A 70,305-nucleotide genomic window follows, 5' to 3' on the forward strand; every position below is an offset into this window, starting at 1 on the left:
TTTGAGGTACTTAACATGGAAAATAATGGCCCTGGTGGCTTCATTGCTTTTAGGATTTGGAGAATACTAAAAGAAATATTGATAGCCTTAATGCATTCTAACCTTTGAAAAAAAAACATGCCACATTGTGTTAACATCAAGCACATCTTCATGAATAGAAGGAGTGAAGAAAACCAATATGTTCTGTTGGGTTTTGATCAGGCTGGATGCGGATTCAGTCACTTACTGTTACACAAAGTACAGCTTCGATCACATGACTCGTGTTTTCCAATCTTGAAGGGCTTCAGCATTTAATGAATCTATAATATTTTCACGTGTCCTGCTCATGGTTGAAAGCACATGAGTCTATCTCAGCTGTTTCGGTTTCAAGGTAGGGTGGATAGAACAAAGTGCAAAGCTTCAGGCTTCATTTCAACATTATTATAAGTGTGCTGCTGGACGTTTCCATGGTCTCAGAAGTGGGCGGGGTGATTGTCTGTTCCGTCTGGTGTGGGGGTCGTCTGTGTGCTTCATTTGTCGCCTTTCCTCTCCCTCCCCCTGCCTCCTGCACCCTCTTCCACCCTTGCTCTCCTGCCGGTCTACGGGGGTTGGTGGTTGGGGAAATACACAAGTAGTCCCAGTCTGGTGGGGGCCTGGCCTTTCTCTAGTTTGGGGGGTCTCCTTGTACTGTAGATCTTTGGTCCATCTTGGCGGCGTGGATGGGTGTAGCGGAGTAGTGGGCCTCTGGGGCTGTGTTGGGAGCTCTGGAGAGACTGCTGTGGGACCCCTTGCCCTGTTTGGTTCCAGTATCGGGCGTCTGGTGTGCTCCAATGGTGCCTAGCACACGTGGGCCAGGGGAGTGACTTCTCTGGTGGGCTTGACTGAGTGGATTGCATCTGAGGTTTAGCATCTGCTAGGACTGCTTCTGGTCACTGGTGGGCTGTACTGGTTCAGCACTGGTTTCCCCTTGGTGGGGGCTTCTTGAATGGGATACACTCCGTCTTCTCCTGGGAGCTGGGTGGGTGGGCGTGGGAGTATGGTGGTCATTTACGGAGGTAGCTGCGGGGACGGGCGGCAGGGCAGCAGCTGGGCACACTAAGCCTCGGGTCCTGCTCAGGTGTACTGATGAGTTGGTCAGGTGCCACTGTCTCCTGGCCTCTGTGGAGCATTTTGGGGCGGTGCCATCTCTGTGGGGGTAGTTTGGGCCTTCTTGGGTGGCTTCCAACAAATAGCTCTGTCTGTTTGGAGGCGCACATCTACTCCCTTTGTTCCATCTTATCTTTATAGTGTCTGAGGGTTGGGCTTTAAGTACTCATGAAAGAAACAGAGAAAAAGGACAAAAAACAATATTTTCAAAGAAAATAGTGGATTTTTTTGTGTGCAAATTATGCTAGTGAAGTTATAAAGAAAGCCCTCCATGATTCAAACAACCATGTCAGAGGTTTTAAAACTGGAAACTTTGTCTTTCAAAATGACTTTTTTTTTACAGCACTGTGGCATCTGTGTTGCCATACCAGCTTTATTTGGCTATACAAACGCTTAATGGTTTGGGCCAATAAGATTCTTAGAATCCACACTTTCAGAATCACTATATAGCTTAAAACCCACCATGGCCGACATCTTCCTGGTTTTCTGATGGCCCGTCACATTTCCCACCACACTGAGCATATTTCACTACTCTAAACAAGTCGCAACAAATTATACCAACAGCCTGACCAAAATCGCTTTGTTCTCATGCATCTTTTTACGGTTCATATTATCCCCTTTTGGTGCGAAGGATTAATTAACATTCTCATTAGGTAACATTTTACTCAGCTGAAAGACTGAGCAGTACATTATAGGGATAGATCTGATCATTACTGGTCAACCGAAAAGCCATCAGAGTTGCGTTATTGGAAAGTTAGTGTCTATTGAATATTAATTAATTACACAGAGAGCCATCCAAACAGACAGACAGCTACTGTCACGCTCAGGCACCACTTACCTGACCCACTTTGTTCAAGGTGCTGACACACACACACGCACACACACACACACTCTGTATGTACCAACAGTGAGTGAAAGCTTGTCCACATTGATTAATGTGTGGCCTGCTTGTCTTAATCCAGGTCTTTGTTTCTTCCATTTCCTGTTTCCTGATCTTCTGACGTGAGCTGAGTCTAAAAGTGTGAACAGGTAAAAACACTAATCTTAAACCACAACCTTTTAATCTACCATGAGAACGAGACATTGGATGTGCTGGGGCTGACCTGACCTGACCTGCTCTAGAATGGTGCTGTGTAATCTCTCTAGGTCTGGAGATGACACAGCAGAACGTAGGCCTACTTAGGTTCCCAGAGCCTTTTCCATAGCAGGGAACTGGGTGAGAGAGCATGTGACACTGGATGGATGACATCACTTTTTGTCATACACATGGACAATGATCAGTGTTTTTGAATTGTTTTTAAACAAATAGACTTCAACTCTGTATTATGTTTCATTTGTTTTAACCACGAGATGATCCCAGCTATCAACAATTATTAAACAGTGTTGTTAACCAAGTTATTGTTTGTACTGATTAAACTAGGCTACTGCTAATTTTTAGTCTGATCTACATTTCATTTGAACAAAAACAGATTTTCACTTTGTCCATTTCTCTGTTCAGTATACATACTTCATACCATTGTATATAGCAACTCTACTTTCTGTATAGTTAATATATTTGTATTTTATATTTTATAGCATGCCATAGTTATTATAGTTCTTATACCTTTTTGATTTTATTCCTTTATTACGTAGGCATTCACTGGCGGTTGGCAAAGTAAGAATTTCATTGTACAGGGAAACGTGTTTCTAACTGCACATATGACAAACACTTTGAATCTTTGAATTGAATATACTCTCAGTATCTGACCTCTACTTCTAACAACACAAATATCAATAGTAAACAATTCCAGCAGTCATTCAGGATACAGACAGTCTAATATAATAAATAACTGTCTAAGACCTCTCTACCAACAATATAATACATAAATCATAGAAATAAATTAACAAGACTCACCTCAGCTAGTGACTAAATCACACTAATATAGCATACATACTGTATATAAATCAACTGATCTATCAATAATGAAATGTGAATTAATAAACTATACTAAAATTGTTTTATGAATGGATACTAATTGAAAGCTCATTTTATGGCCTCTCATGCTGCTCTCCCTGTACACTGTTTTGCGACAGGGCAGTGTTTGTCGGCCTTTATTGTATCACCCAAAGTCCAACTCAAGGTCTTGTAGAGGAATGTCAGCCAATCAAAGAGACAGAACATGTTTTTCATTATAATTCAGTGAAATACATTTTAGTGGTGTTTATTTATGTTGTGTGTGCTGCAGCTCAGATAGATTACAAGAACATGTTTAAACCAAGTGCATGCCACTGGAGGCTGGCCGAAGAATGAAGACAGTACGGAAAATATAATTGCAAGGCTGAAAAACACTTGAATTACCAAAACTACACCAATATCTGCCTATCAGATACAAATCTAACAGTCTCTGAAAGCTAAGACGCTGCTTCTTACAGCTGATATGATAACACTGTAATTCTACTCACACACGACAGAATCCATTAAAGCGAGCAAATTGTTTAATTTGCAGATACATGATGCTCTGCATTTCTGTAGCTTGTCTTCACTTCTTCTCCATTAGTCTCAGTTTTCCTTTTGATGCCGATGTGTTATGAAATGGATCTTCTCTAATTTCTTCTTCTGAAAGTACCGTGAGAATGGACACGTCCAACTCGATGATTGGAAAAAAAATGTTGTTCTCAAGACCACATTATCCAAGACCAAGACTTGCTCAATACCAAAATGTACCCAGACTAAGGCAAGACCAAGACTTTTGGGAGCGAAGACAGAGTCAAGACCAAGACCAAGTATCATTTAAAAACTATAACAAGGTTGAAAAGTTAGAGCATTCTCTCTTTAATTTTAGTTTTCTTTTTAAATACATTTGACAGACAAAAAAGGTATCTCAAACTCTTTCAAAGCACATGATTTAAAATTGTTAAACCTTGACAATTCTTTAAAGGTCCAGTATTATGCTATTATTATTTTTTTTACCAATCTCCATTTGTTCTAAGAACCCCAACAAGTCAAGTCAAGTCAAAGTGTTTATTGTCATCTGTACAGTTAGAAACACGTTTCCCTGTACAATGAAATTCTTGCTTTGCCGACCGCCAGTGAATGCCTACGTAATAAAGGAATAAATAATAAAGGACTAAATCGAGATAAAAGAACTATAATAAATAACAGTGGCATGCAACACTGTTATTCAACAAAAAAAACCTGAACATTAAATACAAAACACCTGTACAATTAAAAATACAAATATATTAGCTATACAGAGGAGAGGTGATATATACAATGGTATGTGCAAAAAAGCTGTTTCATAATAGAGAGACATGGTGTTAGCTGTGCATGGGTGCATCTAAAGTACGAATGCAGGTGGTGTGCAAAGTACAGTGGAGAAGGGGGGGGGGGGGGGGGGGGGTGAATGAATAGTTCATTAGACTCCAATCACTTATTTAGGAGTCTAATGGCCGAGGGGAAGAAGGAGTTTTTGAGTCTGCTGGTCCTGCATTTCACACTTCTGTACCTCCGGCCTGAGGGTAGAAGTGTGAACAGTCCGTGTTGGGGGTGAGTGGAGTCCTTGATGATGGCGGCAGCTCTCCTGTGGACTCTGCGCTTGTAGATGCTCTGCAGAGAGGGCAGAGGAGACCTGGTGATCTTCGTAGCAGTCTTCACTACTCTCTGCAAGCATTTGCGGTCCATGACAGTGGTGTTGCCGTACCACACGGTGATGCAGCTGGTCAGGATGGGCTCAACAATGCAGCTGTAGAAGTTGCTGAGGATCTTTGAGGACATCCCAAATTTCCTCAGCCTCCTCAGGAAGTACAGCCGCTGTTGAGCTTTCTTCACCAGCTGTGTGGTGTTGAGGGTCCAGGTGAGGTCGTCTCTGATGTGGACCCCAAGATATTTGAAACTGCTCACCCTTTCCACTTCCAGCTCCTGGATAGACAGTGGCTGATGAGGACGCCTCTCCTTCCTCATGTCCACTATCAGCTCCTTCGTCTTTTCCGTGTTGAGGGTGAGGTTGTTGTCTTCACACCATGTCACCAGACTGGACACCCCCCCCTGTAGGCCGCTTCGTCTCCGCCAGTGATACGTCCTATCACTGCGGTGTCGTCCGCAAACTTCAGGATGGTGTTGTCCTTGTGGGAGGCGACACAGTCGTGGGTGAAGAGGGTGTAGAGGATGGGGCTGAGGACACAACCCTGAGGAGTGCCAATGTTCGTGATAAGGCTGGCTGAAGTCCTGGACCCAATCCTGACAGACTGGGGCCTGCCAGTAAGAAAGTCCTGGAGCCAGTCACAGAGGGAGGGGTGGAGTCCAAGGGAAAACAGTTTGTGGGTGAGTTTGTGGGGGATGACCGTGTTGAAGGCAGAGCTGTAGTCTATAAAGAGCATCCTGATGTAGGAGTCTTTATTTTCCAGGTGGGAGAGGGAGAAGTGAATGGCAGCAGCAATGGCGTCCGAGGTGGACCTGTTGGGACGGTAGGCATACTGCAGGGGGTCCAGTGTGTCCGGTATGCTGCTCCGAATGTGGGTCAGCACCACCCTCTCAAAGCACTTCATAATGATTGGAGTGAGTGCTACTGGCCTGTAGTCATTCAGGCAGGTGGGGGGGCTCTTCTTGGGGAGGGGGACGATGGTGGTGGTCTTGAAGCAGGAGGGGACGGTGCTCTGACTGAGGGAAAGGTTGAAGATGGAGGTGAGCACATCTGTCAGCTCGTTGGTGCATGCTCTGAGGGCCCGCCCAGGAATGTTGTCTGGTCCTGCTGCTTTGCGGGGGTTTATCCTCCTCAGGACCGTGCGTACCTCGGCTGATGAGACGACCAGTGGGGGGTGGGAGGGCGGTTGGGGGTTAAGTAGATGCCTCCTCTCTGTGCTGGGGTTGGAGATCTCAAAGCAACATATTATTTGAGTTTTATTTTCCAAACTCGCCTGTTTTCTGGAGTTTTAGCCCCCTGAAAACTCAATTGCATGACACTTCTATAAGCAGACTGTTTTGGGCCTTCATGCATATTCATTAGTGGGCGTGTCTATAGAGTAGACTTCATGCCTCATTCTTGCGAGGGAGATCAGAGATCAATTTCTGACTAGAAATAAGATGGACTGGAAAAGCTTTCCAAGTAGGAACAATCAGTCAAATTAAGACATGAATGAATCAGGAACAGTTCCAAGTGCTTCTCCTTTTCACATTCATGAAGTTGAAGAACAACAGATCCGTGCTGGTCTCAACTGGTCTTGACTGAAAATCTGGAGTCCGGCCAGGCAAAGACCAAGACAAGACCAACTAAAAATGCCCTTGAGTCAGAGACGAGACCAAGACCGCAAAATGACTGGTCTTAGGTGCTACAACACTACTGAAAGATTTACCTTCCATAGTTTATCATCATCTGGTCGACTCTCTGCCATCTCTAGAGGCAACAAGTTTGGGTCAAGTGTCCTCTTTTTTGGAAATCAGAATATATGGCAGCCCTACATTTGGCAAATTTGTACAATACCAAATAATAGGATTAGACTTCAATTTAATTTACATGTTTGCATTACAAAAATGAAGAAAACACCCTGACCAATCAAGAAGAAATTGTGGCTTCCGTCACATAACTGACCAGCACAAAGGATTTAAAATAGAGTTTGAGCAAATGGGGCTCATCGATATCCAGGTGTAATGAGCTGATCTGAACGAGTGAGAGTTACATGTGAAAATAAAGTAATGTTTACATGATTTTAAATGTTATTCTAATATTTGATATACACTATATATAATTTTTTATGCCACCGTATTTCATCATATGTTTTGTTGGACTACTGATATAATGGGAAATCATGGACATAACATGTGAGGCTTTCACAGGAACTTGTTGGTGTGTGCGTTTTGAAAAGCAGGACTCAGCGTCCAGGACATGATGTTCTATCACACATGTGCACGAGTCCTGTTTTCATCCTGAGAGCCTACAGAGCAATGTCTCCCTCTATCGGTCAGTGTCGGAGCTGCTCATCTGCTGCTGCCATAAACTTCTGCAAATTCACAAATCTACACAACGCACGCTTGTAGAAATACAAACTTTTGATTTGATAGAACTGTACCATCAGATGAGCCAGAAAGAAAAATTACACCCTTTCAAAACTAAGGACAAAATATCAGAATAAAGAGAAGTTGGTGATTACGGAAGAGGATTAGGGCAGGAAAGACTCATTAGAATCAAAAGTAAATGAGGGGAAATGGGTGAAAAATGGTGCTTTAATAAATACTGCATGTTACATTTGTGACATTTGCTGTTGCATAGAAGGGCCCAAGTCCAAAAATCACATGGTTGTTGTCTTTTTTTCATAAGGTAAATGCTAGTGAGTCATCCACTCATGTGACCCACATGAGTGGCCATCACTGGCTCAATCCAGGAGTTGAGAGGTACACCATAGACATGAATAGTAGACTTGTACCATCTGATTTACTGTCCAAACTAGATCTCATGGGATTACCTTTTTTTTTTTTACTTGTATTTGGCCATTATATAATTATATACAGTAATTGTTGACTTCGTGGTAAGGTAGGGCAATATGGCTAATTTTTTTAATCATGATATACATTTCAAAATTTGCGATAACGATATAATTGACGATATAATTGAAGCTCGACAAAATACTTGCAAACTGCACAACTTTATTGGTGCAAATTTAAGAAAGGAACACTTTCATATAAAATCAAACAAGTTTTATATGTATATATTACACATACATTTGTACCAAAAACCATGGTGCATACTAGCAACTGGCCCTTCAAATGAAAAAAATGAATAAAAAAAATAGGCTGACAATTCCATTACATAAACATGTATATTGTCCACAAAGGTAAAGTATTTGCTTTGCAACATAAAACTGTAATGTGCCAAAATAAATATTTTAAGTGATAAAATTGCAAAATCCCTTGCTTAAAGGCACACTGTGTAACTTTTGGCCAATAGGGGCGCTAGTGGCCAAAACACTGGCTAGGGTCGGTCGGGCTGGGGTGCAGCCGCGGCTGTCCTTCTCTCCTCGCCGCCGGAGGCCCGGCACTCGGACCTCCTCAACGCGTCGGTGGCGCTCCCCACACTCCCTGGCCTCGCCATTGTCGTCGGCCCCCTTCGCTGGCAGTCAGCGCGGACAGTGGGCGGGCAACCTGGCGGGTAGGCGGATGGGGCCGGGTCTCGGTGGCGTCTTTATAGCCTCCTCAGAAGCAGTTTTAAACTTTTTGCTTGCCTTGGCCATGACCAGGAGTCGAACAGGTGGAAAAATACTAGCAAAAGCCTTAGCTCCATGAGTATATCCGAGCCTGTGGTCAAGTGACTGCTGTAAAGTGATACGTTCTCCAGGCATTCTCCAGGTCACATGACCTGGCCAAAGACGGTCCGTCTCTCCAAACTTAAAAGCGGGCGGTATTTCAAGAGGCTGAAATCTGCCCTCCCTCCAGGACCTGTACGCCTCCAGGATTCTGAGGCGTGCAGGAAAGATTTTGGCCGACCCCCCCCGATCACCACCTCCATGAAGACATTACCTGCTGCACTGTATGTATATATATATATATATATATATATATATAAAATATTTATCCTTTATTCTCTATCTGTCCTTTATTTATTCCTCATTCTTTATATTTATATTTATCATTATTATTATCATTATTGTTGCTGGCTTGCTTCTTTGTTCTTTGTTTTCTTTGTTTTTTGTTTCGCCCACCAACTACCAAGTCAAATTCCTTGTACTGTCCTAAAAACTGCACTTGGCCATTAAAACATTTCTGATTCTGAAGAGAGAAGCCCCGTTCAGAGCAGTGATACTGTCCAGCACTGTATATTGGCCTGAGGAATCATTTAAAATAACTCATATGGGTCAACTCTTTAGGTCAAAAAGTCTGCGTTGTGCCTTTAAGCAGTGACGTGCCGTGACCACAAGGGTCGGGTAGGCACGTTGCAAACCGAGACCACCAATAACAATTTCATATGTTTCTGCTGGCAAGTGTTAATTCAATTCAAATCAACTTTATTTGTATAAAGCAATTTACAACAAAGTCATCTCAATGCGCTTATCAAAATATAAAATTCATACTAAGAAAGAAAAAACCCAACAAGATCCACATGAACAAGTATTTAGCTACCTAACAAAATTAACATCCTAAGAGACTGTGCAGCTGTTCCAGGAAATAGCGCTGTTTAGTAATTTGGGCTATGAAATGCACAAAATGCGGACACTTTCAAACTTACAGGTACGGTAGGCTATTGGAAATGGAAAAATAAATAATTGATAATCATATTTGTAATTAAAAATATCAATTCACGTCACGCACGTCACTGCCTTTAAGTAAACATAAAAATAAAAAGTAAATAATGCTAATGGGCAGAAAAGTTATACAATCATTTGTTCAAGTCCTGAGATTCTTAGTCAAGAACACAAACATGTTTACAGTCGTGGGCTTAAGGGAGGACCTTTGACATGCAACTATATTTCCATTAGAACAGCCTTTCAGATGTTAGTATATGTGTAGTATGAGCTAGTAGCTGAAATGCAGAGGTATTTTCTGGCTAATCTGCTGATGTCGGGAGAGATTATGGTGTGACTATTCCACCACATAAGTGGATCACACTCACTGTCTACTTGTGGACAGTTCACACACTGTAGCTGCTCAGTTCAGATAATAACCTTACTGCTGCTACTTTTGTCTTTTCACTAACTGTTCCCTTCAGAAAATGTCCAAGGCTTTTTTTTAGGCTTTTTAGCAGCTTTCTGACTCAACTGCTCTCCTGAGGATGGGGGTGAGGGGTGGGGGGCTTTCTAAAACACCTGCAGCTGTGCTGCCCTGCTCTGACATAAAGATGCTCCAGTCCACAAATAGCTTGTGCTTTGACAGCTTCACTCTCACTGAGATTTTCTGTGCGAAAGACATGTTTACATGTCTATCTGTGACTGTGTCTTTGTAACTTTTCTTCATGTCGTCATGTTGCTGTTTGGATGTCTTTAGTGAGTTGACTGTCATTATCTTTTACTTTTAACAGGTCATTGTTAAAAATCTGTTGAACAGGCTTAACACATGAAACAGTTTCATATTCTTCAACAGAAAATGCATCTGTGAATTCGAGAAGTGGACTCAAAGCAGTGTTCACAGAGTCAAGCACTTCTATGTCTTGCCATGTCAACATAAGGTGTCTTGTAGTTTTATCAGCAGCTAAAAGCTGGGCAGCCTGGAGGGCTCACTAGTGTTTCCATCTGTGGCTAAATGCAGCAACAAACTTCTTGCCCTCTCCAACTGCTCGGTCAATCTTAGGGTCCTTACCTCTTCTTTCTGTAAGACACATAGCACTTAGTTTATTATTCATAGCAAGTATTAATACACTTTAGAGCAGAGGTAGGCACTTTTATCACAGCAGGGCCACAAAAATGTGTTTGTTTGATCAGAGAGCCACATGATCAACATTCATGTCAGCATTTAGTATAATGAGCGATCTGAGTATTAATACAAGAAAGAACAAAGAGTTTTTACAGTAATTTTGTGTTTTTCTTTCATTCTGTGTGTTTGTTGTTGCTTTACTCCTTGTGAAGCATTTTGTTGATTTCTGTAGTCCTTTTGTGTATTTTTCCCATAAAATATATGTTTTTGGAGTCATATTGTGTATTTGTGCTATCATTTTGCATTTTTTTGGAGTAATTATTGTGTATATATGTTGTCGTTTTGTTTGTTTGTGTTAGTATTGTTGGTTTTCATTGTAATTTTTTGTGTTTTTTTTTTGTCTTTTGGTGTACTTTAGTTGTCATTTTCTGTAATTTTGTATATTTTTCTGAGTAATTATGTGTATCCCTGTTGTTGTTTTCTTCCTTTTTGTAGTAGTTTCCATGTTTTTGTCTTGTCTTTTCCTTCCGCATCTGGCCCCCGGGCCGCCGGTTGCCTTTGTATGGTTTAGAGAGTGAAACTTAAGTGTTTAATTTATATTATTGTTACTTCTTTTTTTTACATTATAGAATAGAGCACGCCTGGTAGTACATTTGCATTTTACTTATGTGAACATGAACTATAGTGGTTGCTTATCCATAAAAAGTAGAACCTCAATGTATTGAGTCAAGCATTAAATTCTTTTTTTATTAAAATAATATGATAATTGGGTGAAAATAAACAGACTATAAAAGGATAAAAACAAGGCATAAATCAGAACAGATCAGACTGTAAGTTATTGGTAAATCTAAACATTTATCATGCAAAACACTTGTGGCTAATGCTACCATTTCTTTTTTTAAAATAGTAGGAAAAAAGTTACATATAATGTTATATTGAATTTACCTATTGCAATGTGCATATGATGTCTGAAACAGGAGAGCCTGGTCTAGTTGTTTAGTGCAATGGCTTTCACAACATTTGCCCCGCTGTCTGTCGTCACACACACTTGTTTGTCCTCTTGAAGATCCCATGAGTCAAGGAATTCTTTTAAGCACTTGGCTATATTTTGTCCGGTATGGTCATCGGGGAAAAAACTTGTTTCCGGGCACTTGTTCTGAAACTTCCAGTCTTTGTCAATGTAGTGTACTGTGAGTTTCATGTACCGATCCGTTGTGCGGCTGGACCACGTCTGTGGGAGATGCAAAAAACTCCACAGACTACAGCATGTTTGAAATTTCAGTGTAGACCTCTTCATATACACGTGGCAAGGCGACTTTAGAGAAGTACTTTTTGCGGGGCAGCTTGTAGCGGGGATCAAACAAGTTAAGCATCTGTGTAAATCTCTCTCGTTCGACACTCTGAATGGGCATCATATTCCGAGCCAAACATCGCGTCACTGCATGAGTGAGGTCTTCCCAGCATTAGCTACCTTTTTCATAAGGTGTCCCACTAATTAACGCTGCACCGATTGTTTGCTGAACTAGCAACTGGTGCTTCTGCTTTAAATGGTGGAATAAGTTGGTAAATGGTTGTCATCTTGGGGACCTGACTGCGCATGCGCAAACACGTAAAAACACAGAAGAGCAACGTGCCTTTGAGAGGGGGCGTGGCCTCCCTCTGCCTTACAGTGGAGTGAAAAAAAATAGACTGCAGCTGTTCCAGGAAATTGCGCTGTTTAGTAATTTGGGTTATGAAACACACAAAATGCAGACACTTCCAAACTTATAGGTACTGTAGGCTATTGGAAATTAAAAAATAAATAATTTATAATTATATTATAATTAAAACAAATAATCAAAATATAATTTCACCCTTGGGTAGGCACTGCCTACCTTGCCTACCCTGACGGTCACTGAATACCACCCTGCCTTACGTTGTGGCTCATTTTATGTAGTCACTCTCATCATATCGTGGATTCCCTCTGTGAAACCAGCCTCCAAACAACCAAGAAGTCTTTCCTATTTACCTAGATTATCGACTCTGATTGTTGTTAGTTTGTGTTGATGTGTATGTCTTTATGTGTAGTTTCAATCGAACTCTGTACTAAGCCTGAGAGATAGGACATACAGCAGCATCCCAGCAGCAACTGTAACACAGACGTCTTCAGTCCACTCCATATTCTAAAGCAGTGGTTCCCAACCTTTATTGTCCCGTGTTTCCCCTTTGCATTTTTGTCAAATCAGCTGTTCCCATAGGTGCAGTCCACTTCTAAATCCCCCTAATGTGCATCATTCAGTAGTTGAAGTGATGTCTGTCATTAAGTCCCGTAAACAGCTCTAAAGCCGCTCTAAACAGCATGTTTTTGTGTCTCTCCATGATCTCTGCTGTGAGGTTTGTTCCAGTTTTCACACATCCATAAAAACACATCTTTGTTTGGCTCCACCTCAGATTTGAGAATGCCAATTTTCAAAGTTTATTTTCTAGCCAGTGTTTGTTATACCTCAGTGGGCATGGCCTCCAAACCAGAAATATGTAAGGTCGTAACATTAACGACAATCAAATTCAGCCACATTTATCAACACCCGATAATATGTACGCTAAGAATGGTCAGACACAAATGTTTCATAAATCACACGTGAGTCCTGCCGTCCAGTCTTAGCCATACTGCCCCCAGTGGAGGTTGTGCCGCCCACGGTTCGGCATTGGCTCGTCAGACTGCGCCACCACATCAGACAGCACTGCGATTACCAATGCAATGCAAAACTGAACAGGCTAAAATAATGTTGCATACTTTAGCGCAGCGTTTCCTCCACTGGTCCAAGACCGAGCCGAAGCACCAGTGATCTATTGAACCTGCGCTTCTCCTCGGTGGTGTGGTCTGCTAGCAGGGTTATCAAGTATTCTGTGAGAGGATAACAAAATATTATACACATATTTGAATACATGACCAGATGGCTCACTGTTCTCATCCATAACACAGCAGGCTTGGTACTTATGATTATGTGGATCTATGTGTCTCACAAGCTGGAGATAGGCACCAGATATTGTTTGTATTATCTTAAAAACAACATTAAAAGCACAGCTCAAGTAAATCTCAGGCAGGTGAGATGTTGGAGGAGAGAAGATGACCCAAATGCAATGGCATTAAGAGGAGGCAGGAATAGTGAAGTGAATAGCGAAGGCTATTTTTAAAAAAAAATATTCTAAACAAAGTGCCATGAAACAAAAACACTCACGGTGAAAATATAGAAACCAAAACAACTTGATAAACAAGATTGCAAACCAGCACACATAGGCTAACACACCCAAGTTAATTTATCAGTATACTCAGTGCACAAGCACACCTTAAAACTGATATCCGGAGTTTCTGAGAAATCTATGTTTATGTATGATTCTTTTGAAATGTGAAAAAATACCTAACTAGTTTTTTACTATGGTCTACTGCCGGTGGTCATTCATATACATTAATGTATATAAGTCCCTCCTTCGTCCTATAAACCCCTATACAAATGGAAACGATCGCCGAGTGCGCCCAGCCAATAAGCTTTGACTTCCTGTCAATCAAAGTGAATGCGGAACTGTGTGCAGAAACAAGGCCATGCGTCACAACAGCAAACAGGTAAATATGATTTTACCTGACCTTTACCTTACCTGACCCATAGACCTATATCAATGCAGCCTGATGCAACCTTGTTATGTTCCGCGATACACGTGCAGAAAAGTAGAGGCGTGACTTCTGGTAGTTTGTATACACATTTATGTTTTAATTTTGGCTGTTTTATGATGTAGAGATTAGGGCTGGGCAATATATCGCGATTCAAGATACAGTATATCGAGTTTTCTATTTTGGTAATATAGAAAACTACAACATTGTGTCTAATATATATATATATATATATATATATATATGCAATAGCTTATTTTGTATTAAAATACTCGTCATGAAGCTCAGTTAGATTGATTAATGAGTGCATCCTTACCCAGATCTTCCCCCTAACAAACAGAAATCACACACATGCTGTTCCTTATAGGACAAAAAGACAAAAGTGGCACATATTGTGCAGCTGTTTGTTAATAAATGAGCCTGTGCGGCATTTTGCATCAGCAAATTTAACACAGAATTGTCTTTCTGGGAAGACTTCATTTAAATAAAATTATCAATGTCAATGTCAACAAAGGTAGGCCTACCAGATTCTAATCACCTAATTTTACTGTATTTAGTAAGTGGTTGACAAGTGTGTATTTCCTTTACACTTGTCTTAAAATATAAGGGATACTGGAGCTTGGTTGAAAACTTGACAGGTATGACCTAATGGGGTGAACCTGGCTTTGTCGGGTAAAGTTTTTTTTCTCTCTTCTTTCAGGTAGTTTTGGGCATGCTTATCATGAATTTGGGGGTGACAGTTGATATCCTTTGTGCAACTTTAGTGATTAACCCCTTCATGTCCGACACTCTCAAATCATCAGAACATGGGCATTTCCTATGATTCCATGATATAACACTTTACATTTGTGAAACTTGAAATTTATTTATACAGTGTTTAATGCTGGGTGACATATGAATCCAAGTAGAAAATAATTAACCCTTTTATCTTCATTGTTACAAATAAAATGATCATAATTCTGTCAGCAAGACTTTGAATAACCGAAGTAAAAAGGAAAGAATAATGCAAAATATCGATATGAAGTTTCTACCTATTTGTCAAAGTCCAGAAATCTAGCAATGGTTTATATTATGTATTCACTAGGCCTACAATGTCTCAGTCAAAGACCTTGGAGGTGAGCAGGTGAACATGCCACACTCACTAAACTGGCAGATTGTAAACAGAGGAATGGCATTAAAGCTGCAGTGTGTAGAATTGTGAGACTTGTATAGAAACAACCATGCTTCATCCTCCCCTCCCTGTTTCTTAACCTTTGGTCCCTTACCGGTATCCTGGTGAACGCTCCAACTGTGGAGCCCTTAGTAACTTTTTTTTCCATAGAGACTAGTGACTAATGTAGGGACTTTATCTTCAATTATTGGAAAGTTTTCTGATGTTGTCTGAGTTCTCTGACATAAAAAGCTTGTATCATTCTCCAAAGCAATGGCGGCTGCTGCTGTAGTTTTTTCATTCAGGCAGCCAATAGTTATGCCCCGAAACAGCTCATGGAGCACTCTGTAAAAAGACCTCTGATTGGCTGAAAGGTTGTGCCACGCTACTGGATTTATAAAGGTCATATACAGGGCCAAGAGAAGGAGTAAAAGTGCACTGTCCGTTCAGAAAACTTTGTATTACAATATGCTCAAAGGTGATTATGGAATTTTGATCAAATGATGCAAAAAAAAAAAAAAGCTTTAGGAGTTTAACAACATCACAATGGCTAGTTCAGGTTACTGTGGTCCTGGAGCATCTTATACTGAAGCATATGAAGAGGGATTTGTTTATTGTGTTATTTTTCCATCTAAAGTCTTCTGGGTTTAGTGGTGGCAAGTCAGAACCAGGATCTTGATATAGAACTGTCTGAAAATGGGCCCTCTTCACATTTTCAATCAAAGCTCCCGTCAGTGGTAGAAGAACATGCAAATCTGAGAAAGACTAATGACCCTTCCCATTCTTCTTACCCATACAAGCAGCCTTGTACACACTCATAGGCAAACACCTCCTTCACACCAACATCTCTGTTTCTGGTTAATAATACAATGACCCATGAGTAGATGGCATTCAGGTCAGAAACCTTGGATTCCCCATCTTCACCGATTTGCTGGAGTCTTCTCTAGCTTCTTAAAGATGGTATTGTAAAATCTCTCTGCCCATGCTCAAAGTCTTTATACATTGCCTCTCCAATCACGATGGCATTTTCATAATTTACAGATCCTGGCACTAGCTTTGAAAAAATACAAGCACATACTTATTGTGAGTGCTTGCCTAATCCTATTAAAACGGAGTTAAAACTGGACTTAAACTTGATCAAACCCTTAAAACAGTGGATAGTCATGGTATGATGTATTTTCTAAACAAAGGAACTTTGAATAAAGGCATGGTAAACATGTGATTAAAACAAGAGTGACTGTACAGTGTCATCCCGAGTGTTTTTCAGTAACTAGGCCCTAGACTAATTTATAAAACATGAGGGGCAAAACGAAAGTGACAGCCATCATTCTTTCATGACCAATGCCCACCTTGCATGCAAATTTGAGGGGGAAGGTTGAATTAGTAATATTATACTCTTAAAAGAATTTTGAAAATCTCTTCAACATCAATTATTGCAAAATATAAGCATTGTTAGGAAGCAAAAGCTCCCTCACAACTAAAATGTGGAATATTTGTTAAATGTAAATTTCAAACATGTATTTAATTTGTTTTGCAAGTGAGAAATTGTGTTTAATATATTTTGTAAAATTCTTGTTTTATTACTATTATGAAGGGTTCAGTTTGGTTAAGGAAATGAGAGGCATTGATTGAGGAGGCGGAGCCTCGGGCCTATAAAAGCAGGAAGTGAAGATGAGGAAGGAAGAACAAGCCAAGATGGCTCCTGCAGCACACATGGACAGGGAAATGTCTGAGCAGGTCTGAATTGAACCCCTTGATGGAGTATTTGTTTTGATGATTCGCTCCTTGTTTTTCCTGTTGTTTAAAGAAGGACTGAAAGCACAAAATAAATGGACTTGTTTTTTTGAAACCTGAATTGCTCCCAGTGACTTTGTCCTAAGTTTGCCATGACACAACCTTTTGCCTTGTAACAAATGGTGTCAGAATTGGGATCGTATGCCTTCGAGAAGCTGCAGCAGAACCTGAAGAAATGGCCAGCAGAGGACGGGGGAGACCACGAGTGACAAGGAGAGGTCCACTGGCAGACATGGAGGAAGACCATGTGGTGGGAGTAGAGGAGCATGGGCCACCACCTGAAGGAGCCATGGCTGCAGAGGAAAATCTACATCCGGTAGTGAGGCCGAAAGTGACTTCAGATGCAACAGTGAGTCAAGAATCTTGTGATCTTCGGTCTAACATTTTTGATGAAATGATAGAGTTTATGCGAAACTCTAAAAAGACTGAGGCAATACTTTTTGAACAAATTAAGCAGCTGAGAAGTGAAAGGATGCCGAAGTATTTGCCTGAGACATATGATGAACATTATGAACAGGCTGTTCAGAAAGACAATCCTATGTTTTTTCATCTTCCAAGAAATAAAACTGTACAGCCATCAACTTGGCAGCAATCCCCTCCTGAAGGCTCAAACAGGGGTGGAGTACTTCATGTGACAGAGCCCAGAATGCCTGATTTCAAGGAAAGTGAAAATCCTGAGAGTTTTTTTGTGGGGTTTGAGCGTATAGCCAGAACATGGGGTTGGAGACACACTGAGTGGGCAGCTAGAGTGGTCACCCTGTTAACTGGAAAAGCTCTAGAGGCTTATGCTGCAATGGATGAAGATAAATCAAACTCTTATGAAGAAATTAAAACTGCTGTGCTAATGAAATTTAATGTTACAGAAGAAACATATAGACAGCGTTTCAGGAACATCAACGTGCCAGTTGGAGAGACTGTTCGAGAAACCTACAGCCGACTTAAAGGACTATATAGAAGATGGATACGGCCGGATATTCGCAACAAGGAGGAAATTGGGGACGCCATCATCCTGGAGCAGTATCTTCGGGTACTCCCTCCTGACATCCGCACTTGGGTGAAGGAGAACAATCCACAGACTGGGGAGGACGCTGCAGCGCTGGCAGAGCATTACAGTGCAGTACACAGGGCTCCTGTGAGGCCGAGAGGAACTATGGTGGGGACAAGATTTGCTGACGGCAAAACTCACAGACCGCCTCGTATGGACAATGTGGACACTGCGGGTGGTGAGAAACCAGCTCATTCAAATTTGAAGTTTAATTTTGTGTGTTATTACTGTCAGCAGCCAGGACATAAAGCTTCTGTGTGCCCTCTAAGGAAATCAAAGGTTGTTGAAATGTGCAGCATACCTCGATGTGATAACAAGAATGATGATTGTATGCCTCATAAACATGTAGTGGAAGTCACCATTAATGGGAATTGGGTAAAAGCCTTGGTAGATACAGGAAGTTCACAAACCCTAGTCAAGTCGTCAGTGCTTAAGAACATCCTACCTGACTATGACCGAAATGTAAACATAACCTGTGTTCATGGATGTAGAAAAGATTATCCAACTGCAGATGTAACAATTGAAGTGGAAGGCCAAGCCTTTATGTTAACTGTTGGGGTTTTGGATCATCTAGCTTATGATGTGGTGCTTGGGGAAGATCTGCCCATTTTGGATAACTTGATACACCAAAATAAAACTTATTCTTCTGCAGTGATCACCCGCTCAAAGACTAAAGGCCTAGAGCCATTACCTGAGGCAGATGTTAGTTTGTATGAAGGTGGACAGAAAGTTAAAAAATCCAAGCGTCAATGCCGTCAGGAGAAAAATAAATGTATTGAAAAGGTGAAAAGTAATGATTTGGCTCTCCCTAAAACCCCACCCATTGATTCAGAGTGGCAAATTCCTGTTAATTTCAGGGAAAGTAAAGAAACTGACTCTTCTTTAAAGCCACTCTTTGCCAAAGCTTATGTGGTTGAAGGGGATCAGAAAATAAATGTAGCTCAGAGGCAAAATGTTGTTGATGATCCATTCATAATAAAAAACAACCTCTTATATCTTGCCGATATTGAGAAGCCTAGGTTAATTGTGCCAAAAGAGTACCGCCAAGTAATCCTTAATTTAGGTCATACAGTACCATGGGCTGGACACTTGGGACAGGCAAAAACCTATGATCACATTGCTCGCCGATTTTTCTGGCCAGGTTTATACACAGATGTACTAATCTACTGTAAAACATGTCATGATTGTCAGCTAGTAGCTCCCACTAAAATCTCTGATCGTGGCCTGTTACAGCCCTTGCCGATTATGGACGTGCCTTATGAGAGGATTGCCATGGATGTAATTGGTCCCCTCCCAAAAAGTAGTAGCGGGTATAAATTTGCACTGGTAATTTGTGATTACGCCACACGATATCCAGATGTCTATCCATTACGTTCTCTTCAGGTTAAACACATAATCCGGTGTTTAATAGAACTGTTTTCGAGAGTTGGAATTCCAAAAGAAATATTGACTGACCAAGGTACAAATTTCATGTCTCAGTTAATGAAATCACTGTATTCCCAACTTGGAGTAAAAGGCATAAGAACTACACCATATCATCCAGAAACTGATGGTCTTGTTGAAAGGTTTAATGGCACCCTTAAACAAATGTTGAGAAAATTTGTGGATGAAACTGGCAAAGACTGGGATAAATGGTTACCTTTTGTGTTGTTTGCATATAGAGAGGTGCCACAGGCTAGTGTTGGGGTGGTCAAGACCGGTCTTGGTCTCGAGACCGGTCTCGAGACCAAATTTTAAAGGTCTTGGTCTTGTCTCGGTCTCTGAAGCATTTTGACTCGGTCTTGTCTTGGACTCGGGCTGCCCGGACTCGGGATTTTCCGTCAAGACCGTTCGAGACCAGCACTAATTCCTGCTATTTTTAACCTTTTTTATAATGTGATAATAACACGGAGAAGAACGGGATAAAACAATCCTTTAGTCATTATTTAATCCACCCCTTATAATGACCGCAACCTTCCTTAATGTGACTGTGTGTGCGTGTGTGTGTGTGTGTGTGTGGCTGGCTGCGGTGTCAGTTTGGACCGCGGAGCAGAAGGGAGATATGAACTAATCACCGGTAAAAATCCCATTAAAACTCCAGAAAACAATCACCAGTAATAAATATTATCTCCCTGGTAAAGACAGTAGCTCTAACAACTGGTAAAATGATAAACTGATGATATTACAGCCTGTGAAGGCTGGATAGGTGACGCACTTACTCTGCTTCTGGGTCCTAGTGCCAGCCGAGCGGTAAAGCCTGTTCCTTTTACCGTGTTTACTGAGGTCCGTGTGTGTTTAATAAGTCCTTGTGTGTCCGTGTGAAAGTCTGCATGTTTATGCCTCTGTCCATCCACTCTTTTCATTATATCCATGTCTTTTAAGGCTTTATTACATAATATCGGCTGTAGTCCGGGCCACCGCCATCTTGGATTATGTCGTCACCAGCGCGTCATCGCCGCGCATCACAGAATCAGTCAAATAACTGTAAAGAGGTCTTATATTAGTCTATTATCTTTTAAAGTGGTGTTTTTTTTGTGTGTCTTTAGACTCCAATTACATGTATGTATACAATATGTTCCCCACAATATAAACAGGTTCACAATATAATTAATTTTTATAGTTTCTGTTTCCAGAATAATAATAATAATTCTCAACAAGAACAATTGATTAATTTGTCACATGACTGTTCCAGGGGTTGAGTTTGTTTTATTTAGTTTCACATCTACCTGTAGCTCTATGTTTTTTTACACTGATGACAACTTGTTTTTAGTTTTATTTCAGAAAGTTTCACTTTTACAGTTACAGTTGGAAACCTTTGTTAATTGAATATCCTAGTTACATTACAGCAACCAAATTAAACTATATCAACTAAGTGAATTAATAAAAATAACCTGTGTAAAGGCTTTTTCAAACTAAAAAATTATCTTGTGAAATCTGTGACCTGTTAAACCTGAACAACTGAAAGAATCAGAATCAAGAATCATTATTTCTTGGCAGAAATGCTTTTAAACACTTGCTGTACACTCAGCTGACATAAAAATCTTGTTTTCAAATATGTAGAATAATTGTGAATTTATCAGTAGCAGTAGTAGTTTTAATATTTTAGTTAATTTTTTGCAGGCACCTTTTTTGTCCGTCAAATGTATTTAAAATAAACTAAAATTAAAGAGAGATGTTATTTAACTGTTGAACCTTGTCATAATTTTATTTATTTATATATTTTTTTAAATTGAAAAAAAAATGTTTATGGTCTTGGTCTTGGTCTCGGCTTGTCTCGGTCTTGGTCTTGACTCGGTCTCGGCTCCCGAAAGTCTTGGTCTTGTCTTGGTCTCGGTGCATTCTGGTCTCGGGCAAGTCTTGGTCTCGGATAGTGCGGTCTTGAACACAACACTACCACAGGCATCAACTGGTTTTTCACCTTTTGAGTTGTTGTATGGAAGACAGGTCAGAGGTCCCTTGGATGTGTTGAAGGAGAACTGGATGGCTGAGGAGGCAACTTCTACTACCACCAACATCCTATCCTACATCCTCCAAATGAGAGATAAGCTAAACACCTTCAGAGAAATGGCTAAAGAGAACATGCAACAGGCACAACAGAAGCAAAAGGTATGGTACAACAAACGTGCCCGTGAGCGAGAATTAAGAGCGGGTCAACAAGTACTTGTATTGCTACCAACTGGACCAAGCAAGCTACTGGCAAAGTGGCAAGGCCCATATGCTGTCACGAGAAGGGTAGGTCCTGTGACTTATGAAATTGAATGTCCTGATAAAAGGAAAGATAAACAATTGCTGCACGTTAACCTGTTGAAAGAATTTCATCAAAGAAACCCTACAGAGAAGAAGGAGGAACATGTTCTGATGATCCAGGACATACAACTGGAAGAAAAGGCTACCCGGGAAGCTGAAGCTGACATGAGGCCCTGCAGAGAGAGATGCATGCCTGAAGCCCGTCCGGAGCACTTGACACAAAAGCAATGGCGTCAGTTGGGTGAGCTCAAAGAATCTTTTCCTCCATTGTTTTCTGCAAAACCTGGAAGAACGGATATTATATCCCATAAAATAGTTTTAAAGGACTCTAAACCTGTACGTTTGAAGCCATACAGGATTGCAGAGCGGATGATGGAGCCACTGAAGAAGGAGGTCCAGATGATGTTGGACATGGGAGTGATTGAACCTTCCAGAAGTGAGTGGTCAAACCCCATAGTGTTGGTTCCTAAAAAAGACTCTGCTCAACCACGTTTCTGTTCCGATATGAGGAAATTGAACAGTATTTCATGTTTTGATTCATACCCAATGCCACGCATTGATGAACTGCTTGAAAGACTGGGAAAAGCCTGTTATATCACAACCTTGGATCTTTGTAAAGGTTACTGGCAAGTGCCTCTTGACCCAAGTTGCAAAGAATACACAGCATTTCAGATCCCAGGGATGGGTCTGTTCCATTACACTGTGTTGCCTTTTGGTCTCCATGGAGCCCCTGCAACTTTTCAGAGACTGATGGACATTGTGCTTAATGACTGTTCTAAGTTTGCAGCTGCTTACCTTGATGATATAGTCATCTACAGTGAGTCCTGGGAGGAACACCTGGAGCACATGAAAGTTGTCCTGACAAGGATACAGGAAGCCGGCTTAACCCTCAATGCAATTAAGTGTTCATGGGCTCAAGAAGAGGTGAGATACCTTGGGTACATTGTGGGCCGTGGACAGATCAAACCCCAGGTTGAGAAAATCACAGCTATACAAATGATTCCCAGGCCCAAGACAAGGAAGCAAGTGCGATCGTTTTTAGGAATGGTGGGATGGTACAGAAGATTCATCCCTCACTTTTCAACGTTGGCATCGCCTCTAACTGATTTAACAAAAAAATCTGCCTCCAAAATGATTTGGACTGATGAATGTGAGAAAGCCTTCTGTTTGTTGAAGATGCAAATCTGTGAAGCGCCTGTGTTGCAGAGTCCTGACTTCTCGAAACAGTTCCTGGTACAGGTGGATGCCTCTGGTGTTGGCTTAGGAGCAGTGCTAGCCCAAGGAGATCCTGGTGAAGAAAAAACCCATCCTCTTCTTGAGTAAGAAACTGTTTGAACGGGAGAAGAAGTACTCTACTGTGGAGAAAGAAGGCCTAGCTATAAAATGGGCGGTTGATTCTCTAAAATATTACCTCTTGGGAAGGAATTTTATTTTACAGACTGATCACACACCATTGACATGGATGCACTCAAAGCAACATCAAAATCCAAGAATTCTACGTTGGTGCTTAGCCCTTCAGCCATACCAGTTCACCGTACAACACTGCCCGGGTAAGAAAAACATCATTGTCGATTATCTCTCTCGTTTACCTGACATTTGTGAACCAGAGGGGGGAGGAAGGGTGAAATGTTAGGAAGCAAAAGCTCCCTCACAACTAAAATGTGGAATATTTGTTAAATGTAAATTTCAAACATGTATTTAATTTGTTTTGCAAGTGAGAAATTGTGTTTAATATATTTTGTAAAATTCTTGTTTTATTACTATTATGAAGGGTTCAGTTTGGTTAAGGAAATGAGAGGCATTGATTGAGGAGGCGGAGCCTCGGGCCTATAAAAGCAGGAAGTGAAGGTGAGGAAGGAAGAACAAGCCAAGATGGCTCCTGCAGCACACATGGACAGGGAAATGTCTGAGCAGGTCTGAATTGAACCCCTTGATGGAGTATTTGTTTTGATGATTCTCTCCTTGTTTTTCCTGTTGTTTAAAGAAGGACTGAAAGCACAAAATAAATGGACTTGTTTTTTTGAAACCTGAATTGCTCCCAGTGACTTTGTCCTAAGTTTGCCATGACACAACCTTTTGCCTTGTAACAAGCATATTTCAAGTTTGTTCATTATACTTAGTTGAAAAAACTGTAGTATTTCAGAATCTGGCTGTATCCGATAGAAAGGGGTTAATTTCATGGGTTGCCCAACAGATATCAACTGTCATCCCCCTGATTTATGATAAGCATGCCCTAGAGACTACCAGAAAAAAGTGAGAAAAAACTTTATCTGACAAAACCATGTTCACTGAAATTTAGGGGTTTGGCTCCTGGACTATAAACATAAAAAGAGACAAACTGATTCTTGAACTCACAACCATGGAACTACCACATAGATCCTAACTTACCTCAATGCACCATCTGAATCCATAATGCAACGTGAACACATAATAATACAACAAACCCTTGATTAAGTCCACGATTATTTTTAGTTTAGTTTAGGATGAAAACAAAATAAACCTTTAATCAACAGATTTAAAACTAAGACAGATGCAAGACAATAGCTGCTTTTAATATGGCAATGATGATGAATATTTATCAAAATATTTGCATCTCATTGTTAGCAGGACAGTGATACAGTGACTTGCCATTCTGCCTAATAGAACAACATGCACACAGATCTTTATGGGTGTTGTTTATGGGGCATATTGAGCATTAGCAGTGTAAATTGTAGTAACATATAAATTGAAAGTAGTCTTTGCTTCCTGCTCTGATCCTACATGCACTGGCTTTATCCCAGGAGCACATAAAGATAATGCTTTCACTCTATGAGGAGTGACTGTGAGCTTGTTTGATTTAGGATGTAGCTGAAAGCTGCAACACCCATAAAACTTCTGCTGAAGACTCACCTTCCTCTTTGTTTGCCAGTGCTAAGAAAATAATGAGGTCCTGGGTTCAAGCCCTGGGGTGGACTTGGGTCCTTTCTGTGTGGAGTTTGCATGTTCTCCCAGTGCTGCGTGGATTTCCTCCGGGTACTCCGGCTTCCTCCCACAATCCAAAAACATGACTGTAAGGTTGATTGGAGTCTCTAAATTGCCCATAGGAGTGAATGAGAGAGTGAATGGTTGTCTGTGTCTGTGTTGCCCTGTGATGGACTGGCGCCCTGTCCAGGGTGTACCCCTGCCCAGCGCCCTATGAGAGCCGGAGATTGGCACCGGCAGACCCCCGCGACCCTGTTAAACGGGAATAAGCGGGTATGAAGATGGATGGATGGATGGACATCACTTCGGGGTGCCATGCTGATATTCAAATCACGTTGACCATGTTGGTATTCCACGTCAGGTTTAACTGTGGGTCATCTTTCAAACACTTTGTTATGTAGTTCTCAGACATTTCACTCCTTCTGTGACTCATGAGCTTATACACAATGACAACAGCAATCCCTCTATACCACCCTCATGGGAAACCACATATCCTACTGCCAATCGACAGCAGCATCACTTTGACAGAGTCTATTTAACATGTGCGGAGCAAGAGCAGTTTTACAACGGCACTTTATGCCACAAGGATCAGCACAGGATTACCACAAACCAGACAAACACCCCTCTTTGATGTGCTGGTGCACGTCTAAGGCTGCCTCTTAAAAGATACATAGTACTTCATCAATCAGCTACCGACCAAAGAAATGTTGGAGAGGTTGATGAACAAATGTTCTTCTTATGGAGAAGTGATTCTAAATATAGTGTTTGAAAATATGTAGCAATGTATTACCAAATTAATAAGATACTTTCTGTTCCCCGTTCCTCCGCACTGTGGAGCGATGTGACTGCTCAAGATAACATGATGAAATGAATTTGGGTGCATAAGGAGCCAAATATATACCCATTTGGCAACATTTGCCACACTCGTTGTGGCTCCGCATACTGTATTGGGACGATCCGCGCTGGCTCGCAGTAGAGTCGCTGCTCAGTGTAAGCCCAGCATTACTTGCAGAACCAGCTCCTAGTTTCAGTATAAGGGTCCAGAAATCTCTTTACTTTTAAGGCTAGATTTAAGACTTTCATGTTAGAGAAGAAGTATAGTTAAAGCTAGCACAATAATCCTGAGCCTTATTTTTTTTTAATTCACATTCTGCTATAGGATCACATCCAACTAAGCATTGCAGCCAACACGTAACACGGAAGTTCATGTATGTTAATGAGTTTGTAACATATCACCCACAAGGTCATGCATCCCAATTAACTTTTCAAACGTTCCTTCATGTTGAAGCAATCACAATTTTCTGCGGCTAAGATCCAATGCTTGCTGTAATTAAGACCACAGTCTCATTCTGCTGTGGATACAAGAGCCCCACTTAAAGGTTTGATAATAGCGCACTGTCAGAAAAAAGGTATGTTGAAAGAAGGGTAATTGCAGGTTTAAAAAAAGAGAGAGAGATTGTGTCCATTTAAAGGAACATACAAGTAAACAAAAGCAGTGATTAACACAGACACAGCCTGGTTGACATTAAATAATTACAGAGAAGGTGCAGAGATTGAAGTAACATTGCAACAATAAGGGCAGAGAGAAAATAATTCTCCATCAAAGGAAAACTCATCCCAAGTGTTGTGGTGGTTTGGATGAATGAGACGGAATCAAGCTTTAGGGATGTTGGTCAGATGCGGACATGGGATTTATTTCGGTCAAAGGGTTTGGGGGTACAGACCAGTCTGGAATTCAGAGGTAAACAGGCTTTCAGTGTGTGTGCCTCAGTGGATCTGCTGTTGTTCAATGCTCACAGAATTATGTATGTTGCTGATAGTGGTAGTCATAACATAGCAGAGCCTCCTCAGGCATCCTCAATATAAACATTTACTTAGCAAATCATTCTGGGTTTTCTATTACCAAGGGCCAAATCTTGCCTCTATCTGCTCCAGAATCAACACCAGTCCAACCAGTGCTGTAGAGTTTATCATGAGCTGGAGGATATGGACCATGGACGTGGTCCTGGTCCTGCTGGTTCTGTTCCATGAACCGTGTCCCTGACTGCTCCAAGGAAGAACATCTGCGTTAACATCGTCCTCCATTTTTCCTGCATAGAAGCATTAAAAATAATATTTGAATTTGAATTTTTTATTCATTTCGGTAGTCTTCACAATAAAAAAAAAATACAAAAACAAACAACACTCAATTGTGTAATCCTTCAGCCGAAAGTGTGTAGGTTGAAGCAAAGCTTATACATATCTACCCTATCACAACAAAACTAAACAAGGTTCTCTACACAATATGACACAAAAAAAATATTTAGCTTATATTACTACTTTCAGAATATACATTCAATATATATTATACACAAGTTTTTATATATAGTTTATACATTTACATCAAACATATACATAAATACATACTGTACATGCACATGAATGTATATAATGACATGTACTTAATATTAAACTAATTCATATTTCTCATAATTACGACTTTACTAACTCATAATTATGACTTTCTTTCTCATAATTATGACTTTCTAACTCATAATTATGACTTTCTTTCTCATAATTATGACTTTCTCATAATTATGACTTTCTTTCTCATAATTATGACTTTCTTTCTCATAATTATGACTTTACTAACTCATAATTATGACTTTCTAACTCATAATTATGACTTTCCTTGGTGATTTTTAATTTTTTTTGTGGCGGAGACGGGCTTCCATAGAATTTAGTGTAAAATTTAAAGGAAAGATATCAATTTAATACAGTTTGGAATAAGGGTGTAACATCACAAAATGTGGTAAAAGTGAAGCGCTGTGAATACTTTCCTGTATCTCACTAAACAGAAACCAGGAAACAGGGACCCAAATGGATAACAATACATTAAACCTGTGTTTCAACATTCAACTTTTGACCCACGTAACCTATTACAGGGTATGTTTCACCATATAAGCATACAAGTAAAATAGTCCTGAACAATAAAGGACAACAGCGTCTCCTACTGGAAACAAATTGTAAAATTGAGAAGTCAATAGATCCTTCTGACATTTTAAAGATATAAAACACTACAGACAGAAGCTGATGTAACCTGTCACAGTATATTTGTACTCAAGCCGACTGTAAGCAGACATTTGATAGTGAATAGGAAGGACTTCACAAATATATTTATTAAAGGTTACATTGCCATCTAGTGACAGTTTATCTTCGACAGCAACCGGGTTTCCCCGCCCCGCGGTTTCTGTCACGTGACCCGACTCCGTATGACATCGTCGTCTTGCTCCGCCTCTGTGTTTTGGTTCCACCGGCTGATAAGACACTGTCATATTTAGCAAAATATATCCCGATATGATAACATATGACTGCGTACATATCTGTCCGTCTGTGCGCAGTTCGCTGCAGCAGTTTCTAGCTCGGTGACGCCGCTCCGTGCTACCGTGACAGTCCGGAGCGGAAGAGGTGTTCACGGACACTGACACAGCCAGGGATGAGTGTTCGTCCGCCTTAGTTTAATTTAAAATGGACGTGGAAGAAAACCCGTCGGACGGAGCGTCCGGTGCGGAGCAAGTTAATGTACCGACCCCGGTGGACGTGGACACGGCAGTGCTGCTACTGGGAGCTGGAGTTACAGCCGTTACACACCCGCTGCCCTACGTCAAGCTGCTAATACAGGTAGCTTAAGTTGTTAGCACCACCACAGACCTAGTTCAGATGTTATAAAGCAGTGCCCGCACCTGGCGAGGCTTCAACAGTTGCATTAAGTTAGACTTACACTTTCACGCATCGATATCTCACAGTCCAAAGGTGGGAAAAGAACAATTTAAACCTAGATAACATCCTACATTTATCTACAGTTTAGTGAGATTAAAAAAAAACATACACTGATGTCAATGATCTGCAGTATGAGCAGGGACCATCTACATAGTGAACATTTCAACAATAAACAATACTGTACTGTACCCAACCAGGGGTCGGCGTACCCCATAGGGATTCAGAAGCACATTGCAAGTAGGGTTGCCACCGGTTCCTTTAAATACGGAATCGTTCCTTTTTTGACCCTTAAATGGTGCGTCCCGTACTGAGCCAAAACGGAACGCTGTTTGTTCCGTATTTGTATAAATGACCAGAACTCTGGACACACAAAAATGCCAAGGCCAGCAACATCATAGTGGTGGGATCTACGTAGGACCCCCACTCTGTGTGGTGTGTTATGTGTATGAGTTTTCAGTGTCACACGATGGTCTGTCTGACATAGATATGAACTATCTGAGAAGTTCTTCATAAATCCATCATCTCCTGAGGAAATACAGTCAGGCACTTGATGGTTGGATTTAAACTTAAATGAAAGATCATTTATTTATTATTACAGACGTATTAGGCAATATAAATAGGCATATTATGTATGGCCTTTTAACAAAAATCGTACTGATATGTTAACATTAAATAAATGAATACATTAATACTTTACTTTATTTTATATTATATATATTCCCTAGTTTAAAAATGTTTGTAAAGATTTCTGTATATTCTAGTGATTCCCAAACTGGGGTACGTATACCCCTAGGACAGGGGTCTGTTACCTGTGGCTCTTTGACTCTTTTGCAATGGCTCCCTACAGCTATAAGAAAATATTAAAATAATGAGGTGTTATTTCTTACAGAGGTTATTAATGATAAATGACATTGACACCAAATAAAATCATAATAAAACAATTTGTCAACCTAAAAATAAATCGCATTGTGCATAACTCTCATCAACCATAAGCTTTCCTTGCATCTGTGGTTAACCTTAGGTTTAAAATCCCTGGTAAGATAACTAAACCAACAAAAAGACTCTTCTGGAAGAAAAGAGATTTTATTTGTGTGGGGAAATGTTTAATTACTGCCAACGTGCTGGATTAATATGCATGCTTGATATGTTGCAAGAATCTAGCAATTAGTATTGTGTATATATATATATATGTGTGTGTGTGTGTTGACGTCATGATCATGTGATATAAGTTATTTTTTGCAGCACTACAAATGCATCAACTATAAAAATATTAATTATTAATAATATTATTCTATATAATTGCAACTACGTATAGAATTTTATACACTATATTGTCTTCATTGAGAATATATATTTTTTTGACTTGGATTTTAATCCAGGTGAGAGGAGGAAAAATGGCTCCTTTGAGAATAATGGTTGCAGACCGCTGCCCTAGTGGTACATGAACACCTTTCAGTAGGTACACACAACCATTTCAGTTTATTTTTCAACATTATGGATTTTTTGTACATGCACACAGATGTTTTTTTTTCATCCATCAATCATAATTTGTGACACAACTCTTTAAACTTCACCAAAGGGTGAAGTTCAAATTCTAAAATGAACAAAAAATCAGAAGTAAATGAATAAAAAGGCCTAAATTCAAGGTTAATGTTGGACGAGACACAGGAAAGAGTTTAGACGAGCCTGCATGTATAACATGAGCTCAGGGGTACATGGGGCAATGACATTTGTGAAAAATTGTTCTATGTCAAAATGTTTCTATTTTTGAGGATTGTGTTCACGGTCTCGTGTTCCTTATTTTGTTTTCTGAAAGGTGGCAAAGGGGCACTCGGAATTATGTATTAATTTATATATATATATATATATATATATATATATATTTTTTTTTTTGGTCAATTTGACACAAACTAACAAATACTGCTCATCAAATACTGTCTTTTCTTGTAATGTACTGAAACAGAATGAATTTATCCTGTAGAGGCTATCACACTTATGACATTAGTTGACAAAACTAGCTATTTTCCAAAGAAGGCAATATTTACCTACTAATGAAGTAATCACATGAACGTATCAATAGAATGCCAGTCTATTCATACGCAGTGCCCATCATTGGCCAGTTTAAGTCACGTGATAGGTTCACCACCACGTGACTTAAAGTTCCGTCAGTTTTATTTTTGCTCATATTTATTTTTAGCTGCCCCGCAAACCCTTTTATTTTAGCCCTCACCATAACCATATCCCTAACCCTAACTCAGGAAATACCCTAAAATATAATTTTTTTTCTTCATATATGTATTTTTAAAGGTGGAATTTGCCGTGTTAAATGTTAAAACGAAGAAATATATATGACAAAAGTGGGATTGGAACTCTCGGCAGCAGAAGGAAGATTTCTTGTGTCAGGCGCCTTAGATCACTCAGCCATCCTGACACAGTGAAAAACCACAGGCACATTACGCTTATGTAGAAAAGGTTCGGAAAACGTACCCATGGTCCCAGGTGCTATTGATACATTTTCGTATCAATAGACACCTTTTTTTTTAAAATTTATTAGTATTTTTAGTTTGGATTAAACATGAGGGAGCCACGTTTAAGACAGAAAGGAATTCAGTCATCACACAATTGAAACAGCATATGACACTGTGGAGGGGGTACTTTTGATAAGAAGAGGGGGTACACCTGATTTGACAAAATTCCAAAGTGGGTACACTGAACAAAAAGGTTAGGAACCATTGCTGTAGTAGATATCATGGGAGCCGATAAAGAATGTCACTTATTTTCAGGGTATTCAAGGCGTTTTTTAAAGAGGTTATTGCAAAATAATTGCAGAGTGAAGATTATTTACAAATAAATAATCATAAACATTTCCCCAAATCATTTATTCCCAGTAGTCATGCACCAAAAAAAAAAAAAAATAAATATATATATATATATATACAGTATATCGGCTGAAAACCAAAACACTTTTTTGACCAAAACAACCCGGATGAAACAGGATGTTGTGATGACGCTCGCAAACACCGCGGTCAACGTGTCCTTGTCTTCTATAAGCAGAGGTTGAGACGGAGCATGGCGTGCAAACAATAAGCAGTTGACTCTCATGTGTGATTTATGTTTCTGTGTCACGTCAACGCTGTAGCTACTTGTATCACTCTGTACTAATAATAATTGCAGAAATCATTACTTTCGGTTTTATTTTGGTTTTTGGCTTTTGTTTCTTCATTTTCTGTTTCAGCCAAGAATTTTCATTTCGGTGCATCCCTAATTCCTGTTGTGGTCGGATCAGCATGGCATGTTGAACATTTAGCAGCATTTCCAGAGCAAAATAATACAGGATAGTGAAGTTATTGATTTTATTGTTGATATTTGCTTTCGGTGTTACATTTTTTTAAATGGTCCCTGCCCGCTGCACTGCTCATTGACATCAATGTATCTTTTTCAGTTCAGTAGATGGACTCTAAAGAAGAAAACAGCTCTGTAGTATGTTCTGTGTGTTACCTTGGCTACAGATAGGTGTAGATGGTGCTTTTACCACCTTTTGACTGTGAGAGATCAATGTGAGAAAGTCTAATTTGTAAGTCTAATTTTAACTTAATGCAACTGACTTCAAGACCCACAAAGTAACCCTTAAAAGAACAGCTGCCACCCTAATAGAGCTTAATAGAGTGTCGTGCAGGTAGCCATAATTGGGGTGGCCATTTCGATAACACCAAAAAGGACACTTTTTATTACTCGACAATGACGAGATATATTCAGAAAACTAATAGCTAACACGCAACATAATACAACTGAGAAAAAAAGAGAGTTGAGAGTCACATTGCATATAAAAAATAAAACAATTGATGTCTTTAATGTTTTAGTTAGTATTGGGTTTTTATACAACTCAGCTACAGTCAGTGCCTCAGGTACAATTTTTTAGTCGTTTATATAATTTGTTTTGCTAAAAAATATTGCCTCCCCCCAATAAAAATAAAATAAAATCTTTGCTTCAGTATTTTTTACTTTTACACATTCAAAATCCAAACTGCTATTTTCTACACAAATTTACTCCCAAACCAACAGGTGATTTTGGGTAGAAAACCCTCAAAAGTAATTCCAGTAAGTTCAGAAGTAACACGTTCATACATTTGCACATGTTAGTTAGAGGTTTCTTTTACTTGCTTTTACTTACTGATGTTTGCTTATGTATGTAGCCTGTGCTACTAAAGCCATCATAATATATATATAGACTTTTTGAATGACCTCTTTTTAATACCAGTTGAAAAACATTGATTTGACTGTTTTATCCTAGAGAAACCACAACTTTTGTTGTTTTTGTTGCTGCTGTTTTTTACATATCTATTGTTGGCTGGCTTGGGTATTTAAACATCAGTTCAGGGTTTTGTCCAAAATGATTAGCTTTCAATAATAATAAACAGAGAAGCTTGATGTACTCTCAATCAATGTTGCTTTCAGGTGGGACACGAGCCTCTTCCCCCCACTGTGGGCACTACTTTGTTTGGAAGAAGAGTGTTGTACCTGCCAGGCTTCTTCTCCTATGGTGGGTGAAGTTCATCAGTGTGTAAGTGTGTTTGGAGGATGAGTGACAAAATCCTTACAGAAGTTTATTTTGTTTTCAGCTCACCATATTGTGAAGGTGGATGGAAAATGGGGACTCTTCCGGGGACTCTCCCCTCGTATTGTTTCCAGTGCCATCTCCACCGTTGTAAGGAATAAAGTCAAACAAGTAAGAAAAAAATGAGCATTGACACCCTCATGTATGAAATCACAAGGTTAATAATTATAGGACAGTCCCAGTCTAAACATATCCACAGCCTTCCTGAAATATTAAAATGTAATTGGTCCAAAATTGGCTAACGGTAAGATCAAAATTTGATCATGCATTATTAGTTGTGATCACATTTTGTGTAATTTTACTTGATGGGTTTCTATGTACAGTATATGAGGGACTAATTCCCTTTTTGATACTCAATCCTAATAAATGTGAACAATTGCTTGGGTTTTTTTTGTAGCCCACATTTACAGGGCTACAACGGTGCCAATGCACGTTTAAGAGGTGTTATTTAATGCACAGTAGTCTTGCTCAAAGGCTGATGGCTGTGTTTGTCCATTGCAGTGAAAGCACTTCAGTATAAACCTGCCTGTCAGTTATCTTTGAAAAGTGACACATTTCATATTTGACATTTTAAAGTTTGTGTTTGGCCTTGTAATAATAATAATAATTGCTTGGATTTATAGCATTTTTTTCGAGGAGACTCAAAGTGCGTTACAGAAACCATTGTTCATTCACACCAGTCATACTGGTGGTGGTCAGCTACAATGTAGTCACAGCTGCCCTGAGGCATAGTGACAGAATTGTGGCTGCCATTTCACACCTACAGCCCTTCTGACCACCACCAACATTCATACCCATTCATACAAGGCAATGTGTGTAAAGTGCCTTGCCCTTGCTTCGAACCTCCAACCTTTTGGTTATTGGACGACCCACTCTACCGCTGAGCCACGGTCGCCCCAGCTCATGAGGGAGAGGAGGGCAGAGTACATGGGGTGTGAGTTAGCAGGCAGAGAGAATCAGGGCCAATCTGTGCCAGTGACTCGTTGATGTCGTGTTTCACGTACCCTCATACTAGGGATGTCGCGATACAACTTTTTCACTTCCGCCGATACGATACCGATATTGCAGCCTTGCATATTGGCCGATACCGATGTCGAACCGATGCGATATCAGCACGAATCATACATACTTGAATTATTTTGTAGTGTGGAATGTTGGATCAAGTGATGTCACTCAAACAGAGAACAGTAGTCAGCAACAGTAGATATGAGGAAAACTGACCCATTTATGATTAACCAATTGGTTACATACATTTTAACCTTCAACATAATATCTACAGTATTCTACAATTTTAAATGCAGTCCGATAAAATCCGATAATCGTTTTCTGGCTGATATCGGACCGATATCTGATATCAATATCGAATCGGGACACCCGTACCTCATAACTGCCCAACTCAGGCCGCCTCTGCCCTCGTCTTCCTTGTGAGCTCGAGGGAAAGTCAGCCACGACCATCTGAGGTCCCGGTCTATGAATTACTTTGATGTTGACGACTGTTGGTCCAGATGCACCAAGTGATCCACACATTGCTATTATTCATACGTTGGAGCCATTGAAGCACAGCATGGTTCAAACAGAGGGTGAATCAGAAGATTGTAGCACTGGACATCGCCCGCCCACTGGATTGCCAGGCACTCTTTCTCAACAATACTGTAGTGAGACTTCCTCTGATTTAGGATACAGGATGGTTAACTCCTCCATACCTGCTGGGACAAAGCTGTCACCACATCTCTGGCTAGCGCATTTGTCTGTAGGACAAAAGGCAGAGAAAAATGAGGTGTATTAAGAAATGGTTTACCACATAGTCTGCTTGTTTCTGTCATTGAACGTACTTGGTCTTAAAGGTCCAGTATTATGCTATTTTTCGCCCATCTCAATTTTTTCTAAGAACCCCAACAACATAGTATTTGAGGTTTATTTTCCCAAACTCGCCCGTTTACCAGAGTTTTAGCACTCTGAAAAGTGACTTTCTGAGCATTTCTAAAAACAGATTGTTTTGGGGCCTGCTTATGCATATTTATGAGTAGGCGTGTCTGTAGATGCTGACTCCACAAAACAGCCGATCACAAGCGATTTTCTTTTGCTATCCACACACTCTCGTTATTGTTTTCAGCCAAAAAACTGCACATTACAGTAAAACACATGGATATTTAAGCGGCTATTGTGATAGTGAGTCAGACAAACACTGTTGTGCGTGTGCGGCAGCAGCAGCGAAGTCAATCAGCTGAGTCAGCTGCTTCAAACATTCACCGCAGCTGCTAGTCTATTCAAGGTGATAGCCCACTATTTTGTCCAACTGCTGCGTCTCATTGGGTCATAAACGCATCAGATCATCTCAAAGGCAAAACGAGGCGGTATAACGGATAGTTAAAATGGAACTACTCGGGGCTCTACACCGTTGCTGCCCACAGCTCCTCGGGGAGGAGTTAAATGCAGGGAACACGTGTATGTAGCTTTACATATATGACAATAAAGTATAATGTATATTCTATATTAAACCACAGTGTTTGTTTTAAATGTGAGGTAGTTTGAGAGGAAGGAGCTCACATTCTTATAGGGTAGGAGGAGCCAGGATTGTCAGTAGGAGGAGTTTCTACAAACTCCTACTAGGTGAGGTCAAGTAGCGAGAAAAATCAAAGTCGCCCATTTGGAGCTGACTTTTTACAAAAATGTGGAATAACAAGGGAGGGAGGAAACACAACTTTTTCAACTTTGGCCCTGTGAATGAGGCTAAAGGAATGTATATCACTGTAGCAACACCTTTATAAAGTGAATTTCTCATAATACTGCCCCTTTAAGAAATGGGTTACCACATAGTCTGTTTCTCTCATTGAACATACTGTCCTGTGTTTTTATATGTACAGTGCTTGTCCTGTTTAAGGAGAGGGGTCCTCACTTTAGAAACATGTCTGTAAACGTACCTCAGCTGCATCTGCTGCTGTTTTTTATCCTCAGGTTATACTTTGTTTATTAGTTGTTGTCTCTGTATTTGCTTGTGTGAAGAAGTTGGGACCTAAGCTGATTTGATCCTTCTGGTTGAGCACCAAAGACTACACATCAGAATCAGAAGTAATTTATAGTTTATAGAAGTACATTAATAGTTCATTAAAACTCAATTCTAAAACTCTACCTCTGAGTACAGTTGCAGTGCGTAGATTTCCCTCTGTTCTCTGATTACATTTCAGATATAATAACAATACATATGTGACCATAAATGAATGTTTCTAAAATTATTTAGTCCTGGTCCATTTGTGACAGACATCTAATTTCTGTTACGTTGATTTCATATTTAATTATTTATTATTTAATGTGTAACGATGCTGAAATGTTTTTTTTTTTGTCAGTAATCTGAGCTCTCAATCTAGCAGATGGAGTTTCTGTCTCAGAAAGATAAAGAAGAGACCCCCCTCAGAAAGGTGGTCAAAGAGGTGAGAAGAATACAATACAAAACAAACACTAACAATATTAGGTAGGTAGAATGGTGTACTACTACTAAAAGTCTTACATTAGTCATCAGAATGCTTTATAGTTTTGGACTTGTTTCAGTCAAATTAGGTTTTGTTAATTTAAGGTAAGAGAAGACCGACAGTGATCTTATCTCATGTATTTTCTGTCACTAGCTTTTCCTGTGTAATTTTCTCACCTGGTATTTCAAATTTTTTTTTTTTTATAGACCTCCCACGAGATGATCATCCAGTGCCTATCCAGAGTAGCCACTCATCCATTTCACGGTAAGCTTTCGGGAAAGAGAGATATTTATATATGACTTATTAAAACTTTGCCGGCACAAGATAGTTTTTGAAGTGCCTTTTTTTCATATAACAAAATGTGTGAGAATAAGAAAACAAACTGAGGTATACAAATTATTTGTGGAAATATGTGTCAGCCAGACCTAAATCAGAAGAAAGCAGACAAGCCAGCCAACATATAGTGACCCAACACCCAACAACAGCTTAACTGAATACAAACTGTATCAACAGTGGCAGCTGGTGCATTTTTCTCCAGGGGGGCTACAACTCCAAAAAAGACATACACTAGAAACAGGTTTTGTGCAGCTTTGAAAAAATAAGTAAGGAAAATTGTTCTTACAGAACTGCTTTCAAACTAACCACATTTATTTGCACAAAACTTATAAACAATCAAGAACAAATGTAGTATATGCTAGTGGTTCTCAACATTTTTTGGCTCAAGTACTCCTCTCTCTCATTTCTGAACCCAAGATCCCCCTTATGTCCAACTACAACATTTTGCTCAGAATACTGTAAAAAAAACCAAAACAACTATAGATCATAATGATGGAATGAATGAGTGATTACACACATTTTAAATAATCTCTTTTTATAAACAAGTGGAAAGAAACAGTATTTAGTGTTTCATGAATAGATTTATTTCTATTAATTTGAAAAACTCTGGTTTATACAATAGAGTGAGTAAGAGTGTCTCTGGGCGCATGTAAGCTGCGCCCAGAGACACTCCATTGACTCGTATTGAAGAGGAGTTACTGCACATAAACAACTTTTAACGAGAGTGGACGGTAAAGATTAGTGCACCTCAAGGAGGAAACACGTCACCAATCAGACACAGATGAACGAAACAATTTTACATCATTATCTATATAATATTTATTTTGATTATCTAAATACAGATATAACTTTGTTTTGGAGTTTTTTTAATTCATTATTAATTTTTATTATTATTTTTGTCTTACTCAAACTAAGTGGTGAGTGGTGGAGTGGTGCCTTAGCGCCCTCTATTGGCCAGCCGCCATTGTGTATCAATGAAACCTAAACAACACTGACAAGCTGCCTGTTAAGTTGATTTCCTTTTTTCCTCTGTCTTGTGACAGTTATATCAGTGCGCTGCATGGCCCAGTTTGTTGGCAGAGAAATCAAGTACAGGTAAGGTTACGGTGTTTGGCTTCTTGCAAATATTTACCATTTACCAAATCTGAATCAAGGTTGAAACTATAACGCTCAGAGAGCACAGACCTCCGTCATATGCAAAATATCCTCTGTGCAGGATTTTAGTAGTTATCTAAATAAATGCAAAAATATAACCTCTTTATCTAAGGTAATCATGAGTGATTAACGCCGATATAGTTGTAGTGAAGGATTATTGGCAAAAGACAGCTGATAGATACGTAATATTTATCAGTTTGTCATTGCACAGACCTAGATAGCCATCTGTGTATGAATGCCATGCTTCAGACCCCTGCAGGACCCATGCTGTTTATGTTTTTCCTTTTATTCAGTGGGATGCTCAACTGTCTGGTGAAAATCTATAAAGAGGAAGGAGTCACTGGATTTTATGTGTAAGTTATACTTTAGATTTTTCTCATCATGACGATAAATCTTCCCCTAATCTTTAATTTTCCTTTAATCTTAATACTGATGTTTGGGCTTTTGCAGGGGTCTCATACCGCATGTGTTGGGAGAAGTCCTCTTTCTGTGGTGTTGTAATCTTCTGGCTCACTTTATAAACACCTACGCTGTGGATGAAAGTGTAAGCTCATAATGCTCATTTATTGAGGTTATATAGGGCTGTTTGTATATGATAGTGGTCTCATAACCATATCAGAGGCTGGTCACAACGGGCCTGTACTATGAAGCTGGATTTCTTCTTACTGGGGTAAATCACCATGGTAACTTACATTGAACGACTAACCTGGTCGGGAGCAGCTTATAAGATATAAGCGAATATAAAAGGCCCGCCTCCTGACCAGTCAGTTCATTTGGAAAATGACCTGCCCATTCTTAAGATCCTGGTTGGTGCGTGGATCTGACAGGTGCTCTTAGGAAAGAAATAACTTTTACGGATCAAATCCTTCCTTTTGATGACATCCTCTAGTAAGGTATAGATTTCCATTTGATGGAGCCTGTGTTGGGCATGCTCCATATCCATGGACTGAAGTATTCATTCTTTAATTAATTTATTCATGCACGCTGTTGGCGAGCCGCGCTGCTATACAAGAACTGGCGAACTGTAAAATAATATACTGTAGGTTACGTAAAATAAAAATACTGTCCACGTTATGACGTAGGCTAACTGAGCTGTATACTGAATGCAGCGTGTCTCTTTTACAGGGTCCACTGAGTCATCAGAGTGAATGTTGTGCTCACATCCCCACCTGTGGAAGTGGGAAATTAAGGCAAACAATGTCACTAGAAACACATCTGTGCTGTAATAAAAAAGTGAAAGTGATTGATCGGAGCGCTGATCATTGTCTGATGACAATGTTGTATAATCTCACGATTTAACACATTAACAGTCTACAATTCTCTGCCAGCATTCTTTACATCTGGGCGCACAATGCCATAGTGGTTAGCACTATCCCCGCTCAATGAGTGCTGGAGATGGGCACCAGCAGACCCCGTGACCCTGAAAAAAGGAGCAACCGGGTCAGAAAATGGATGCTTTTTTTCAGCCTGCACATTGTGTGACTAAATTATTTTCACCGTTCGCACATAGGTTTTTTTATGCACAAATGCGAGTGAAATGCTCGCACTGTAGAGCCCTGTTTTACTTTCCTGTTCAAATAAAGTTTAAAAAAAGATCAAAGCCTGATGTGCTGGATGCCAAAAACAATTCGCCTTGGCTTATAACAAATTTAGCAACAAATCCAGTCTGTGCCCTTGCAAAAGTATTTGAATTCATGGTAAAACTAGACATGGATTTAATCATCTGTCATATTGTCAAATATTTTTTTATGCTGATTGGTAACTATGTACCATAGACTACTGCAGGTGCTGGCCTATAGATGTAGTAAATGCCCACATTTATTTTGTTCTCCCGGGTCTTCGAGACCTACAACATGTTTCAACAAATATTATTAACAACACATTATTGCCCGTGTAAAAACTTAGTATTTGTTTATCATTTCAATTCAAATCTGAGTGGAACTTGTAAAAACAGGTAAATATAGCACGTCGTATCAACATCTCAAATGGAACTTAACTACATTATTGTTGGAGCATTTTATAAAAGTTTATACTCCAGCTTAGCATTGTGTGACAATATTCCTTCTTTTCTCAGTTATTTTTCCTTTTTTCAATATTTGTTCTTTATTGTGTCAGCCTGTAAAAAGTCCTCATTGTCCCTGTGCTGGGAAGCAACCCACAGGTTGGAAACCTGCAGCTGTTACTCACTGCTGTAAACTACATGTGCAGGAATGAAGCTGGGGATATGGAGCAGGAACAATGGGAACGGCTTGGCAGCAAAACAGTGGTATCTGTAAATACTGCATTAGAGCCATAGAATAAATAAACTATCACTGTCATGGCTCTTATTCGACAGCGACAGTGAGCATTTGTTTTAACATTTGTTTATATGACTCCACCTCCAAAAATAAATCAAGAAACCTATCTAAAGTGCATGCTGAGCCCAACATGTTCTTATTTTAACTTACATCTCTCAGAAACTCTTTCATTACACAGTAGAAGAAAAGAGGTATTAGACACTGTTTAAAATATGAATCATGAATGTTGAAAATGAATTAATGATTATTATATATGATCTGTTTAGTATTTTGATTGACTGTAGCTACTAAAAGAACAAACACTGCAATTTATCACAGTTATTTTGTCTGTGCAAGCATTTTTATTTATGTTTTTACTGTGGTACATTTCATGACATAAAGGGTGAGGAGTTTTTTTGGCTTTTATTTAAACCAGCTCATATGTCTGTTGCAGTTCACTCAGGCGCCTGCAATGAGAAGTTACACCAAGTTTGTGATGGGCGTAAGTTTGGTTCAGAAAGTTCTTTGAAAATCGTCATTACCATGAGATTAAACTGATGGTCTTATCTTTCAGATTGCAGTAGGTGCGCTTACATATCCATTTATGCTGGTGGCTGATCTAATGGCAGTCAACAACTGTGGGTGAGTCCTTTGCCAGAGTACTATTCAAAATATATAGATCAAATATATTGGCATGCATGTAGGAATGTACTCAGGCTGTTATTTATTACCACTAACCAGAGCCATTAGAATATTTCCCAAAGAAAAATGATGTGAATTTCAACCACTGTATAAACAGTAAAACATATAAACTGAAAGTGCTTAAACCTGCAAGCTGTTAGATTGAAATAGAACACCATGTGCATTAATGGTGCAGCTTGGTCACATCCTCAGTGAAGAACCCAGGGTCACGGGGTGTTTTGGGTGTCAGATCTTCAGACACCCTCACCTGGGCGACCCAACCGGGTGTTCCGTGACTTTTCTACTGTATTTAAAAAACATGGTTACGTTATTATGATAATATGATGGCAGCAGCTCTAATGATTTGGTCTGATTAAGTGTATTTGTGTTGTCAGTCTGGCTGCAGGTCTTCCTCCTTACTCTCCTATCTTCAGTAGCTGGATGCACTGCTGGACCCATCTGAGCAACAAGGTACTCTCACTATGTCACAGTTATGTTAAACGTAACATATTTTACTCATTCTCCATGGAGATGCATATACTGTATACTCATGAAGTAGCAGCTCCTGTAATAAGCTGAAAGCAAGTAGTTAGTGTTGAGAGTCATGTTTGTGAAAGACAAACATGACTCCATTGCTACCACAATGGCAGCAACATTTATGCAATGTTTTGTAGGAAATACAGTTTCTCAAGTAACAACTTGGCCAGTCAGAAAAAATACAGTTTATTAAAATACTAAACCAAAAGTCAAATATGAAAACAGCTGCTGGTAGAACCTAGTTCTCAAATACTGACATGACTGGACGGTTGTGTTTACTGCACACAGGTGTATTTGTTTAGTAGAGGCAGTGATCATCATCCACCCTTAGCAAAAAGTAGTATACTTGAAGTTCATTTTATTAAGTATGCTTGAGTATATGTATACCAAGTATACTATGGACCATGTACTTGTTGCGTACTGTTATGGTCATTTTTATATTCATCATCATATCCTCAAATGTATGTTCATGTGTACAATTTGTCATGTTTTAATACATGACGACTCCATTACTCTTTACACTTTTGAACAGCTGAATCATGATTAAACAGTACAGATCGTATTATTCTCAGTGCAGCACAGTCTCTGCTCACATGCAGATATACACTGACGCACACACTTATCAAGGACAGATAAAGACTGGCACCAAACCTTCTCATAACATCTTCATCATCCTCCAACATTTCCACTATGGGCATCTGACTCCCTCCCTTTTGTCTCTCACTGTTGGGACCTTTTCTTATCTGTATAAAACCTTAAGCTGAAACTGTTAGGGGGCGCGGCGCTTCCTTCGGACGTCCGCCTGGACGGACGCTAATTTTGTTTCATTTTGTTCCATCTTGTACCTTTTTTCTTAGTTTAGAATAAACTTTTTTTATATAAAATCATCAATGCTTCTCCTGGACTCCATCATTCAACCAGAGCAATGAATCATGTCTCCAAATGAGGTCAACCGTAAATTCAGCCGTAACAGTACTTGAAAGGATACTAATTTAATACTTTTTCGGACTAAATTGGAACATTTTAAGTTTATAAAATTATACTTTACAAGGTCATTTTAAGTTTACAAAACTACACTTTGAAGTATACAAGTATGCTCATCTATATACTACTAGTATACTAGGTATATGCTTCTAGTCCACATTTTAGTTTGTTAAAGTATACTTAGAGTATACTTTTATGAACTAAGAATAAGTACAAGGTTTAGTATTAAAGTATAAGTGTAAGTCTAAGTATTACTGTAGACTATTCTTTATACTTTTCAGTAAAATCTAAGTATACTTCACTATACTTTTCTTAAGTATATAAAATATAGTATATAAAAAGTAATCTTCCAGTATACTTCCTCAGTTTTAGTATAAAATATGTATACTTGTAGTACAAGTATAAGCTTTGTTATTAAAGTACAACTCTAAATCTAAGTATTAATGTACTTAGTCTTAGACTATTCTTTATACTTTTCAGTATATTCTAAGTATACTTCACTATTCTTTTGTTAAGTATATGAAATATAGTATATAAAAAGTAAACTTCCAGTATACTGCCTCAGTTTTAGTATAAAATAAGTATACTTGTATTACACTTGAATAAATGACTTTTTGCTTTCAAACCAGTCATATCAAGAAAACAGTAGCTTCACCTGACACACTTAAATAAATGCACCAACAACACATGGATATTAATCACTACAACAATGCAATGTACTTTGAAATATTGATAAATCTCCTTACTTTATCTGACCGAGTTACCATATTTGTATATTAGAATAAAAATAATATCAAAAAATCAATAACTTGGTTCAGAAAATAATGTAACAAGCGAAATAAATCATGTGAACACAAATAAATGTTGCAAATGGTGCTTTGCTTTTGTTAGTCACAGTGCATTGATACTCATCATGTTCTCTGAACAGGGTAAGCTCTTCAGAGGATCCAGCTTCTTTTTTCGCCGGATGCCTGTGACCTCGCTGCCTCTGTCTGAAGGCTGACATCATCATTGTCATCAGCATAACCTCCTCCTTGCTGGGAGGGTTTTTTTCCTCCTCCTTCTCTGAATTATCATCAAAAGTCTTCTTCAGCCTCTTCTCCGTGTATGCAGAAGTGTCATTGGAGGGAGCTGCTTGCATCTGCTTTGTTCAGGGATTCACTCTGTTGTTGAAGCGACATCAGGGACTGTGGGGCTTGTTTTTGTTTGAGACGGCAGTAATGATAAATAAAGTGACAGCTCTTGGCTCCACACTTAGCATGTCTTAATGTGATCAACAAAACACTTATTTAACGCTTCAGATACATTCATCAACAAACCAAAAAGAAAGAACAAACGTGATCTCATTCAGTGTTATTGATTCAGTTACACTATGAAAAAGTCCCCCCCACCCCAAAGAATACAGGCTTTTGCTTTTTATACAGTTATTATTTATAAGTCTTAATTTGCAGCTACGTTTACATTTGGAGGTCGTGAATAAAAGGCAGACTACTTGTGCGTGTGTGTAAGTTTGTGTAAATTGTAACTCAGTTAACATATGTGCCATTTTATGAAGGATCCTGTGATCCAAGTGTTGAATAGTTAGTTTCATGTTCTTTAGACTTAATGATCTCAATAAATACAATTTACAAACCAATAATCAATTTGACCTGCACTTAAGTAAACATTTAACTCATTTTGACCCATTTTAGTCAGAGGTTATGTGTAACTTAGATAAATATTGTCTCTATTGATCATCCTCTGACACGTTGGCGATGTATTGCAACAGCCTCATGTCAGGGCCGTGCAGAACAGCCAATTGAAAGTGTTGTTGGTGTCTTGATGCACAATGTGTATTTCCGTTAGTCTGATGTCCTCTGTAGGCATTATTCTATCTTCATTTGTCAGCATGTAGATGTATTCAAAAATAGTGTATGAATTTATTCTTTAGATATTATCAAGAATGATCTGCTGTTTGTTTTAAGATGCTTCAGGCATCGATTTAGAAAATTGATGACACAGTCCATTCTGTGTGCAAATGTACACCTTAAAAAAAATACAAGTTGTGTATTGTGGTCTTATGATGTGTCACCTCCATGCTGTTAACTGATTGCATTATCTCATGTAAATGATACCTTGGACTTTCCTATTGTGTGTTTAAAGTCATACCTACCAGTCTGTCTTTGTTACTTTCATTCATTGTGTTACTAAGAATGCTAATTATTTCACATCATGAATGTCCAGCTTGAGATAATATAAGTTGTATCGGTGTAAAAAAAAAACACAAATTATTATTTTGTGGCCACAAAGTATTTTTTTTATTATTCATGTCATGTCTGGGGCTCTGTAAATAACTCACTCCTCCTCTAACTTAACAGTATACAGCATCAATGGGGTCCATTCTGGCTCACATTTGAAATGACCAGGGTCCACACATAACATGATGCTCATCTGTAACATGGCCATCACACACACACAGACTGCAATAGCAGCAGCTTTATGCTTTTTCCGACTTCCTTCTTGAAAAGTGCATTAGAAGGCCACCTAAAGTCAGAAAAATGAAAGCTGAATGCAGACCTCACTTATAATGCTTATGTTTGAAAAGTTGCTCTTTGCCTAAGTTCATATCTTTCCCAATGCACAGTCAGCAGGATTTGTGCACACCAAGCAGTTCCTGTCTTTACTCATCTTCACACTCATTTCCTTCTGTGGTGGTCATGTGACCAGCGAGTCCCAGTAAACAGTACACAGATCTGTGGATCAGCTGCTGCAGATCTCTGACTGTCAGACGGTGTCAGGAGCTCCGGAGCCCAAAGGTAAAACTCTTGAATCCATGTTTGCGTTTCCCGTTTCTATTCTTTATCTGTTCTCTCTAGAGCATAAGTCAGAAAAGCTGCGCTCTGGGTGCAGCAGATAATGTCTTCCTTGCGTATTTTATGGACAATTTTCTAAACCTGCAATCCCTTTCTTTCCGTTATCAATCATCCAGTTATGAGATCACTTCACTTGGAAACATCCGTTGAGATGACAACCTGCAGGAGGGCAGCAAATCACATTTATAACATATGCGATAATGATGGAATAATTGTTATACGGAGCTGTTTAGTTTGACAACGGAAGTTCGAAATAGACTCAAATAGTTCCCGGAAGTTATTGGCGGGCAATTCAAATTCATTGATTCTGAGTGACATGACTGGGATTTTAGGTAATTTGTCGTCAATAACTGCATTGATTTACAATATTTATACAATACACATCATATGCACACCTTAATTTTGCATTATTAATTAATTAATAATTACTTAATTATGCACACGTTAATGGGTTTAGATACGCTGATGATAATATCCATTATGGTTATTTAAATGTCTGCGTCACAAACTGTCTATCTCCATTGCGCTGCTCACTTCCGGGAACTATTGTGAGGCTCCATGACCCGCCATTGCTGTACAAAAAAAAACGTGAACGGAGTTAAAGCAACTCTCTCTAAACGATTTATACATATTTTTTAATTTATTGTTATTATTTTTGTTTACATTGTACAGAGAGAGCACAGTCTCCCGAAGTCAAATTCCTTGTGTGTTAAACATGGCCAATAAAGATGATTTTGATTCTGTGCCTGCACATATGCAGTACTATGCACCAAACAACCGTGAGTCGTATGATAGAAACGCTTTTCGGTATGGGTGGTCTGTGTGCTCTTCTATGTTTAACCTGTACTTTTTACAACCCTCAACATAATACTTCAGCTGAAATAAATGTTTGTTGTTTATGTTGTAATAAGCCACGCCCACCTTGACCATTCGCAATTTACTTCGAGATGTGGCCTCAGGAGCGACCCAAGGTCATACCCACCAAATTTGGTAAAAAATGGTCTTGCCATTTAAGAGATATACAATTCCCATATTTGCAGCGCCCCCTAGAGGCTTAAATTATTCAAATTTGGCTCATACCCCCAGAGTCACATGCCAACCAAGGATCTCACATTTGGTGTTGTTAGCATTTATTTTGACCGAGATATGCAACAGTTCGCATTTTTATAGCTAGCTAGAAAAACTTTTTTTGGTAATAATTTGCCCATATTTTGACCGAACAAAATTCTTTACTCAACTTTAGATCAGGTCCAACTGAAGACTCTACGTGCCAAGTTTCACACTGATTAGACAAAACCCCACGAAGGAGTTTGAAAAATTTGGTTTTTCAGTTTTTGCGCTGACAAAACTGTAGGCGGAAATGGGCGTGGCCTAGCCTATGTATGCTTACATATGCCCAGATATGTGCATCATTCCCGGGTGGAGTCCAAATTCCTCCCGCTGCAGACCCAGGTCGTCGGTGTTTTCGTGCACCAGGGGTCACCTGTGTGGAAGTGAGAGGACTGCTCTTGCTTCCATACTGCTGCTGAGCTGCTTCCATCGGTTTTTAAAAGTGCTTGGATTGGCCGAGAGTGGCATCAGCGGAAAACCCTGGTCATCTACCCGAGTCCATATATGTGTTATATTAATAATATAGACACTATTAAAATAATAGTGGCCTATGTATCCTAATTGTATCCTGATTAATCTCCATTAGCGAGCTTCAGCTAACCAAACATTCCCTGTCAGAGAGAAGCTGTGCTACGAAGCACAATCACAACAGGCTGAGTTAAGCGAGTTAATTTCAGTCTGGTTAACCGGCGCTCTCTAGTGACGGAGGTGGGTATTACAGCGTCAGACCAATCACACACGGAGGAACTGTAGAACGTCACAATTGAGGAATAAATATTTAAAAATATTCTAAAATCCTTAATCCAGACCAAAAACCACACTGCTGCTGCAGTAAAAGCAGAAAGTAATTAATGCAGGAATTGATAAGTGTTAATGAATAAATTAGTGAGATTATAAACAGACACTCTGATAAGTATCACCTTCTTTTAGCTCTGATGCTGCGTTCATGCAGATCAGCCTACATCATAAGGTGGAATATATTTATATTTTTTATTATCGTACAGGACTGAGGTTTTTCCATTACCCCAGAATACATGACTCAATGAAGGAATGAATTAATTCATTTATCAGTGTAAAAGCGCCTGATCCACTCAGGCTTTATCAGCTGACTTATTTGACTTATTTTACTTTATCAGTGCATCAGGTGTAAATCTCTATGTTTCCTATAGGATGTCATCAGTAAATGAAAGGATTGCATCAATGATCAGATATTCTCTCTCCGTCTTGTCAGCTGTCAGATCAGATCCACACGTGATGTGTTCACACATGACCGTTTATTGGACAGCTCGCGTTCTAATTGGTTTGGAGGCGAGACTTTACCACTCGCTCAGATCCGAGCCAGAACAAAAGCAAGTATTTTAAAATGTTGACAGCATCCTGTATCATAACTAAATATTTGCTGTTTGCAAATAAACCATTCGGGTCAAAATTTGGGGCATTATGACGATTATTGTAATTGGGGATAAACCTTCCTCTGTAGGAATCAATGCAGGCCGAGCGCATTAGAGACCCCTCCAAGATGGCGGCTGCGCTGATACGTCAGCTCCAAGCAGCATCAGTCTATGAGGCATGTACAGTACATATATTATGTCTATGGTTTAAGACATGAATAAGGACTGTCACGTGACCAGGAAGTAAAAGTGTCAAAATAAAAGCTCAAGGAAGGAAGATAGATAGATAATCAGATGATTGATAAATAAAGATATATAGATAGTAATTAGATAGATAATTAAGATAATTAAATAGATAGATAGTAGTTTATATGTATAGCACTTATAAGGTTACAAAGTGCAAAGAGAAAACAAGATTTAAAACATAGACAGAGTAAAAATTGGTCCATAAAATGCACATTAATAAAACATTGCTACAATATAATATATAAAAATGAATAAATAAATACATGAAATTAAAATAATGGCCTTCCTTTAGAGTTAAGTTTTAAGCAAGGATTTAAAAACTTGTGTAGCGAGTTTGAGTTCCTATGTCTATGTTTTTAATCTTGTTTTTTCTTTGCACTCTGTAGAGCACTTTGTAACCTTGTTCGTGGTATAAACTACTATCTATCTTCTGTCCTTGGGCTTTTATTTTCACACGTTTACTTTTACTTCCTGGTCAAGTGACAGTCCCTATTCTTGTATTAAAAAATTACGGTAAAACAAAAAAATGAAATAAACATAAACAAATTTTGACCTTTTTTTTTTGAAATCCGTTGATTCGTTTTTGATTTCATTGAACCCAAACAAAGAAATAAAAACGACGCCGTTCTCTCGTTTTCCATTTTATGATTTGAAAGGAAAGGTTTTTCAAGCAATTAAATACTGTCTGACAATGTTTTATACTTTCATACTCTGACCTAATCGGGTTTGAATCCAACCTGGTTCCTCACTGAGATGTTGAGTAAGTCCCTTAACATCGTGTTGTACGTCGGTTTGGATAAAAGCATCTGCTAATAGTAATGTTTACTCTTTACAAATGTACCCAGACTGGACACAACTGATTGTATTACATTGTATTATATAGCCTACAACAGGGGTTCGCAAACATTTTTGGATCCATGGAGGGATCCTTACTTACTCCACAGAGTTCATATGATCCCCAAGTGTGCATAGGCCATAGAATAATAAATGAAACTATACAGTGCATGTAATATGTACTGTTAGCCCTGCCTTCCAAAGGTGGGACAATATATCGTGCAACAAGAAATTGCAATTTTAAAATGTCACAAGATGTGTCGTTGAGGGTAAGAGTGGTATTGGGGTGTTTAATAAGAATGTCTTCTTTCTGGACAAATACACGGTGTCTGTTTAAAAGAATAGTTGAAGTCATTAATATAAAAGAAGACATGACAAACACAATCGATTCAGGAAGATTGTGATTATTATTATTATTTTAACTTTTGAGTAACCTCTGAAAAGCACATCCTTCTGAATATGTACCCACTGTTCAGGATCTTCAATATAAACTGGTTTAATGGGTATAAAAAAAATGAATGAATAGATGAGTTGTGTTTTTATTTCTGAAAACCCAAAGGAGAATATCAACAATCAAGTATCTGAGCTCATTGCACCCTGTTTGTGGCTTATTGTCCTGTTCTTTTTAAAGGGAAAGATGTCTACAGTGAAGCTGAAGGAGTGTCTGACACATATTCGCACACAGCTGGACAATGTAGTGGACTTCTGGCTCAAACATTCTCATGATACTGTACATGGGTAATGCACTTATTGTATTGAATAACACACTTAGCTGTGTGTCTGTAACACGTATTCCTTGGAAAACTGAGTTCTTTTCGTGTTTCAGAGGATTTTTCACCTGTCTTGGAAAGGACGGGCATGTATATGATGAGATGAAGTATGTGTGGCTACAGGGTAGACAGGTGAGCATCTGGAATCGCATTTTTTTTTGTATATCCTAGCAGGGATAAACCATTTTGGAAAATAATCTAATTGCAATTTTTTTTCCTCAATAATGTGATTGCGATTCAATATGCAATTATTTTTTTCAAGGGCCTGTTGTCATGTATTTTTCGATGAACACAAGCAATAAATCAATCTGTTTCATAATAAACAATTTCATATTTATTTAAACTTTAAAAAAATATAAAAATATACATTTTAAAGCACAGATTACAACAATAAAGCAAACAAATCTGTGGCCTTACCTGTTCAACCTATCTAACTGAACATGCACTTCTTAAACACTCTCTGAACTTAGCAGGACAGTACAAGACAGGACAAGAAAAAAAAATTGCAGCCTTTGCGATTAGAAAATTGCGTTTTATGATATTGCAATAATATCGCAAATGCAATTAATCGTTTAGCCTTATATCCTAGCTTGTTTTTCTCCTTTTCTTTCTTTTGTCTGCATATGTTTTCAAAGGCTAACACTACATATGCTACATTTTTTTGCAACAGCTATGCATGTTTTAGTCTTGCAAAAAATAAAATAATACATTAATTACATTGCTTAGCTGTGACCATCACCAGCCCTCCCTAAAGAAAGGCAAGATACACTTTAATAGAGAAGAAAATGTTAAAAGAGGGCAGAGTGATACCCTAGTGTGGGGGGGAAACAAGGGCAGAGGAATAAGGGGGCATAGATACTTCTGACGGGCACTGTACTAGTTGTTTTTAATTTTTATTCACTTATCTCCTATGACAATTTGAGTACCCCTGGGGTACCCGTACCCCACTTTGAGATCCTAGGGTCTCAAATTTCAATCATTTATTGAACATTTCACAACCTTTGAGCTTAGTGTTAAACTTTCTTGGACCTGGTTGTGGTTTGTTTCTCTCACAGGTTTGGATGTACTGTCGCTTGTACAGAACAATGGGTCGGTTCTGCAAGCCTGAAATCCTTGAAGCAGCAAAGACTGGTAAGTGAAGAAGATACACCTACTGTATCTGTTCCTTGTGGGGTTTTCTTCTCACTCACTACTTTCTTTTACTGCAGTAGTTCCCAATGTAAGGAACACATTTCTGTGTAATCCACGGTTTTATTTTTTTTTTTCATTAGTCAGCGGTTACCCAGTTCTGTTATTTTAGCAGTTTATGGTCACCAACTTGTGATATCCATGTAAAATGTGCTCACTAACTTCATGTTAAATTTTAGCTGAGCCATCTGTTGGATTACTTTGCACATCAGGTGCTAACATCAGGTAGCATTTGATGCTCCTGCTGCACTTTGCTCCTTGTATTTCCTGCCTTCACAGTAACCACGGTGATGGTTTTGTTTGCTCTGCACTGACCATTTACAGCACAGTACAGCGAACACTGGGATGTGTGAAGCTGTTGTTGGGCAGAAACTGTATCAACTAATGAATAAAAAATAGATAAATGGTTAATTTGGGAAGATTCCTCGTATCCCACTATACTATCATCCAAAACTTCATCCACATGGAGACAGATTTCTTCCGGAACATTAAGGTTTTTAAAAGGCTTTCTATTCACGCCTTTTCTTGCTTTCAAACAATGACGCCAAAACTAACAGGTCAGGTGTCTCTTCACCTCCATGTGGCACTGTGAGCAAGAACCAGGAACATGCATAAAGCCTTCAATAGAGAGCTTTATTCATGTTCTCGGGAAGCAAAGGAAAGGAATAAAGTTATTTCAGACATGAAACTATATCTACTTGACAACACAGTGATGTCTGACAACGCTTTAAAAAACTGCATTCAGTGCACAATTCAGGTATAGAACTCTAATAGGAATGATAGCAGGCACATAGTCTTTAAAATTGACTTACATCCATGTTTTTAGAGGAAGTACAGCAATCCTAAATGCTTAAAAAAAAGTTCATTTGTTAATGCTAATTCATACATTTGTACCTTGTTTATGGTTATGCATTAACAAATGTGTCAACTAGTCTAATATTAGCAAATAAACATAGACAAAATTGTTGGTACTCTTCAGTTAAAGAAGGAAAAATACACAATAGTCACTAAAATAACTTGGAACTGACAAAAATCATAATAAATACAAATGTTAACTAATGAAAATTTGACATTGCTTTTGAATTGTGGTTCAACAGAATTATTTTTTTTAAAAAAACAAAAACAGTGAAACTGGGCTGGACAAAAATGGTATCCCTAGAAATATTTGAATATGATTTGACCATAGGGACATGTTAAACTAAGGTGTGTCCTGTAGAATCACAGGTGTCTTCAAGCTTTTGTTCAGTCAGTCTCTTTTTTTAAGGGTGAAAATAAGTCTCTGTGTCGTATGGTATCGTGATGTGTTCCTGAATGAACGTGGACCACAAAAGCTAAGGAAAGAGTTGTCTCAAGAATTAGAAAGAATATTATAGCCAAGCATGTTAAAGGTAAAGGCTATAAGATCATCATCACAAGCAGCCTGATGTTCCTGTGACTACAGTTGCTCATGTTATTCCCAGGACTGTATCCAACCTCTATGGACGCGGCTGCAAGAGGAAATTGATACCAAATTGAAAAGACGGATCATTTGGAGCAGTTTGCTCACAAGGAGTGGAACAAAATGCCTGTCGACTGGTGTAAAATTCTCATTGAAAGTTACAGAAATTGACTGATGGCAGTGTTTGCCTCCAAACGTTGTGCAACAAAATGTTAAGTGTGCCAGATTCATTATTTAGTTTTTTTAAAATAACTCTGTTAAAACCACAATTCAAAAGCAATGTCTGATTTTCATTAGTACATTTTTATTTATTATTACTTTCGTCAGTTTCAAGGTATTTCAGTGAACATTGTGGGTTTTTCTTTCTGTAACAGACCAACATTATTGTCCACGTGTGTAAATTTTGAGCAATATCAGAATTCTGGCAGAATAATACCATTTGGTACACAAAAGTACTAGTGCTTCTGTGTTTAAATATTAAATTGCATTAGACTATCCACTCAGATTGAACCAATGTTGTACTTTCATCCAAGGTGGAGAGTTCTTGAGAAAGAATGCACGTGTGTTGGGCAGCAGCAATCCATGGAAATGTGCATTCTGCTTAACAAGAGATGGTAGAGCTGTCAAAGTTCAGAGATCCATATTCAGCGAATGCTTCTACATCATGGCTATGGATGAACTAAGTCGCGTCACAGATGACAAAGATCTACAGGTATCCATTGATCTAGATGTATTTGATGTCTTGTAGTTTGAGGTCTTTTGCCACGCACCAAATATTTGGTAAAATTTGAAGGGCCTGCAGTGATACTGTCGTCAGAATGTCCTAAACTCAGTACGGAGGGCTGACTTTTAGACGGGTGTACATGTTGTATTATTATTACAAATGATTGTGTTTATAACTGAAAGCTATTGCATTGTCTCAACTTCTGTTGTGTCATAGTTGGAAGCAGAGCAGATGATGGAGCAGATCATCTATTGGGTTCGAGTGGACTCGTCAGGGCTGGGCAGGCCTTCACTTCCTGGGGACGTGCCAACCAACAGTATGGCAGTTCCCATGATGCTGCTGTGTCTTGTTCAGCAGCTAACTGAAGGACGGGAGGAGGCAGTCACTCAGAAATACAAAGAGCTTGGAAACTGGTGTGTAGAGCAGATTCTACAACACATTCAGGTATGAACATGTCAAGATATTTAACAAAATGACATGTGTTCAACATGGCAATCATAGGTTGTAATAATCATGTTGTGTACATATCATGTGAGAACGTTTCACAGAGAATGTTTTATAATAGAATGATGACAGGGACCTTGAGAATAAGGACTTTGAGGTACAGTATCAGAATCAGAATCAACTTTATTGACCAAGAGTGTATGAATACACACGAGGAATTTGTCTTGGTGACCTGTGCTCTCTGTGATAGTGTAACATTAAATAATAACAATCAACTAGAATAAAAATAAATAAATAAAAAAGAAGTATAAACATAAATATAAAGAGTAGTTAAACTAATATGTGCAAACTAAATAAAAGAACAAGATAATAATAATAATAGTAATAATAATAATAATAATAATAGTAATAATAATAATAATAATAATAATAATGAAATGAAATAAAAATACAATAATAATAATAATAATAAGATAATAGTGCAGTAGTGCATTGATGAGTAGTGCAGGTGAACATTTAAATGAAAATATTATGTCCATGAACATTTCACAGTGACAGGTTAATCCAGGTTTATTATGTTTATCTCCATGGTTATTTCACAGAAACAGGTCTGACACTCTATGACTGTTTAGTGTTGATCAGAGTGACAGCCTGGGGGAAGAAACTGTTTTTATGGCGGGTAGTTTTGGCGTACAGTGATCTGTAGCGTCTGCCAGAGGGGAGGAGTTTAAACAGATTGTGTGCAGGGTGTGAGGGGTCTGCAGTGATGCTACCTGCCCGTTTCTTGACCCTGGACAGGTATAAGTCTTGGATGGAGGGCAGATCAACACCAATGATCTTTTCTGCAGTCCTGATTATCCTTTGTAGTCTGTGTCTGTCTAGTTTGGTTGTAGATCCAAACCAGACAGTGATGGAGGTGCACAGAACAGACTGAATGATGGAGGTGTAGAACATGATCAGCAGCTCCTGGGGCAGGTTGAACTTCCTCAGCTGACGCAGGAAGTACATCCTCTGCTGTGCCTTTTTCCTGGTTGTGTCTATGTGGGAGGTCCACTTCAGGTCCTGTGAGATTGTAGATCCCAGGAACCTGAAGGAGTCCACGGTAGCCACTTTGCTATTCAGAATGGTAAGGGGGGTGAGTGGGGGGGGATTTCTCCTGAAGTCCACTGTCATCTCCACAGTCTTGAGTGGGTTCAGTTCCAGATGGTTCTGACTGCACCAGAGAGCCAGCTGTTCCACCTCCCGTCTGAAGGCAGACTCGTCCTCATCACTGATGAGACCGATGACTTTTTCATCGTCTGCAAACTTCAGGAGTTTCACAGAGGGGTCCCCTGAGGTGCAGTCATTGGTGTAGAGGGAGAATAGCAGTGGGGAGAGAACACACCCCTGGGGGGCGCCAGTGCTGAGTGACCAGGTGCTGGATGTGATGCTTCCCAGCCTTACTTGCTGCTTCCTGTCAGTCAGGAAGTTGGTGATCCACTGACAGGTGGAGGCCGGCACTGTGAGCTGGGTGAGTTTCTGGTGAAGGATGTCCGGGATGATGGTGTTGAATGCAGAGCTGAAATCCACAAACAGGATCCTAGCGTAGGTCCCTGGGGAGTCGAGGTGATGCAGGATGTAGTTCAGTCCTATGTTGACTGCATCCTCGACAGACCTGTTTGCCCGATAGGCAAACTGCAGGGGGTCCAGCAGGGGTCTTGTGATGTCCTTCAGGTGGCTCAATACCAGCCTCTCAAAGGACTTCATGACTACGGACGTCAGGGCAATGGGTCGATAGTCATTGAGTCCTGTGATGGCAGGTTTCTTTGGGACTGGGATGATGCTGGAGCTTTTGAAGCAGGATGGTACTCCACACAGCTCCAGTGACGTATTGAAGATCCGTGTGAAGATGGGGGCCAGCTGCACAGCACAGGCTTTCAGGCAGGAGGGAGATACTCCGTCTGGTCCTGGAGCCTTTTGTTTCTTGAATAGCTGGCACACATCTCTTTCATTGATCTTCAGGGCAGGTGGGGGGTCAGAGGGTGAGGTAGGGGGAGAAGTGGGGGGAGCAGGAAGGGCAGAGCCCAAGTGATGGGCTGATGCTAATGAGCTGGGGGGTGGGTGTATATAGACACATGTAACGAGAGAAACCTTAGCAGTATGTCCTGGGATTTTTCTTATTCTCTAGAAATCTTTCCCAACTCCAGTTTTATTCGCCTGGTGCACTTCTAAATCAGAGCAACTGCGAGGCAAATGCATCAAATTGTCTTTGATTAGGAGTTTATGTCAAACGTGACTGACCTGTTCTCTATTGCTATATATATATTAACTAGTCCCCTGTCATTTTCCTCAATAATACTAAGCCATGTATAGGCGTAGACATCCGTAACCCCATCAACATAGTAATGTTGGGCATGGCATGTAGTGGGAGTTGATGGTTTTTATATCTCCCCTGTTATTCCAACTGCAAATTATCGATGAGGAATGACGGTCATTTGAAAGCTGCAGTTTAAAGATGTCTTTTTTTAATCTCTTGGAGAAGAGAGGAGGCACAGCAATCCTGGAGAACGTCTCTGTGAATGGAGAAGAGCTACCAGGCTGCCAGGGCCGCCTGCAGAACCCAGGTAAAGCCTCATCGACTCATGACATACAGTATAATGGAGCTAATTCCTTCATACCAGTCTGACCTTTGTGGGCTCAGGCCATGCCCTTGAGGCTGGCTGGTTTCTCCTGCAGTACAGTGCAATGTGGGGAGATGACAACCTCCAGAAAACTGCTATCAACAAGTTTGTGGAGCTTCCTTATCAAAATGGATGGGATAAAAAGCATGGTGGGCTTTTTTACTTCTTGGATGTAGATCACCATTGCCCCACACAGGTATGTTACATTACATTACAGATCAGACAGTTGTATTCTCACTTAGATTTATTAAAAAATAATGAATACTGGTTTATTTTTACATTCATGAACCACCATGTTCCTCATTTTACAAAGGAAGATGGAGAGAGCCCCATAGCTTAATGTTCCATACAGAATACTTTTTATTATTGTATTTGAGATCATGTCGACCGTAAGTTTTCTTACCTCAAAATCTGATTGGATATATTTAGCTGACAAAATGAACACTGGATTTTGGCAGTTTCCATATTAAATTATTGAAAACAATCTAGCAAAGTACCCAAAGCATTTAACTCACCATTTGCAAACATTAAAGATTCATCCATTGCAAAATAACCAGCAAATAAATCCTAAATTATAAATTGGTACATTTCTAAATAGTTAAAGACCTCAGATTACGTTTGTTACTGTAAGGCAAAATTATAATGGATTTGTTTTATTAAATAAATGAGAATAACAGCAACAAGTCAAATATAATCAAATGAAAGAAATCATAGGTGACTGTATTCTAGAGTTTTTAGTCAAACCTGGCAAAAGTAAACATTTTGTGTCTGTGAACAGCTGGAATGGAACATGAAGCTCTGGTGGCCTCACTGTGAAGCTCTCATCGCCTTCCTCATGGCCTACAGTCAAACCAAGAAGCCAGAGCTTCTGGAGAGATTTTATCAGATCTACGAATACACCTTTAAACATGTGAGTTGACATTACAATGTCTACAAAACCAAATGTTAAGGCAAGTATCCATTGCTCAACCAGCTACTGTTTAAACAGAATATTAAACTAGGTGAGGGGTGCCCGTACAGTTTAAATGTTTGATCTACTTTTGAAATGTTTGTATAGATACTTAAATGTAATGTAAATGTATACCAGTAATTTTAAACCACTGTGATGTTGTACACTCATGTACTGTGAGAGGTTGGCCGGTGTGTAATGGTCCAATTTCAAAATGTATACAGCAAATCTTTAGACGTCTGCGTGAGCAACGTGTGTGTGCTGACATTCATTAACTACCAGCCTTGGCCAGCGGGGGCAGTAGGTAGCACGGCTCAGTATCAAAGACCACGGAGAACGAGACAACAGTGCGTAGACTGCTGCTAATTAAAATAACTTTGACAAAGTAAAATTTGGCTAATTCAAAGACAAACGTTTGTGATATTACAGGAGACACGTGTAAAACATATGAGTGTCGTAAGTGGTGTTTAAACTCAACTGATTCTGTGCTTCAGTTTATTTGGTGTTTTGGTTTATATTGTATCGGTGTGAAGTATTTTCAGTCATATTTTTCATTACGTCTATTTCTTCCATTATTGCCCTCTGTTCATTCTTTACAAAGCTGCCCAGAATTCTAAACTCTCGGCAAAGGCTGAAGCACACCTCCTGGACACACTGGTTTGGGATTCTACAGCTAGCTCAGGTCCGACCTGTTCCACGTGGCATTATCTGGGTCAAGGTGGAATCCTGTGAGAGAATCCATCCATCCATCTTCAAACCCGCTAATTCCCGTTTATCAGGGTCGCGGGGGTCTGCCGGTGCCAATCTCCGGCTCACATTGGGTGCTGGGCGGGGGTACACCCTAGTCAGGGCGCCAGTGTGAGAGAATCCTCTCCCCACAAATAGATATGGTGTCCTGATGGATGACTTTTCTGCTCTTCTGACCTCATCCACTCTGCCCAAAATGGTTGCCACTGGCTGCGGGGAAGTGGTCAGCAATCCGACTTCTTTAGCGGTGGGGAGGTGTACTCCTCCACCCATAATTTAGCCTTCTGCCCGTGCCTGGTCCTTCTGCAATCACCCAGTCTTGTCTCCATCTAGGAGCCTGTGGCCTTTCCTAAGCTTCTCTTCTCTGGTTCCCCTCACCACTCTGATAGTGGGAGAAAGCATAACATTACTCACTGTTACCTAGGCACCAAAGTTATAGACATCTTTAACATTCTTTTTGGCCTGTTAGACACCCTCTCCTTTTTAAATTGCTAAAAAAAACCCATTGGACTGTTTGTGTGGATTAGTAATCTTTTGCCGGTGTTCAAAAAAATAATCAAAATGACTATTTCCTTATTCATTCTCCAAACTTTATGTGCAGCTCTGTGTTAGCTGCTAACTTCTAAGCATGCTATCCACTCTGATCCATGTTTACAACATACACCCCTCAGCTTTATCTGTGCCTTCACACTGTAGTCTCACTAAATCCGCCTACAGGCCTTCATTGCCACTACATTCTATTCCAATAACCTCTCACTATCATATTCATGACCACAGGCTATTAAACTCCCCTTACTCCCTTCCTCTGGAATACTGTCTCGTCATAATACAGTAGCTGTCATTCACAAAGTTGAAAGCTTAGCTAGACACAGTAGTCAACCCATGAGTGTCTCTTTTCATTGAACCCTCAAAGGCATTCGATATCGCTGACCATAATATTGTACTTCATCAATTAAAGTCCTTAGGATTTGACGATATTTCACTCAACTGGTTGTACTCAAAAACGGGGCTCCGCAAGGGTCTATCCTTGGACCATTGCTATTTATCCTATACATCAACAATATCATTCTTTTCTAACTTTAAAATCCACTTTTTTTTTTGCTGATGATTGCATTTTCTATGCCCCTGGTGTCATCCCAGCCCAAGCCCTGACTCATCTACACACTGATTTATCTCTCCACAACCATAGATTCATCTTAAATGTTCTGTTTTCTGTCTGCTATTTGTATATACAGTATTTGTTGTTCCCAGGTCCCCCTTGTTTTCACTAAATGGTGAAAGCATCCCTTATTTAAAATTCATATTCAATATAGAAACCCTCCTGGTTTTCTTATTAACAGGCCCGTGGTTTATTTATTTTGTATTGTGCTGTTTGTGTGGCTGATTCTTTGCAGTTCCCTGACAATGACAGTGGAGAGTGGTATGGCTATTTGACACAGGAAGGAAAAGTGGCTTTGGATTTTAAAGGAGGGCCCTTTAAAGGTATGTAATGCTGAATGAAATGTACATATATAAGGTATGAAGTGCACTCATCAGGGTTTTATAAATTGCGAGACAGAGTGGCAGAAATACACATTTTAAAACCACAAAATAGAAATAAATGTATAGAGTAAAACCATCACTGGTCCCATTTGATTGTATTGCCAACCAAAGAAAGTGACGTGAACAGGTTAAAGCTGCTACCCAAGATTATCTTTAGCTCTGCCAAGGAGGCAATGTTTTTGTCAATGTTATTTTATTTATTAATGTATTTATTTGTCTGTGATCAATCCACGCGATAGCACAATAAAGTACCAAAAAACACAACGTATCCGTCTCTGCGACTCCACATACCAAGCAATGTGCAAAAATGTCAAGAAATGGAATGTTTATGGTGGAGATGAACACAAACTATAATTCCATCTAATAAAAATAATTGGTGGTAATAAAAATTAAAAAAAAGACACTGGTCTACAATTACACATTTATATCTACTGCTGAGGAACTTCATACAAGCTTCAGCAGTGAACTGTCATTCGTTCTTTAGTTTAATTGTTTTTGTCTTTTCCTCAGGTTTTTTCCACGTGCCTCGAAGTCTGTTCATGTGTGAGTGCATTTTGACTGATCTCCTGGCAAAGCACAACTAGTCATTCAGACCCATCTGTTCATCAGACGTATAGTTTAGTTTATCAAATCAACATACACAACAAAAATGTTTTAAAAAAAATGTATTGAACACATTTGTCACAACATGTGTTGGGAAGTTTGGCTGTGGTGTGAGATCATTTATGATCACCCAACCAAAATAAACCAAATCATGTTTTTCTTACTTTGCCTGAGGTCTCGTTTTACACCTACTGTACGCTATTGAGTAATACTGTACACTCCACTCAAATTGATGTTTAGGGGAAACACTCGTGTTCTGATTAAGATTGCGTTTTCATATTCTGAAGTTAAATAACAGTATTTTGTTCTGATTTATCTTTTTCTTTTCTTATCCCTGGTTCACTGCTTGAAACAACAATGTCCTACTATTTTTGATGAGTCAGCTTTCGGGAGCATAACTATAACGTAGAATAGCTCATTGTAATTTAAGGCCAACTTCAATACTAAGTACTAAATTTCTGAATAGCTCCAAAGAAATCTGTGTCAACAGCCCTTTGATATCATCAGCTCCCAAATATTTGCTCGTAAAATGAATCCATTTCACATTGGCTAAATCTAGCGTTGAGACTCTGCCCTTGCAGGGTTTGCAAAAAGTCACATAGAATATGTGAATCAAACCCAAGCCTAACCCTCCATTTGCCCATCCATGCAGAGGCTCTGCCATATTAAAGCTCATCCCAAACGTCATAGAGCAGAGTTAGTGTGTAGGGGCCTTAAGTAGTGAGTAAGCATTCTACGACCTGTGATGACTTTTGCAGAAGTATGGCCGTGAAATGGAGACATTCATACAAATATAATTTCTGTATGTTTCACATTGACATAAAATCACAAAAGACATGATTTGAAAAGATAAAACAAATCTGACTGTATTCTGACGTCAGATTTGATTGCACAGCCCTGGCACCTCAAAATGTAAGCACAATTGTTTGCATTCAGTCATTTCTGACCAAAAATCCAATCCTCTGATGAAATCCCCCAAATCAAGAATAAAAATGTGATGTGAGAAATCATTACATGGAAAGATATTAAGGTTGATGAATTTATGTTAGCGATGACATGACAATGGCAACACATGTTTGTATGGAGATAACGCAGTGTGCTTTCAGTGGAGTGAGGACGGCGTCTCATTCCTGCCTATCTTTTTAAAAACTCACCTATCAATTGAAGTGCCCTCCACAGCTGAGTGTGTGACTTCATTTGAAGGGACACATCAGTAGTGAGGGGGTCGTGTGTAGGAAGTGGGTTGGGATTGGGCCAAAAATTGTGCTTTTCTTTCTTTTTGTAAAACAAAATAAATTATCTTACAGCACCTGATTTAGATTAGCAATCATTAAGAGTGATTTTGAGCCAAGGTACATCTTTTCATTGAAAAAAAAAATCAAAATAAAATGTTAAATGAAACTTTGTATCCTATATTAATATACAGTCATTCTTATAAAATTGTCTTGAATAGGAATCAAATAAATACAAAAAAGTTTTTATGATCTTTCATATTTCTTCTAATAAAAAGTGCAATTAACAATATGCAGTCATTCTTGTGTTTTTAATAGGAATTATTATTGTATTGTATCACCTTTTGCATGCTTGATACATGTCGTGGGAGGGATAAAAGTACGTTAAAAAGAAACATGCTTAGAATTGTTCAATTGTGATTTGTTTTATATAATGAACATAAACGATGAGACTGAGTGACAGTGTCATTCTTTTTCATTATTTTATTTTTTAATCGCTGTGTTTCACACAGAGGTGAATTTACATGTCAACTGGTGATGCTTTAAAATTGTATCAGATGTTGAACGGGCTGAAAAACGCACACGTTCATGTTTAGTTCCATTTGTGACTGATTTGTTTTTAATTTTACGATATTACAAGAAACTCACTTTGGTCACTGAGGACATCTGCTGGCCAATATTCACGGGTTGTTTTAAGGATATTAGACTTGCTTTAGTATTAATTATCCATCGGTCCTGCTTGTGCGTTAATCAACAAAAAAACAACTCGGTTTTACGTCAATGTTTAAAATCTCCAAGTTTATTGTGAACAATCAACACTATTAATAATCATAAAACCCTAATAGAAATAAGCATTGAGGTACAGTAGAAGAAGACAAAATCATTCAATATCTACATCACTTCAGATAAAATAATGATTGATCAGCAGCAATTAATTTCACCTACATCTGTTGATGCTATGTAACCAACAAGTACTGTGTAAGAGGCCCTGTTCACCATTATTGCCATTGGTTGGAAGTCAGATAAGCAAAGGGTTGTCCAGCACGGCCACTCCTGCTGCCACGCCTCCGTCTTGGTGCTCTGAGCTTTTGGTCCTCAGCAGATGACCCACACACTCATTCATTACCATGTGTGTGCCCTGCCTTGAAAGGACACAGGGATTAGAGTATTAGAGAAACCAATAGGATCAGAGCTTTATCATCAGAAACACATACCTCACATATGTTCCAAACACTCCCAGTTCACTGAGGCAGTCACTGATTTTAAGAGGAGCATCTCTTCGCAGTAGGTAGTTCTGTTGAGGAGTCGGCTGGATTTTATCCATTAGAATGTAAGCTGTTCGCTCACTGCTCTCTTTTACTGCCTCCAGTACCTGACAGATCTCAGTCCCATATATGTTGTTACCTACAGAAACAACATACCAGTAATAATACATTTTATTTGTAATTCAGTGCCTTTCACGTCACCCCAGGTCACTTAACAGTACATGATAAAATCACAGTAAAATTTGAGCTAAAACAGTATAAAAACAACAGTAAGGCTGAAGCTAAAACACAGGGACAGAGCGGGGAGGGTGTCAGGTGGGAAATGCTGTTTTAAATAAGTGTGTTTTGAGTCCAGCTTGAACTGTGAAAATGAGTCCATGTTCCTGAGAACAGGACTGAGCCCTGGGGCACACCTGTAGTGACGGGGGAGGGGTTTGATTTAAAGGATTTGAGCTGGATGAACTGAGTAGTCATCCATCCATCCATCCATCCATCGCTCCTTTCTAGGAGTGCCTATCGCCAACTGTCATGAGGTGCTAAGCAGGGGTACACCTTGGACAGGGCGCCAGTCCATCACAACAAGATAATTATTCAACAGTAAACAGTTTACACACGGCACATAAATGACAGGATTTGAGCTTACAATGTTGTCGCTAGTACTAATTAACAAGAACAGTCTGATATGATACAATTATTTTAAAGGCAAGATTCAATCAATTGTGAGTCCTTGTCCAGAATTCATTTATATGGGAACACTATGGTATAATAATGAACAAACAGAGGGGATCATGAACCTCATGCATTTAGAAATGCACAACCATTTGCATGCTTGTAGTTTCAAATCAACACAGATGCTGAAAAGCATTTAACATTTTTTAATGTCATTCATCAACATTTAGAAAGAAAATGCTTCATTATTGTTGATTATTATCAAAATGCAAATGATACTGTCATTAATTGCTAGAAAACAATATATTTCCTGCTTAGCACAAGAGTAAAAAGCTTTGAGTTACAAATGACAATGCCCATTTATTTAGGCCAAATGTTTACATGATAGCTGTGATCCATCCTGACTAACTGTACACTTTAACAAAATATGGCACTTGTAAAACCTGCCCAACCTGACCACGGCGACCCCGGACCAAGGTCACAGGGACGAACCTGCCCCCAGCCACTACCCAGCAGGCTAGCTGCCAACCAGCAGGACCCCACCCACCCGCATGGTGCAAGGACCACAACGCAGGCCCTGCTGACTACCAGACAGTATAAGTGCCGGGGCAATGACCCACACCAGCACGTGCACACCCGACCGCGGGGTACACACAATTAGCCTGTTTTGGTCCCAATTTTCTCCCTTCCCGACCATGGGCAACCAACGGCAGATTATTTTACGTCTTATCAAATTATGGATAAGGAGTCTTACCTCCTACTGTTTAATTTGATTTGGTTGACTGGTGATAGCCAGGTGTATCACTGTCCCTCTTTATTGGTGAATAAACTAGAGTTCAGAGTCGGCTGTGTCACTTGCTGTGTTGGTCATGTTCTTACTGATAATTAACCGTTAAAGGTGATGAATAGAAGCGACTGGGACCACCCCTTCTTGGCGATCTTGTTTTATTCCGCTCCCGAGAGCGATCGCTGCATTCTCATACATCCAAACAAATCGATCTTTGAAGAAAACGCTCTCTGAGCCGGAACAAATAGGCAGGTGTGAATATGCCCTGTGAAACACATAATGCAGCGTTCCAGGCAACTTGAAATTCTGCATTTGCAGAGTTGAAAACTCCAATCTTCGAGTTCAACTAAGTTCAGCTGCAGCACATCAAAATATAAAACGTAGCTGACTGATACATTAGATTTTTCCCCTGACTTTACTGAGTAAGCGTGTCAACTTCAGGTGGCATTCAAAGTCACTATTTCAAGCAGGTTGTCAGAAAATTGCTTGGAACGCAACATTAGATCACAATGTTAGCTCTCGTTTTATCATGGAAAATTACTGGCTTGGCTGAAGATCGGTTGTTGGAAAGAATCATGTGGTGTACCGTGTTCAGATTATGAAGAACACCACACAGTACAATCAAAACTGTTCCATGCCTAATTTTTTTTACCTCATGTGTGGTGTCTGTAACAGACTAAAAAAATCAATAAAGCTGCTTTCTGTAAAAGAATAAACGTTTGGATGTTTTACTGTAATGTGTTGGTGACATTTGATACGTCAAGTGCACTCGTTTAGGAGTTTTCCTACATTTCTACACTGGCTTTGCAGACATATTTATTGTTTCATATTACTTTTAAATGGAAGGTTCAACACTTTGACAAATGTACATTGTGATGAAACTGTCATGATGTTATCATTACTGAACTTCATATAAAACCCTGGTCCTACACCAGAGCAGCGGTTATGGAGAATGCTCAAGCTAGCCATCAGGGGGCAGCTGAGATGGATAGGACCCATCATTAGGTTTGTCAAAAGAAAACCTAAGTTCACGCTGCATTAACAGGGAAGAAATCTTATAGGCCCCTTTTATGAGCACTGGGGCAGAGACTCTGTCAGCAGTGTCCTGGGAAGAGCTGAGGAAATGAATTCACCAAGCATTGGAATGTTCACCCACAAATAGGGAACATGAGCTAGGTTTAAACCGTCGTAAGACAGGTTTGTTTTGCCCCAATGATGATGTGTTGTTGCAATAATAATCCTGCTTTGCGGTTGTACGGGTGCACACCGCAAAAGGGTCAATTGAGCCATCACAAAACTGCTGGGTAATAGCTGTATCCAGTGACGGCAAAGATGGAACAGTTTAGAATTTTAAATTACTAATAATTTAATATAAACGAGCTAAATACTTGTTATAATTCCCACATTGTTTAACAAAGAGCCCAAGGGACTTAATCGAGGCCTCTTGTTGGAGTGTTTCATTATGATGGTATTTAACCGAAGATAAGACCAAAGGACTCTGTACCTCCTCCTTCTCGCTGAGGCTTCAGGACGAAGCGATCTGGTGTAGCCAAAGCCATTGCTATGTTCTTATCCCCCTCTGCACCCTGACAATGACGGCATAAACAAAACATAAAACCATAAACCATTAAGAATGCGAGATTTCATCTATAAAATGCTCATACTTATTAAATACGGCCCTCTTTTTGTGTGTGTCTCTCACCATGTCTAGTGTGTAAAGGCCTGCAAAAGTGGCTCTAATTTGTTGGACAGCTTCAGGGTGGTCAGGCAAGAACCTTTCTAGGACACCGGGTTTGGCAAGAACCTGCTGCACCTTCTTGGTTCCTGCCAGGTGAGTGTTGATATCAGGACATTTTACAGCCAGAGAACGCTCCATCAGCAGGCGAGCATCCCAGGCCTGAGTTACGGACAAAAAGCACTAGATCCTGATTCTGAAACAGCACACTTCAACATTTGGCCAAATATTTAATCAGAACAGCAATGACCAGAGTGATTAGCACGCCTCATCTTTCAGGAAACATCTTTTTAGAGGCAACTGTTTCTGACAAAGCAGGGAGCCCACTCCCCGGCAGAGCATCACTGGTGAAGAGGCAGCAGCAATGACTGGGCCATACAGACACCCCAACATTAGAAAAGCCTCACACCTGTTCAGAAATGTAGTTCTGAGGCATGTAGCCATTCCTGAAGTAAACCACTGCCACCTCTTGGCCATCGCTGAGATGAGAATAAAAAACATGTTTTCTGATTACTAAAGATGTTATTTGTATTTCAGTGTGGTAAAATGATCACGTTGAATACAATAATTCAATCCAGCGGATGAACACAGACTTACACAAACAGCCTCTTTTCCTTATCAAGAAATCCTGTTTTACTGACGTGATCAAAACGCTTTCTTATTGTTCTCATGCCTCTGAAACACAGGAAAACCACGGCTTTTCAGGTTAGAATTAAATTAAATTGTCCAATACAAACACCACACACAACAAGCAAACGTTTGGTTAAATTAAGAAGTTAATCATGGTTGGGGATATTGTTGGCATATAGCATTCTTAGACATACCTTTTCCATAGTTCATTCTCAACGAATCGATGGTCAAAGATGTTTCTTTGGCTTTCTTCCACTAAGAACATGACGACTGCTCTGCAAGGACCACAATAAAAAAAAAAAATCCTCAGAGAGCAATCTTGGAAAATAGTGTTAACATTTCTTTCTTAAGGACTAGTAATTTATTGCACAAAAATGCTGAGCAGGTTTGATTACAGTGTAAATGAAAATTAATTTCAATTTCCAGCAAGACAATAAAGCCAGAGAGATGATTTGTTGTTGTGATACAGACAAAGGTGTGTGTAACAATAGTAGCACGTGTGCACTTTTCATATGCACTGAGTAACTTTATACAATAAGTTTGGTAGCTACTGTTTTTTTAGTCTTTATCTAAGAAAATCTTTGCTAAGAACAACAGAGTGATGTGCTGCCAATAAATGATCAAAGTATGCTGAGATGTGTTCAAGTAAACTGATAATGGTAAGATATTTAAAAGACTGTATTGTAGTAAATGGGTGATGTGTTATGCACCACTTTCAAAAATGATGCGAGTGTGAAACCAAACTGAAACAAATCAAATGTGTAAAAACATTCCTCTTCCCCCAACCAATAGAACCAAGTTATATTGATTATTGTGGTCTGAAAGCAACTTCAGTGACCCATATACTGTGGTGTATTTTGTGTTTACTTGTGTTATCTTTGACAAACGCTTACATTTGTTTGATGATCTGAAACATTTAAGTGTGGAAAACACGCAAAAAAGTAAGAGATCAGGAAGGAAGCGAACACTTTTTCACACTACTGTAGTGCTTTGCTTTTCCAGTGAACATTTCCCACCTTGGCGCTCCATAGAGCTCCCAGGCTTTGGCGATCCCTCTTGCCAGACCTGCAGCTGGATTGTTGTCTAGAATTTGCTGGCTCTCTTCTTTCCTGCCTGCCACTGTAAGGACAAGTCTGTTTAACAATAAACAGATCACAGATTAAGAGAAAGTGATGACTCACAAGATCTATTATTAAGTACCATTCTATAGCACACTACAATGATGATGCAACCTTATGTTGGTCTGTAAATGAAGTAAATTAAAATAACTGCCTTGAATAAATTTGCTCTCGCATCATGGCTGTATCAAACACCTTGAAATAAGCCACTGTCTCTTTAAGAAGATCCTACCCGTTCCGACACGCCCCTTCAGCACGCTGTCTGTGGCGTCATCACAACACTACTGCATCTCCTCCACACGCATTGAAACTACTATCGATCTTCGGTGCATTTTAATTTGACTATTGGAAAGGAGCTACACTTTATCACTTTGTGAACAATGGTCACGCAGGATATTGTGCATCCGAACCAATTTGATCCTGCGTCTGACCTGGAAAGTGACTTTGAAGACGAACCTGAGAGAGTTTAGAGGCTTTGTGTCTGCTTTGTAATATTCAACCTTCTTGTCATAAATAAATAAAGAAATACATGTAATTTTGAAGCTACATTTTACAATTTAGTAATATATAATGAAACTATGTTGCAATTAAATCATAAATATAACATAAAATGCACAATCTTTTTTAACACATAGGGCAACAGCTAAATGTTTGATTAATAATTTATGTTATGTTTAAAGCAACATAAATAGTTAGAGGTTTGGCTAAGGACAGTTATGTTACATTATGAAGCTACATATTGCTTTGAAGTCGCATACATCATTATGAAGTTATGTTTTGCAATAAAACACTGTGCTGCAGCCTGCTCGAGACCCGGGGGAGGGGCGCTCTGCTGTGGAGCGGTGGGCGGTGACGAAAGGTCAGAGGTGTTTCCAGGAGGTGGGGGCGTTCCTAGGAGGACTCAGGCAAATCTACACCTGAAATGGCTGCTGTCAGAGTTTTTAAAGATTACTCAAACATACATGAATGAGCCAAGGCAACACTCCAGGCATGTTTTTAATGAGAGAATGACATTGTAACTTGAAAAAGTCGATTTTACATAATGCCCCCCCTTTAAAAACACTGTGAGGAATATTGGTTTGAATTTATTTCAATGAGCTAACTGATTAGGAAATTGATGAGGTTAATTTAGAGAAATGGAAAGGGTCACTTTTACATTGATATCACAGTGTAAAATGCTGCAGACTGACTTACCTGTGTACATCTGGCGTGCGAGAGGAAAGGCCCCCAAAACTTGCAGCAATAGTGTTAATTTCAATCTGCTTTAGAGAAGAAGTCCCGTCCCCTCCCTGGTCCAACATGTAATCAGAGCGATTGAGCCCCAATACGATATCCTGAAGAAAGGGTAGAGAAAAGGTAAAAAATCATGAAGTCCCAGATTTTCCTTTGAGGAAACTACCCATCGTTCCCAGGTCACGGTTTCAACGAATAACACAGTAAATAATTAGAAAGCACTCAGAGCACAAATATCGCCAAATATCCTCTCGGCCAGATATTGGCAGTTATTTGGATCAGTGATCGTTCACACTTTAAAGGCTCGTAAGAAATTTCTAGCACGTAGCTATGCTGGAGTACGATCAAAACAAAGTGAAATGAAACATGACTAAGCATGTTATGCACAAAGTCACCAGCAGGGGTTGTTACTATTGGCTATTAAAAGTGAAACTGAACTGAACTTATGACTAGAGCAGGGGTCACCAACTTTTCTGAAACCACGGGCTATTTCCAAAGCACTGAATAAGCTGAAGTTTGATATACAAAAATTTCACGATTTCATTTTAATTCAAGTAATTGTTTCATTTTCAAATGACCACTGTTGACACATTTCACAGGATATTATTAAGTTCCTATTTTACTAGCCACTACTTTTAACTAATCATTAATTATTTATTCATTTATTTTTTACAATAATTATGTAAGAGTTTATAAATATTCACTTTTTGAAAAGACAATAATAATGCATTGGATTTTATATAGCACTTTTTCATTGACACTCAAAGCGCTTTACATTGATGTGCAATATTCTTTCACTCCACAGACGGTGGTGGTAAGCTACTATTGTAACTACAGCTGGCCTGGGGGAGACTGACAGAAGCGAGGCTGGCATAGTGTGCCATTCCAACCTGGAATTATCAGTGGTCTCCATCCAACTACTAACCAGGCAATGACAGGCAGGTATGGCCACATTACAAATCCAATCCAAACCCAAACTCCATAACATCTTTGACAAAATATTATCAATGATACTTGAACACATAAAAGAAGAAAAAAAATCTAATATAGTTAATTTAATACAAAAACTTAGGTGGAGCAGTATTTAACTCTACTAAAGCACTAACTACAGTACATCTGTCATCTGTATTGATCTTGGTGAGATTAAATCAGATTTTAGACAGAGCTCATTGGTGAATAGTGCTCTGTTAGAACAGGTCTCAGCACACTTCAAATAATCCATGCTGTCTACATCACTGACATTGCTTGTGATTGGGTGTGAACTAAAGCAACCACTGAACTGAAGCTAGAGAGCTGAGCCAGCTCTCTAGCTTCAGAAAGCTAGAGGACAGGTGAAAGGTTTGCAGGCTCTGATGCAAGAGATGTTTGATGCCACACACAGAGTAGAAAAACCCTTCACTTTCATCAGGGATTGGGTCAGGATTCAATGCCTCCACCTCAAAAATAATCTGCAATCATACTGGTCAAATCTCCTAAACTAACACTCAATTTTTGAACATTTTAACATGAGACCTACCTGAGACTTGCCCTCCTTTAAAATCATTTGGTGGATCTTGAACAACCTTGCT

At 39.4% G+C, this 70,305-nt stretch overlaps 3 protein-coding genes across 4 annotated transcripts in view; 2 read left to right on the forward strand and 1 right to left on the reverse strand.

Moving 5' to 3' along the window:
• Nucleotides 1–27,979: 27,979 nt before the first annotated feature.
• LOC114467511 (mitochondrial carrier homolog 1-like) lies at nt 27,980–44,727 on the forward strand. Of its 2 annotated transcripts, none has more exons than XM_028453866.1 (12): nt 27,980–28,420; nt 32,975–33,059; nt 33,139–33,245; nt 36,500–36,562; nt 36,808–36,865; nt 37,981–38,032; nt 38,386–38,445; nt 38,543–38,636; nt 40,823–40,870; nt 40,943–41,010; nt 41,445–41,520; nt 43,499–44,727. In XM_028453866.1, exons 1-12 carry the CDS (start codon nt 28,268–28,270, stop codon nt 43,571–43,573), a joined length of 939 nt encoding a protein of 312 aa, XP_028309667.1. In that variant the 5' UTR covers nt 27,980–28,267; the 3' UTR covers nt 43,574–44,727. The 2 variants fall into 2 exon arrangements, with proteins under 2 accessions (XP_028309667.1, XP_028309668.1); XM_028453867.1 differs by having other exon boundaries at nt 36,503–36,562.
• A 515-nt stretch (nt 44,728–45,242) lies between these two features.
• Nucleotides 45,243–60,506, forward strand: renbp (renin binding protein). Its single transcript, XM_028453981.1, has 11 exons — nt 45,243–45,365; nt 49,635–49,741; nt 49,830–49,905; nt 50,829–50,904; nt 52,933–53,111; nt 53,340–53,567; nt 56,089–56,170; nt 56,248–56,423; nt 57,006–57,137; nt 59,318–59,405; nt 59,976–60,506. The coding sequence occupies exons 2-11, from the start codon at nt 49,641–49,643 to the stop codon at nt 60,047–60,049; spliced, it is 1,212 nt and encodes a 403-aa protein (XP_028309782.1). The 5' UTR covers nt 45,243–45,365; nt 49,635–49,640; the 3' UTR covers nt 60,050–60,506.
• Nucleotides 60,507–62,083: 1,577 nt separating this feature from the next.
• Nucleotides 62,084–70,305, reverse strand: part of gss (glutathione synthetase) — a 15,365-nt gene continuing 7,143 nt past the window's right edge. The window contains exons 4-13 of the mRNA XM_028453632.1: nt 70,254–70,305; nt 68,699–68,838; nt 67,403–67,519; nt 66,581–66,661; nt 66,354–66,431; nt 66,166–66,235; nt 65,724–65,918; nt 65,526–65,607; nt 62,515–62,704; nt 62,084–62,442 (exon numbers count right to left, since the gene is read on the reverse strand). The exon at nt 70,254–70,305 is cut by the window's right edge and continues 24 nt beyond it. Of these exons, the coding sequence (XP_028309433.1) occupies nt 62,319–62,442; nt 62,515–62,704; nt 65,526–65,607; nt 65,724–65,918; nt 66,166–66,235; nt 66,354–66,431; nt 66,581–66,661; nt 67,403–67,519; nt 68,699–68,838; nt 70,254–70,305 (1,129 nt within the window). The 3' untranslated portion in view covers nt 62,084–62,318. The remainder of the gene's footprint in view (nt 62,443–62,514; nt 62,705–65,525; nt 65,608–65,723; nt 65,919–66,165; nt 66,236–66,353; nt 66,432–66,580; nt 66,662–67,402; nt 67,520–68,698; nt 68,839–70,253) is intronic.

Source organism: Gouania willdenowi, chromosome 7, assembly GCF_900634775.1.
Source record: "Gouania willdenowi chromosome 7, fGouWil2.1, whole genome shotgun sequence".
NCBI classification, from domain to species: Eukaryota; Metazoa; Chordata; class Actinopteri; order Blenniiformes; family Gobiesocidae; genus Gouania; species Gouania willdenowi.

Coding starts and splice junctions, on each gene's coding strand:
- renbp (XM_028453981.1), top strand. CDS start 49,641: ATGTCTACAGTGAAGCTGAAGGAGTGTCTGACACATATTCGCACACAG. Junction 49,742..49,829: donor TCTCATGATACTGTACATGG/GTAATGCACTTA, acceptor TTCGTGTTTCAG/AGGATTTTTCACCTGTCTTG. Junction 49,906..50,828: donor TGTGGCTACAGGGTAGACAG/GTGAGCATCTGG, acceptor TTTCTCTCACAG/GTTTGGATGTACTGTCGCTT.
- LOC114467511 (XM_028453866.1), top strand. CDS start 28,268: ATGGACGTGGAAGAAAACCCGTCGGACGGAGCGTCCGGTGCGGAGCAA. Junction 36,563..36,807: donor TCAGAAAGGTGGTCAAAGAG/GTGAGAAGAATA, acceptor TTTTTTTTATAG/ACCTCCCACGAGATGATCAT. Junction 41,521..43,498: donor GGACCCATCTGAGCAACAAG/GTACTCTCACTA, acceptor TTCTCTGAACAG/GGTAAGCTCTTCAGAGGATC.